Below are 67249 nucleotides of genomic sequence, written 5' to 3' on the forward strand. Positions count from 1 at the left end.
GGGCAGCCTGTTCCAATGCCCCACAGCCCTTTGGGGAAGAAATTGTTCCCCACATCCAACCTCAACCTCCCCTGGCGCAACTTGAGGCCGTTTCCTCTGCTCCTGGCACTTGTTCCTGGGGAGCAGAGCCCGACCCCCCTGGCTCCAAGCTCCTTTCAGGCAGTTCAGAGATCAGAAGGTCTCCCCTCAGCTCCTGCTCTCCAGCTGAACCCCCCAGGTCCCTCAGCCGCTCCCATCACACTTGTGCTCCAGCCCCTCACCAGCTCCGTTCCCTTCTCTCCACTCGCTCCAGCACCTCAAGGCCTTTCTTGGTGTGAGGGGCCCAGAACTGCCCCCAGGATTAGAGGTTTGGCCTCCCCATGCCCAGCACAGGGACGGTCACTGCCCTGGGCCTGCTGGCCACACCAGTGCTGGTACCAGCCAGGATGCTGGTGGCCTCTTGGCCACCTGGGCACACACTGGCTCATATTCAGCAACTGTCACAATATCCCCAGGTCCTCTTCCACCGGGCACTTGCCAGCCGCTCTTCCCTGAGCCTGTAGCACTGCCTGGGGTTGCTGTGACACAAGTACAGGACCCAGCACTTGGCCTTGTTGAACCTCATACAGTTAGCTTCAGGCCATCAATCCAGATGGTCCAGATACCCGTGTCCCATGATGCTCAGGTGTTGGCTCATCCTTGTCCACCCTCTCTGGTTGCACATGATCTCCCTGACCCCATTTGAGGTTGAGCAGTTGTGGAGCCACCTGCCTGTGTTATCCCACAGCAACAATTTCTTCTAGAATGGCCCCAACACATTTGGAAAGGACCATATGTGTGGGAAATACTCAGCATTGTCATGCAGCTGGTGGCAGAGAGAAAGCATTGTCCCTTCTGCTCCCACACAGTGCCCAAAAGGAGCAGGTGTTCAGTAAGCACTAATCCCAGGAGATCTTGTGAGCTCCAGTGAGTCCTGCTGGCTCATCTGATCTGAGAATCTGGCACAGAGATTTGATAGATGGGGAAAAGAAAGAACAGTCTATTGTGTTAAAAGTGTAGGCAAGCAAAAATTGCAGAAATCTCCAACTTTAGACTTTGGCCAGGGTACCAGTATTAGCAATTCTGCACTTGATGAGAGGTCAAGGTTCTGCTGACATGAATTAAAATTAAGAATAAGGAAAACTGGAAGGATGTAAATCTTGGGGGTATAGCAGAACAGAAAAAGCAAATTCATTAATAAATGAAAATGCAGGACAATGATTCAGAACTGGCTGAGTTATTGGAATCCTTAAAAAAAAACTCTCCTAAATAATAAAACTATAGGAAAGTAGTTTGGATGGGATTTAAAGTGAGGACAGAAGCCTCTATAAAACAAAACAAAACCAAGAACAACAACAACAACCAAACAAACAAAAACCAACCAAACAAAAATAACCCAAACATACTACAATAAAGTGGAGGAATCCTTGACAAACTGAAAAGCACACAAGTCAACTTTGATGATTATGTTGGAATGTTGGATATTACCTGGTTACCCTGAAAATAAGACCTACCCTGAAAATAAGCCCTAGCATGATTTTTTAGGATTTTTGAGGATGCTTGAAATTTTAGCCCTTTTCTAAAAATAAGCCCTAGTCACAGTTCATTAAAAAGGTCAATTTAAGTATTGTCCAGGCAGCTATACATGTAAAAAAGTAAGCATCTTCTGGAGCAAAAATTAAGTAAGACCCTGACTTATTTTCAGGGAAAGAGGGTAGAGAAGGAATTGAGAAATCCACTGCATTGCTCCCCAAAGGCAACTGGGACTAACTGGGATGAATAAAGGAGGAACTCTGGGATAATATGCCTGGTATTTTTTTTTCACTACTACTCAAAGCCAAAAGGAGAGAGTCATTCCAGGTGAGACATTGCGTCTTCTAATATAATGGAATAAATGTTAAGGCAGAAATAACTACACAGCTGTATGGCACAAGAATTGTAGACAAAAAGAAAAATAAACACATGATGCCAGAAAAAACTTGACTGCTTCTACTGTTTATCAAATTTTATATAGTGCCTAATTCGACTTGGAAAATTATTAATGAGTTTTAGAAGACACACTGTTGGGTGAATAAAATCTGCTCACAGATTCGGTAATAAACATATTGAAAAAGTGGGAGATAAAGTGTATACCTGTAGAAATGCAGAGGTATCTAATTAGATTAAATATGTTTTGAAATAATTTTTAAGAGTGCAAAAACCACATTAGTGAAAATCAAAATTGATAACCATTTGGAAGGGACTGCAGGCATCAGGAAGGGAAGAGAAATGGTATAAAAGGGCCTAGAAATGTTAGAAGTGGTCAGAAAAATGAGATCCATACCAGAAAAAAGGAAATGTCGCATTATCAAAAGTTTAATAGTCTCAAGTAACTGTTGTGCTGGACATGTAAAATTGGGAAATGATGGTTGTGTAGAGGAAATTAACCTTATGGCGGATGAAAACACTAGGGTGCAAGTGGTTGTTTCGATGTATGTGTGGATAGCCCCATGTGGAACTCAGGGGGTGTGTGCAATGAAGAGCCTGTATGTTTGCAGAGTTGGGTGCTGCCCTGAGGAAGAAGATTTGGAGTGGGTTTGCATGGAAACTGCAAAAAAGAAGTTCCAACACCTTCCGGGACCTACAGCAAGTTTCTTCTACTGATGTATAGCCTTTAGCTGCCAAGTCCAGGTCTGGTTGTAGACCAAAACTTCTTCGTAGCTTGTTTTGACTTTCTTGGTTCATCTCTCAGTAGCTGGCTCCTGGCTGTAGTTTATTTTGCATGCCTTGCCTCAATTCCTGGTTATTATGCGTACTCCTAGTTCTTCAGCTGCTTACTCTAGTCAGCTGTTTTGCTTTCCTGCATACTCATATAATCAGCTTTTCTCAGCCTCTTTCTTCATTCTCCTTTATAGCCAGGAAGATGAGAAAGCAAAGCTTCTGCTGTTAAGGGGAGTGGGTGCATACGAGTTAACCAGCCTAGGAAACTACAACTGGTTGTCTATAAAACTTCCTCTGTGCTCAAGTTTTTATATCATCCTTGGAGGTGGAAACAGCCCTGGAATGGGAGGTGGAGGAGCCACCTTGTATGGCTGTGTTCATGTAATCAAAGGACATTCATATCAGGTGGTCTTCATGAGAAGACAAAAGGACTGCAAACACCCTGCTTAACCCATGCTTAATCCTTGTGATACATGTACGTTCTTGAGATCTATGTATGTTCTTGTGATCTTGTTCCTGTCATGTAATCAATTGTGTCAATTGTAGGTTTGAATTTGGCAAGCTGCTCCAGTCTTTCCATGCTGTCTCCTCCATCTGGTGCGATAAACAGCACATCTGTTTATCAGTTTCGGGGCACAAACATGCAGATCACCTTGGAGATAAAACTTCAAGCTCACCTCAAAAGGAAACGCAAAGCTATTTTCCCCAATATTACCAGAAATATGAGTAAAGGGCAGTGCAGGTTACCTAAAAACCTTGGATCTTTACAACAGCAATATTCTTAGGAAATTGTTGGCTACAGCACTGGAAACACCCTCTGAAACAAAAACATTGTCCCTAGCTTCTCAGGACATTTCTGAACTGTTGCTGGAACTGCACTGTGCATAGTCTGAAAGACACATATGTGACTGTTGTTGTCAGAGCCTGTTGCAGAGACACCTGTAATCAGGGCTGTGTCACTGAGCTGTCAATCCGATAGACCACAGCCAGGCGTTGAACAGTATGTGGCAGAACTGGCCTCCTTGCCTCTGGTTTCTCAAGCCCTTGGTTTCATTTTTAGGAAGGACAAATCCTACATTTCTTTAGCAAAAACAAAACTAATAATAGAAGAGTTTGGGTTGGAAGGGGCCCTCGAAGCTCATCCAGTGAACCCCTGCCATGAGGAGGGACATCTTCACCCAGATCAGGTTGCTCAGAGCACCGTCCTCTGTGTTAGGGCTTCTCTGCTCCCTTCAGTGGCAGAATGCTTTAATTTCACAGTGAACTGTGATTAACAGCATCCCAGGAGAGCTGTCACAGTGCGATTGAACTGAGGAACTTGAAGAACTCATTGATGGGATACAACAGGATCCATAAGGGAAGGAATAACAAACAGGCACCACCGTGTCCCTGTCTCTTTTTGTTGATGAAGAGAACATAATGGATGCTCTGTCTGCTGTCCATCATCTCATTTTATTATGTTGTACTCATGCACAACTATCCTTATGTTTCGTCCTAAGCAGACAGCAAATCTCATAACTCAGGAGTCTGAACAAAGTCTCAGTATAGTGCTGAGGATCCAGCCTGGGGAAGGTCTGTTCAGTCTGAGGTCCTAATCCAGCTCTTTATGGCTCAGCCCCTGTTCTCTGAACTGCTACTGATACCATGAGGTTTCAACTTCATAAATGCACCTGCTATTTGCATGGTGAGGGTGACTCTTGACAAGGTAATAAAATTTCTCAGCTGTATTTTATCTCATGTTGAAGGTACTCAAGTTCATTATTTAAGTCCACGGAGACTGATGCATCACCTGTAGAGGCATTGTCTGCAGATTAAATGGTTTTAAAAGGAACATTGACAAAAGCCCTACTTTTTAGCAATTTCAGAGGGTTTTCTTCCTTTGCAACTGTGGCTGATGCTGAAAAACTGTTAGGTAATGCATCTAGAATATTTGCTCTAGGTGCGTGTCATCCCTAAGACTAATTTTTATCCTCCAGAAAGCTGGGCTTCTTGATTACCTGGGTTGTCTGCAATATAATCCTTTGCATTGAAGGCAGTTGCTGGAAATATAATTTGGACCATTGTGCTTTGAAGGTGGGCTTGTTTCAAACTGCTATGGACCCAAATAAACGAAAAGCCATATGGGAAAAAATTAATTAAATATAACAAGGGCAAGTGTAGAGTCTTGCATCTGGGCAGGAACAACCCCAGGTTCCAGTGTAAGTTGGGGAATGACCTATTAGAGAGCAGCATAGGGGAAAGGGACCTGGGGGTCCTGGGGACAGCAGGGTGACCATGAGCCAGCACTGGGCCCTTGTGGCCAGGAAGCCAATGGTACCTGGGGTGGGTTAGAAGGGGGTGGTCAGTAGGTCAGAGAGGTTCTCCTGCCCCTCTGCTCTGCCCTGGGGAGACCACACCTGGAATATTGTGTCCAGTTGTGGCCCCTCAGTTCCAGCAGGACAGGGAACTGCTGGAGACAGTCCAGCGCAGCCACCAAGATGCTGAAGGGAGTGGAGCATCTCCCGTGTGAGGAAAGGCTGAGGGAGCTGGGGCTCTGGAGCTGGAGGAGAGGAGACTGAGGGATGACCTCGTTAATGTTTACAGACATATGAAGGGTGAGTGTCAGGAGGATGGAGCCAGGCTCTTCTGGGTGACAACCAGTGATAGGACAAGGGGTAATGGGTACAAACTGGAACACAGGAGGTTCCACTTGAATTTGAGAAGAAACTTCTTCATGGTGGGGGTGGCAGAGCCTGGACCACGCTGCCCACGGAGGTTGTGGAGTCTCCTACTCCGGAGACATTCAAAACCCTCCTGAACACCTTCCTGTGTAACCTCATCTGGGTGTTCCTGCTCTGGCAGGGGGATTGGACTAGATGATCTTTTGAGGTCACTTCCAATCCCTAACAATCTGCGTTTCTGTGTGTTTCTGTGTTTCTTTAGAAAAAAAACAATAAACCAACCCTCCAACCCCTCCCAAAGCCTCCCAAACCTCCAGAACATCAACAGAAAACTTTATCTACTAGGACCTGCCTCACATTTCTAAAAGAATATTTAATTTTCTTAGAACTAAATCCTCTAATCACAAAGAGGAAGAGCTAATAATGTGAAATTAATTAGAAGTGGAATATTCTATTAGATCACAGAAAGCATCTCAGAGGATGGCACAGTTCAAATTGCCACAAAGGACGTGTCATATTTAACTGGCACCTAAGAGGATCTTAATTACCACAAAAGCCTGAGCAAAGCAGAGTGCAGACAACCTTTGGAGAAGGGAGTTATGACTTCTCTTGGCCTGCTTGGGACACTCTTGCTAATAAACTGTAGCATGTGGTTGGCGTCCTTTGCCACATGGGCTCGCTGCTGACTCGGGTTCAATATCTTGAACCTCTGGGTCCTCTGGGGCCCCACATCTATTTCTGCAAAGCTGCTATCAGTCATCCTGAGCTTGGCTTGCTGCATTGGGGTTTACTGTCCCTGACACATGGTGGTTGTTTTCTTCTCCTGTGGCTCATGTCAGCTACTCTATCCTGCCTTTCATGGTTCTTCTGAATGGCAGTCCTGTCCTCCATCATGTCAGCTGCTCCCAAGGGTTTGATGTTACTGGGAAACTTGTTGAGGGTGTCTGTCACCATCCAGGTCACTAATGAGGATTTCTAAGTAGCCATCCAAAGTGCTGTCCTGCCAATACCACTCCAGCCCTGGGGCTCAGCAAAGAACAACTTGTCTGTTATACTGGTGCTTTGAGTAGGAAACTGTCTAGATCACAGGCATGGGGAACAAACCTCCCTCTCCCCCTTCCCACTCAGGACAGGCGATCAGGAGGGAAAGAAGGACAGAGAGAAGAGAGTTGGAAAAATTAAAAATGTTTTACTAATGCTACTAATAAGAATAGAGAAAACAATACAAAATATACAAAACCAATCTTGAAAGTCCCGGCAACTGCCGAACTGGCACCCGAAGTCCTGGACTGGACTCTGCAGCCAATGGAACTGGATTCAGTCTGTCACTGGCCTCAGTTTGCAGGGACGACTCGCAAGCTCCTCTCCTAATGTCGCCATAATCAAAATGGAAAAAAAAAGGGACGAGATCCTTGTGATCTCCCACTTCTATATGAAGTATCACATGAATGGGATGTTATACTCCATTGGTCAGTTTCTTGGTCACCTGTTTCTCGTTGCCCCTCTCGTGAGATGTGAATCTGTCCTTATCAATAACTTAGCATTCCATTGCTATGTTTACCAAAACATGTATCTGGTTCTCCAGGAAGATGCAGCTAATATGAAGCTTTACCTGACAGGCAAATTCACTAAAAGAGAAACCTGGTTTTTAACAAAATCAGGACAACCCCCAAACAAACAAAACACACACACAAACAGAAAAACAAAACCAAATCCACCCACAAAACCCAGAAGGTGCTTAGGGCCATAAGGGGTATTGGTGCACAGATGCAATGACCATTTACATAAGTAATAAATAAATATTGCTAAAGGAATTCAAGGCCATACAAAAGTGAGTTTTGTCACTGATTTTGTACCTGAATCCAACTGATTGATTTTGTTGTTGTTGTTGTGTGCGCATGCTGTCTTTGCAAAGAGGAAGTCTCAGGGAAAGCAGGAAGGCTCTCATAGATAAATTATGAAAGCAGAAGTAATTTCCCATTATTTATCATTCACAGGTGGATCGTCTGTCCTTATTTAATGCCCAAATCTCAGTGATCCAGCTGTTGAGCATTCATCTGAGACTGTGACTTTGACATCTGCCATGAACTTGAAAATATTTGGGTAAGACTTGCTAGACATTCCTGTTACAATTAGACTTCACTGAAAAATTGTTATGAACCTCAGCCATCTGTGTCCTGAGTGTCTATCAGCCAGCTGAGAAGTAACAAACTTCTACATAGATCCTTAAGAGCTACCATCATCTTTTCTCTAGCTCCACTGATTTCTCCGGCGTTACCCGAAAGATAAATCTGATTCCAAAGTGTTGTTGATGAGGGGGTGGACTAGGAAAGTTATCCAGATCTCTGCAGGCCTTTGTGCAAGAGGAAAATATTACCTCTTTGGCCTTGAGTGCATTCTCACTTGAACTTGCATAACTGGAGAGGTGCCAACTGGAGTCACCGAGTCAGATTTATACCTGAGTTACATGGGCGCAAGCAAGAGGAGGATTGGGCAAACTGTGCCTAAAGCCTCAGTGGATTTGAGAGCCTCCTCCAGCGGCTTAGGTAGCTTTTCTTTCTATCCTTAGCAACACAGTCCTGATTAACCCTCCAAGCTGTGGTCAGTCATTTTGAGGACAGTTTGACTGACAGCACGTAACCTGCTAATGCTTTTCCCCGTGTTGTCCAGTGCATTAGAACCTGGAGGTGGTTGGTCGGCTGTGTTGGGTTTTTTATTATTATTATTTTGTTTATTTATTTTTAATCTCTTGGATATTCTATAAGAAAAAGTCATCTTGAGGAAGAGGCATGAAGTATTTCAATGTAAGTACAAAAATATGCATAGATACTCCTGTGTTATGTATCTATAAAAAGATGTATTTGGGCAAGATGACCATTTTTGTTGCCTTGCCAGATATAAAGCAGAATCCTCTTCCCTTTCTGAAATTTCAGATAGACAATATGTAACGTCTCTCTGTCTAAACTGTTTGTATTTCATGCAAGCTTTTGTGTAAGGCTTTTTCTTCACATGATGCATTGCTTTTTAAGAGCAGGTCTGACTTACCATCGAGGTTTGGGCTGGTAACCAACTCTATCACCCCAAACTTAAGGGACAATGTTCCTTCACATTGGTGATCCCTTAACAGTCTTGTGAAATGATTCCCAAAGAAAATTAGTATTGGGAAAGTATATTATGATATGTCTCGTATTGTACATTTTATGCCTCTTTCAATATGATTTAACAGCTTGAACAAAAGTAGAATAAATCCTTGGGAAGCACTTAGATTTCTGGGAGTGCAGCCAGTATATTGTGGACCACCATTGGTCCAGGGACTAAAATTTATCTGAATAGTGGATTTGTTTGGAAATTGTGCTGCCTATGTCTGAAAGCTTGAATGTGGGACTCAGGGAGAAAAAGTTAGAGCCACCTTTCTGAAAGCTGTTAAAAACAGGGAAATTAGATTTTTTTTCCCTGGAAGATAGAGTGATGGATTGAGCTTTAACTGGAAACTAAATAAGTGAATAATTGCTTGGTGAAATATGTGCATGGAAAGAATAAATCATACTGGAATCTTTGTCAGTGTGCATGGACATAAAAAAAGCAGAGATTTGTCAAAATAATAATCTTTCAAATGACGCCTAATGTCTTTTCTCACCTAGCCCAGGTTAAATTTCCATTTATTGCAGGAGTGAATTTGCTGTAGTAAAAATTGCACAGATATTTGGCTTGAAAGTAGAACAGTAAGACAACAATGGGTTTGTTCTAAAATGTGGAGAAATTCAGCATTTACAGTTTTTTGAATGCCACATCTCTGCAAATCAGTGACAGAATTCTCATTAATTACTGTGGTCACAGAACTAATCCTCCAGAGAATGATTTGTGAGTTGCGTGAATATTGTCTTGAAGGTAAAACCTTATTCTGCTGCTGCAAGAAGTGATACCAGAAGCAAACTGAAGGAAATACATCATTAGAAATACATTTATTGCTTTCTAATACATTTATTGCTTTCTAACTCATTCTTCTGAGACATCTTTTTAAAGTTACCATAGAAAACTGCTATTAACCAAGAACATCATTTGAAAGTAAATTGGACATAGGCACTTGTAGCCAGAACCACCTTCTGCATGATACAAGGGAAGCCAACATGTTCCTTTCTAATGATTCAAATGGTTTGTTGTCTGTATGTGAGCAGTGACATCTGATGAGAAGATGATGTCTCTAAATGCCATTTTGAGAGTCTTCATTTAAGTTTGAGTAATTAACTCAAGGTGAACTGTAGAATTGATCTTCATATTCATGCTATAGATATTTATCATACTCATTATAGCCCATGTAGCAATAGACAATATAATTGCAACTGTAAATATTGTTGAGTTTTCTTTTTTTTCTCTTTTCCCATTAAAAAAAATAAAACATTGTCTTTTGGACATAGTAGTTTCATTCCATGGGGGGGGTCTGAATTTTTTAGTGGTTGACTTCCAAGACAACGCATTTGATAAGGGTAAGCAAGAAAGAGTAGAGATGCCTCTTTCCCACTTGTCTCAATCATGGCAAAGACATTAAAAACAGTTGGGTTCCAAAAGATGGGTTTCAATCTCCAGAGTTAAGCACTGAAGTCAGGTTTGCTTTAAAAATGAAGGACACCTGGTGCTCTGACACAAATTGGACAGCTTGTTCTCCTCACATCAGTGCTTACCAGGCTGATTTCAAATCTTCCCACTGTTTAGCAGAACCAATTTTTGTAGTTCAATTTGAGGTCTTGTGATAGTTCTTACTGTTATTTGTTTGCATAGCTGCTGTGGATTGTCATCCATATTTTGTCCTAGAACACTATGGCATGACCATGTGCAGCTGCTTTGAAACCAGGCTGCTCTGCCCCTCCATACACCCAGGAGTGGTTGTGTGCTACAATATGCAATCACTACATGAAGAAATTCACTTTTGCTTTGGTTTTCGTTATGCACCAGTTCACGGAGTTAAAGGGTTACATGAGAATCTCAGTGCTTTTCTTGTAAAAATAAAACCAAAGTAATCACTGGCTCTGATAGTTTCAGAGAAAACCTCAAAAAATATAAGCAAGGAAGACACAAAACTCAGAAGGACAACAATACACAAATATCAGTTTTTGTGGGTTTTGCTTGGGGTCTGACTCATTATTTTGGTGCCTCAGGGGTGGCTAACAGTGTCTGAATTCTCATTGGCATCTGCAGGACAAGGATGGTTTGACTGTGAGGAGCAGGGGAGGTTTGGGTTGGACATGAGGAAAAGGTTCTTCACCCAGAGGTGCTGGACACTGAACAGGCTCCCCAGGGAGGTGTCACGGCCCAACCTGACAGTGTTCAAGAAGAGACTGGACAACGTCCTCAGACACACGGGGTGACCTGTGGGGTGTCCTGTGCAGGGACAGGAGTTGGGCTTGATGATCTTTGTGGGTCCCTTCCAGCTCAGGACATTCTATGATTCTACTCTTCCTGCTGTTTCCTTATACCTACCTGAGCCAATGAGTTCATAACTCCTTGTTGATACAATCTGGTCTTGATCAAGCATAGATGTTAAAACTGTTGTGAGGAAAGCAAACTTTACTCCCATACCAGTGAAGCATTTATTCTGCGTCATTCAAACAAACCCTACTCTGCTTTTTCTTCTCCCGTAGTTACCTTTAAGCAAGAGGGATGACTCAGGTGCCTGCTGACTACCTGTCAACCACCAGCTCCTACAACTATGATCAGCCCCTTCCCTCCGTGGCTCGGACAAGCACTGTCACCAGGGTACCCCCAGCCAAAAAAATAACCTTCTACAAGAGCGGAGATCCTCAGTTCGCAGGAGTCAAGATGGCCATCAACCAGAGAAGCTTCAAGAGCTTCAATGCACTCATGGATGACCTCTCTCATCGGGTCCCACTGCCATTCGGGGTACGGACCATCACCACCCCACGAGGAATACATTGCATTAGTGAGCTGGACCAGCTGGAGGATGGAGGATGCTACCTTTGCTCCGACAAGAAATACGTCAAACCTATTAGCATTACTTCTGGGGGACACAGGCCAGGCCCTCCACGAAATGGTCGTCCTTCCAGTACCTTGAGAAGAGCAGCTCTGGAGGCCAAGCTTGAAGATTATTCCACACCTTTCACTCAGCATGGCCCCAGAATACCCAAAAAAATCACTCTAGTTAAGAATGGAGAAAGTGGTTTTCGGCGCTCAATTATCTTGAACCGCAGAAACGCCAGGAGTTTCAAAACGCTCTTGGATGAGATTTCAGAGATCCTGCAGTTCCCAGTGAAGAAGCTCTACACTGTTGATGGGAAGAAGGCAAGTATCTCTGATAGCTGGTGTTGGTCAGTTATTCTAACACATATTATCACATCAGTGTTTGCATTCCCTGTGATGCAAATGATGCTCATGTGGCCAATAGTTTACCCGCACTACCTTAATCCTTTGGGTTTGTGTAGTTAGTATTATATTAATTACTTCCCCATTACTTACGTGATGTATAAGAATCTTGTTCAGCCACTCAAGAACTTCATACATCAGATATTGGTTTGAGTCCATGGGAACCAACTTCTAACAAAAGTCCAGAAGCTCAATGTTTTGCAGCTGGGTATAAAATCCCTAAATAAACTTATAGTAATGGAGTTTCCTACCCTCTCTTGGGACGCATGTCCCAAAAGGAGGCTTAACTTTTCTGAACCTAGCAACATGGAATTCAACAGAGTAAGACAGCCCTTAGGTAGCACCTTACGGTTGTATAGTTCCCGAAAGAACACGGCCCTGCTCATGATGTGGGATCCTCAGCATTATGGTAATACAGCTAACAAAAGCGTAATTAATTAGGGTATGAGTGGGATCAGGAGACATATTTGTACTGATATTGGGTGAATGTGGCAACTGGTGTGGGCTCTTATATTAATAATAAATTTGGGCCATGACAACTCCTTTGTTCTTCTGTTCCCAAAGGAATTTCCTGACTAAACTGAGATTCTCCTGATTTCTTCTCCATCTCTTTGTAACACAGACTAATGCATACTTCCATTTCGTTTGAAGAGGTCTCACTTGTTAGCGTGACTTTTCTCTAGCAATGCAGCCAACTGGATCGGTTACCCTGCTCCATGCCACTTTTTCCACCTTCACAGTGCTGTCTGCCACCTCCTCAGTTGTGACATTACAACCATTTGTGGTGTCATTTCTGAACCAGATTACTGAAATGACTTGGGTTCAAATGACTCCCTATCCAGGAGGGAAAAAATTGGAGGAATATTTTTAACCCAAACTATTTGACCCAGCACAGGGAAAGAATTGTGCAACTATGAAGGAGAGAGGGAGGGGAAATGATGTCTTAAGCCAGTTTTCCTGGTGGAGGCACCATGTCATATCACAGCGCTTTCTTCTATGCCCACCATCCTGGAAAGAGCTTCCTGTTCTCAGCTGGAGGATCCAAGGAAAATGTCCTTCCTGAACATCCCACTGCTACAGCCTTCCTAGCCCTACTGATCTAGAGGCTAAAAGTGTAAAAGTGTTAGCTGGACTGCAGTCAGAGATGAGATGAAACACCAGAGAAAGGATACCATCCATGTATGCCAGAAAACTGCAATCTTGCTGAGAAACTGAGAGTCCTGTAGAAACTAAGGATTTAGGAAAAGAGACCCAGGAGGGAGAGAGGAAGCTTAGATGTAGACAACCTGAGCATGGCCTAGGATAAGCAAAACAGGTAATTCATCTCCTCAGACTTTAGGTCCTAAGAGTCAGTTGTCTCAGTTCACGATGAACAAGCTGACCACCGTACTGTGGTTTTCATCTTTTCTAAGTGTATCTAGAGTCTGTGTTTCTCCTCAAGGGGAGACTAGAAAAAAATTGTTTACTCGTAGGCAACTGCATGGTAGGCAAGATGAACCTCATGCCCAAGGCTCTTTCAGTAGTCAGTTGAAGGAAATAGGCACTTTAGATGGCTACTTTCCAAGTAACTTGTCTAAATGTGGATATCTGGAGCTGGATTCATTTCAGAGTCAGACACCTGCATGTCAGTGTCTAAATGTTTTTGTAAATGAAGTGTCTAAGCTCCCATATAGCTCTTGAGACTAAGCTGTCAGTCCATTGAACTCTGAGCTGGCCAAAGATAGCTGTCTAGAGACCTTCAGAATCAGTTGAGTTCTTTTTTTCCAGCTTCCATCAATTTATTTGTAAGATAAAGTTTGCTGTGTACCATAGCTACAACTATGCTACTAAATTTAAAAAGTGTTAGAGCAAGATCTCATCCTCCTTTTCTCCATCCTGCTAAATTCTTAACATCTTCTGCAGTTTGGTCTTGGCCCAGAGTAACAGTCTCCCAACAGTTTAGACTTAGGGCCTGGGACCATTCACGGCAGGTGCTTTGGATGTGGACAGCCCGTGTTTGAGAAGCTAGGATGCTTCAGTTGGCCTCCATTCTGAAGAACAGTGTCTGGCGGTGCTTGCTTTACTACCAAAAATGTAGCCAACTTGAATTAGGAGAAAAAAACCCAAACAAACCACAAAACAAACAAAAAACAATGAACCAACCAACCTAAACACAATTCTGCTACCAAGATGTGTTAAAATCTATGGATAGGTGTTTTATTTTGTCACCGATTTTTCCAGTTTCAAGACTTGGGCTCCTGTTCAGTCATCATGGAGACAGCAATCTTGTGTAGTGGTACTAACTTCCTCTTCACTTCTTCCATTTTTTCAGAAATAAACCTTATTTCTCTAAAGAAAAAAATTGCTTTCTTCTTCTTAGTGCAGTCTTAATGTTCTCCTTGGGATTCCTAAATGAGTTTCCCACATTTTTCCTTCTAGTCATCGTAAACACCAATATTTTAGCTGAATATATACTAAATACACATTCTGTAAACACAATATCTTCACACAACCTCCATCTTTCCACGTAAAGACATGAGGTTGTCTTTTACATTGTCAGCTCTGTAGTGGTGGTCATCCTGTCTAAAGGTCTCTATTCGTCTAGAGTTGGGTCTCATCTCAACATGCCAAGACATGGCAAGACTTGGCCAGAATGACATGGGTGCTAACTGACCAGAATTGATCACTATGGAGTATTTGAAGCTGATGGCACGTACTAAGTTTTACACACTAACATCTTTGCTGACTATAAGTGACAAGCTATGTAGGTGTCTTCAAGAGACAACGTGTCAATAGCTTTGTTGCTTGTTTTGCATCCCCACTCCCAGTTCAGCCTTTGTTTTTGGAAATGGTTCAACCCAAGTTGGATATGAACATCACTTGAAAGGTTATCGATGTTCTTTGTCACAGCTATATTATTTTCTCTGGCATGTCTCAGACTTCAAAGTTATCCTCCATGTAGCCATAATGACATTTTCTACAATAAATCCCAGGGACCTATATAGGCCTTTTATCCCCCCATTTTTTTCTCCATGTTTTCCATATGCAGAAATGTGGCTGTGGATCAAACACCATCACGTCATATCTTCACTGTCCCTTGGGATTATTTTTTTGGATATGAAAATGTTCAGAACCGTCTTGTCAACAGGCAGTTCATCTTCTGTACCTTAATAATTTCATTTGCACTCCTTTTATTCCTTGCAGAATATCCCAGTCACAGGTGTTTATGGGTCCATGCTGACCAATGCCATAAGCTTGCACATAGTTAGGAAATAAGTAGTCATTAATATATTTTCTGGGGAATATTTTAAAGTGATTTTTGGCCATCTGAATTTCAACTAATCACCTCTTTCTTTTTAACTGTTCATTACTGCTCATTTAATGGTCATTCCTGTTAAAACTCCCTAGAGCTGTTACTCTGGTCTCAGGTGCAAGGCATTTAAACCATAAAAACGTCACTATGGCTTGGAGTTTCCAATCTGTTCCTTTCATAAGGATTCTCTAAGCCATTTCTCCTCTTCTAAGTTTTCTTGTCATATATCATCTTCAAGATCTCTCTTCCCTGTATAAAATTGTTGTATCCCAGAGTTTTCACCAGATTCTAATGGTTTCTCTGAGGAGCGAAAGTGGTGAATTTATCACACAATAACTGACTTCAACTGGTACTGAAGATTAATTTTGACTGTACATCTTGCCTTTATACTTACATTTGCATTTTCTGCTATAGACAATAAAAATATGCCTCCATTCTTCCATGACTATTCAAAGGTGTCTGGATGCATCATATTTCTTGGGTATTTTCTTGTTTCTCATAGTATTCTTTTTGAATAATAATTCAAATAATCTTTTAGTAATTTTGTTACCTTCTTTTATTGCATGTCTATATCTAGCCTCATTACAGAGGGGGCTGGGGCTGGAAGGAACAGCAACTTTTGACATTCATTCCCAAGATTTGACAGATTAGCTGAATAACAGTAGGATTTAATGTATCTGGAGTACTTCTTGATTTACTTTGTGTTTGTCTGGTTTAGAATAACATCATTCACAGCATTTAAAAGCAAGTTCACAATTTCTCGTTTGCTGACAGCTTTTCCTTGATCTCTTGAAAACTGAACATAAAAAAGGAAGAACCTCCTCTACTACAGGTGAATCAATCTCTTCTGTCAATGAAAGTGCTATTCATAGACCTGAGAGTGTTGCCCCTTCAATCTACTTTTTTTTCTTTTACTACTATAACTCTATATCTAAACTCAAATCTTTAGTTAAATCACCTCTGCAACATAATGTATGGTTGACATATATTGTCCCAGTGGCTCTGTTTTAATTTCTTTGCCGTTTTGTTGAGTAAATCCAGAATATTTCAATAACACACGTCTTTTGTTTTCTTATTATATCGCTGTGTGGGTATAAGCTCAGACACACATGGAACAGGTTTCTTGTTTTGTGTTCCTTTCATGTAGTACTGATTTTTAAAAGTAGAGAAGAGTGTTTTCTTCCTTTTGTAGTTCACCTAGTCCACAAATGTTTCTGGTAAACCTCTAAGTTTAATTCAATCATAACTCACAGGGAAATGAAGTTTTTGGACCACAAATCTCACTGGTTTTGCACATTGGTATGTTTTCTTCTCCAGACAAAACTTGTATTATTTGTTTTTATAGGCCTCGTTTTGTCTCATGTCTGTTTTTCAAATTGGCTTTAGCCGATTTCTTCCTGAAACGGAAGAAATGGTAGTGATTTCATGAAGCCAGTGAGCTGAGCATTTTACTTCTTGTTCATGGAACAAAGTCAGAAGAAGTTCATGGACAGCTATATAGAATCCTAATACAGATGAAGTTCATAGTAAGGCCAAAGGTGGTAGTGTAGCATCAAGATTCATTGGAGGCCAGCAGAGCTCTTGCTTTTGGGATCACACATATTTTGCTGTTACTTTGTCTTTTCTCACTCCCATTGATCTGCTTATTTGCTTCTTACGTATTTTGAAAATCATATTTTATGTACTTCTTGGGAAAGGTCAGTCTATTCACTGGTTGTTTCTCATGGGGCCTTCATTGCTCTTGGGCCAAAAAGTCTTTCAGTGCTATGAATTCAAAATTAGCATGTAATAATTATGCAAAGCTGAGGTCAGTAGAAACTGTGATTGAAAGATCCTGATTCCTGTGTTAGTATAAATCCAGAGTGGTTCTACTGGAATTTACACATTTGAGTTTTCATTCTAACCCCTGAAGCCTTGAAGAAGCTGAAACCAGTATTATTATTCTTAAGCATCAAGCACACTGCCTACTAGGAAGGAAGAGCTAGTCCCACTGAAGTGAATGTGTGTTTAAGTATTTGGGCACTGATTTCAGTGGGGCCAAGAGCCCCTCTTCCCAAACTAACCATGATTTTTGTTGTCAGTTTCTAAATCAAAATAGTAATTTTATCACTATGGGTCTGGAGATAAATTTGATTTTACCTTAGAAAAGTCAGTTTAATTTTCAGTAAGTAAAATGTCTATATCATATAGTTCTTTTCAGGTCAAGGAACTATTTACTCTTTTCCAGGTAATTAACTGGAAATAATGCCCAAATAGAGAAATCTGTAATTTAGCTTAACATTGACATGCTATTAACTTGCCAGTGAAGCTTTGTTTGTGCAAATTTGTGCACTAAAAGATAGACAAGTGTGTACTTAATTCATCTAAATCTGATCAGCTTATTAGGCATTTAGAATGGGGGGTCATTTTGCCTGTTGGCCTCTATTGACTGTAGAAAGAGATCAAGACTGACTCAGACCAGTCACCTAAACCTAACGCAGGCCCAAGTTTCCCTAAAATTTTGAAGTACTATAGATATTTCAATATTAGCAAACATAAGACATGGGACTCTACATCTGAAGATCACTCGGCTGATGAGACAGTTGGAAATTGTGGCTTTCCTAGTTTTTACCGGGGACATCAGTTCTACTCTAAGAAAATAAGAACCAGGCATGCTATTAAGAGCAGATATCTCAAAAAAATAGGTAGAGTAAAATTTGTAGGTTATTTTCTCTATCAGATGGACTTTCATTTCTGTTCTGGGAAGTCCTTATACAACCTGGTGGATTTTCTTTCTTCATGGGAGGGAAAAATGCCTCTAAGGGTGAAGAGATGGACAGAGATCACACAAAGACCAGAAATCCTCACAGACAATTAACCTGTAAGAAATGACGTGTAGGATTACATGACAGCAACTGCATAGCAACAGAGGATTTCCCTTAGGAATGGCAGTTATCCAGGGTCCACCAGCTGAACAGTCCTTAAGACCTCTTTAAGTCACAGGAACCCCAACAATGTGACTAGGTGTCTAGCTATAGATGTCCCAATTTCTGCTCTTACTCTTGAATCACTAGGCCTTCCTTTTGCTGACTCTTAAATTAAAACACAAACAAAATTTTTCCTTAAAAACCATTACTCATTCTTGTATGGCATTTGAAACCATGTTGTGTTATGGCAAATAGTCCACATAGTTTATGGCTTCTGGTGGCAGCTACCATGAGCTTCTCGAATGAGATTTATCAACCATCTGAAGAGTTTTCCAAGGGATGTGGCTAGTTTTATGTGTGTTGGAGTCAGGCCAAGACTTAGATGGTTTTTTGCTTAGACAGACTCAAGGCTGACCGTAAGTTGTCGCATTTAATGAGTGAATCCGATCCAGTCTGTTATCTAGAAAGGCAGAGCGGATGACCAGAAAAACTCTTTTTTGCCTTAGATTCTGCAAGTGAGAGCATTGCAGAATGAGCATTGTATGCAACCAGATTTCCTTGAGGGATCTGAGAATTACTGTGTGAGCTAATTAGGGGAGCAATCATGAGTTAAGAAATGCTTCCTCAGGCACCACTAACTAGACACTGCAAAGGATTAGTTATTAAAAACTCCTTGGGGTAAGGACCCTCATTTTTCTTCTGTGTTTGTGTAGAGATTGGAATGAGACACACTAGATGCTGTGGCAAGACTAACAATTCTGGGTTAAATCAAGCAATCTTTGGCACTGACTACTTGCAGCAGTCTTAGAGAAGGACACATATGAAGTTATTCTTTCCGCAGTGTATCTTCCCAACCTTCAGCAACCCATAGGCTAAGTTATTCCTCAGCCAGAAGCAGCACCATGGGCTACAGCTATTCTAGTAGGCAGAACAATATTGGGGCAAATACGCTGGCCCTAGCACCAAATGGCACTATCTATACATATTCAGACTATGTAGCCTCCAAAACAGGGTCTAATTCCCACAGCTTCTAAGACTGGGCGGTCACATTCAGGCTACTTCTTAGGAAATCTCATTGCTGTGTGTTAACTCCCAGATCTGCCCAGGAATTGCCTGAGAGAGTCCCGGTTGATCCAGGTTTTGGATGCACTGAAGACCATTCTAACAATCAGCAGTACAGGCAACTCTGTTTCAGTGCCCTCGATCCAGAATTTTTAAATTTAGAAATAAAGACAGAACTTTAATTTTAGCTGTTATTATTAAAGGTATTGGCCTAATTATTATTACTAAATCATTCTTGATAATAATGACTGGATCTACAGCAACCTTATGGTGCAAGGCCAGGAAACAGGCTTGTCTGACATATTTCCTGACTCAGATTTACACATCCACATAGCCATCTATAGGACATCTGTGGGCTGCCCACAGGCATCCTATAGGCCACTCATGTTTGGGCTGTCTACCAAGCTCATCTGTCTTAATGACAGGTGTCATCAAGACCTTGATGGAACTGTAAGAGGGAAATGAGATACATGGAAGCAAATGAGCTGGTTTAAAAGGTAGAATGTTTATAAACAATAAGAGAAAAAAGGTGAAAAAATCTCTCCTTGAGATATAGTTAATTTTTCTGGTTCCATGTTTGACATATTCACCGTGACACTTGGTTCGTGCTGTGTGGAGGTATTGAATAATTGCAACCAATATCAGCCCCTCATCTGGTGCAAACCGTTGTTATCAAGTGAGCAGTACCACTTTCCACCCACCGTGTGTGTGACTCATAGTCTAAAAACAAACCACCGGTTTCAGGTTCAATATTCTCTGATTCCGTGCCAAAACCACAATGACTCCGATGAGATTTACACAAGTGATCTGTAAACCTCAGCAAAACTTTCCATGAACCTGATTCATAAGAAGACTCATATCCAGGTGTGTTTTATGAACCTCTGAGATGCCCTGAAATCATTTGGCCCGGTGCCTTACACCATGTAGTTAAACGGACCCCATGTGCTAGCCACTTTGTTATCTAGCATATACAAAATCTAGTAGCTTCTTATCTAACACACAACAAATGCAAATGATTCCCTTAGCCTGAGGAGATTTTGTTCTTTCAATAATAATGTAGCAAAGTGTAATTACTTTTTAATTCTTTTGAATTTAATCCAAGGCAAAAGACATTTCCAATCATATTATTGAGTATATGCAATAATATTTGTGAACATGATGCTCCTGTTTATTCGTTTACCTAGAGTACGAAGAATAGCAGAATTCCACCCTCTCCTGGAAAAATTGTGTATTTTCTTTAAGTACTTTAAGTAGAAATCACTGTTTCTGGAAATAATTTTTGCAGGAGAGGCAGGGTTTTTTCATAGGAAAATCTACTTTTCTACATTCAAATTCCATAATCTTTACCAATAATAGGAAAGGAAAATATAGCATGTTTTGCATTTTTATCACTTTGCTCCTTCTTTTAACAGAGAATTCGAAGGATTCTGCTGCAGCTCCTAGATTATCTTTCAACTCACGTATTTTCTGAAATAAATTCAGTTAACATCAGGGGAGCTACTTCTACTCTATAGAAGTAAACAGCTTTCCAGATTTCACATTTGTACTATGTACTTCGCAAATCAGGGGTGAAGCCTTGGACTCAATAACTCAATTTAAACCAGAGATCTTGAATAGATGTGTTTCCTTTTGTGCCCTGAGCTTTTGGAGTTCATCGGCTCTATCCATAGTGCTCAACAGAGCGCAGTGCATGAATATTTAAGCTAAGAGAGACCTGGGATGATAGGACCATGGACCAATGATATATGGATCTCTGAGCTTGATCTAGAAGCAGTAGGGTTTATATACTCAGTTCCAGCTCCTACAGCTAGTTGGAGCACACCTGTTTTCACCCACAGCTTCCAGCTGGAGTAGCTTTTCATACACAAGGTAGATATTCCCTGTATAAAAAGTAAGTTTTGAGAACTTCTGGTCGCAGGGAAAAGCTTGAACTCATGAACCGTATCCTTCCCACTGACTCAGTCACCACAACACTAATCACAAGAACCAAATGCTTTGCGTTTTTCAAGAGTTGACAATTTTTAAGCTAACCCTGCCCTAGGAGAGGATAAGGGTAGGCGCTTGGGGTGGGGTGGGGTGGGTGTTAGTCTGACTGATGATTTTCAAATGCTGATGTTGGATGGACCAGATTTAATGAGCCCGGTGCCAAAGGAGCAGGTGGTGCACTCTGATTTCTGTGAGGAACTGCAGCGTGTCAGAAGGTGGAAAATATCCACAGCGAAATCTTCCTAATAAACGCCTTCCTCTCTTCTTTCCAGAACACTGTTCTTTTCCAGAACACTGGAACAGGCTGCCCAGGGAGGTTGTGGAGTCTCCTACTCTGGAGGCATTCAAGACCTGCCTGGACACCTTCCTGTGTAACCTCATCTGGGTGTTCCTGCTCCATGGGGGGATTGCACTGGATGAGCTTTCCAGGTCCCTTCCAATCCCTGACATTCTGGGATTCTGTGATTCTTCTATGTTGAAATTCACACCCTTAACAGCAATTTTCTGTTTCTGATTGACAACTAGAACAGTATCAGACCCCGTTTTGAGCAGACAGGGTGGGTGGGTAGGGAAAAAGCCACCCAAAGCTTGCATATGAAGTCAGGGTGATGTGGGGACCTCCCTAACTCCATCCAGCACTCAGTGGAAGTCCTCAGGAATCCTCCCATAGTCTTCATCAGGAACCAGCTCATCCTCCACAGAGGCAGTAACCAAACTTCTGGTTGCAGTATTTCTCCTGACCTGCTGAAAGACACATTCATCTAGATTATTTCCAGCGCCAAGCTCAGAACATTTTCTTTATGCATGTGCAAAGTGTCACACACAGGGAAAAGGCATCTGTGAGTACTCCAGGAAAAGCTGCCAGCAGTGCAACAGCTAAACACGATCTTTGCCTGCGGTTGACTGAGAAAGTAGAGCAGCACGTTATTCCTCGCTCACATATTTTACTTGACTTTTTTAGTGCTTCATGGTCTGATTTCCAGATCAGAACTCCCAAAGATGTTATTTTTCTTGCAGCTTTACATAGTGGCCAAACCAGAAAACTAGCCAGCTCATGTCTGATCAGTTCTAGAAGATGCCGATGCTTTTAGAAGTGTTGGTATGACAAATTGTCTTATATTGCTGCATTTCAGCATCTGGAGCAATGGACTGGCCCATATTGCTTTGATATAAGAATTAAATAAAGGTAGCAGCATGTAATTTAGGTTTAGTGGATACACTGGCATCTGTCCTGCATGTGGATTTTTAGACCTGAGGTTTAATGTGTTGTGTAGGAGATCGTGTGAGTTTTGGTGTGCTGTGGGAGAGGAAGGGATGCTGTGTACTCATTTGAACTAATTATTTGCGTGCCACAGTTTGCAGAGGATGAGATTTATTTCTATGCAGTAGTTCCCTGCTTTAAGTTTGATATTAGCTCTTCTGCGTTCCTTCTGATGTGACGGGGAGAGCCTTCTGGCTGCTCATCAGATACACACCCATGCCACATCCACCAGCCTCTCTGTGGATGGGAAAAGGGGTGTTCCAGGGTGGTAGGGCGTGGGGGAGGTTTCCCATGCTGATGTTAGAGAAAGTGAGGTCAAGTAATGCACTTTCCTATGCTTTCCACCTTCTTCCGCTAATTTGCTAATATATATGTGTGCAAAGAGTGGCAACACCCCATGATTCACCTTCTGACCAACAGATTAGCATAGCTTTAAAAAAGCACTCCCTTGAAGAACCACTCTCTAATTCCTCCAGTGCAAAGTCTAATGGGAAATGGGTCCTTTGCATGAATAAACTACAAAATTAATTATTGTTAAACCAAGATACCCCAGTTCAGAACCTGGATCCCTCTGGACTGAATATAGTACAACTACAAAATAAAAGGGCTGTTCCTCACTCTAAAGGGTTGTAAATCTGAATGAAAGAAAAAAGGAAAGAGATGAAAGAGCACAAGGAAATGGGGCAATGAGTCAGCATGATGGGCAATGAACTCAGCCCTAACCTTTTCTTCAACATGTCTGGTACGAGCTTTTCCTGTTTCTCCTGTGCATCTCTGCCCTTCTTTGGAAGGTGGATTAGCTTATGGACTTGTGATCTCAGCCAAGTCTTGCATTATTTCCCCATTCTGTCTATATCTCTCAAATGTCTTTTGCTGGCCAGAAGCCAGCAGAAGAAAACCAAAAGGTATCTCCTGCATTTTACCCTCATCAGAAATCAGTATCAATATTCAGCTTCTGAGCTGAGTAAGGTTTAAGAAGGTTTTTTCTTCTCTGGCAAGAGCCAGAGAATAGCATGTTCTCCACAACATGCAACAGCTTCCTTATTTTAGACGTATTTGCCTTTCTTCTGTTTAGGCTTTGATGACATTTTATCATTAACTGTATTGCAGTAACACCTAGAGGTCTTTGCTGAGATCACAGCCCCTTTTTGGTAGGGACTGTACAGTAGCATTCATAGACACAATCCATCCTCCAATGGATACCACCCAAACTGGGAAAAATATCATTTAGAAGAGATGATGTCCTATCATTTCCATCTCACACATGGTGGCCTCGGCAGTGGGGCTTAGAATAATGTCTATGAAACATTTTTATCAGAAAGAGCATTTAGCTTTTTTGAACCAATCCATATAGGACAAAAAAAAAAAAAAATTAAATGGAGTTTCCCATTTAAATGAATTTAAAAATTATCCAGTAGAGTTAAGGTCAGATAACAATGGTCTCTAAAGTCCTGGGTTTTCACTAACTGCAAAGAATTTAAAGGACCCTTTAAAAGAATATAATATTTACTACAATGATAATCTCCCTGCTTTGAGACCAACCTATAAGGTTTGGCCCAGCATGTTCTATTACTGATTTTATTTATATTTGGATTATGCCTCATTTGCTATTATACAGCTGAAGTTAATTATGACTGTATTCCTAAAATAGCAATTAAGAGCAGCAACTCATTGAAATAATATGGTCTTCAAGAATGGGCACAAGCCTGGGACTCTGGAGACTGATATTCAATGTTCAGCTCAGATGATGTTTCCTGATAACTATTGAGTAGTCATGTTGGCTGGAGTTAATCTGCCTTATTTTAGAGGCTTACATGTCTCCTAATTATTCCAAGGTGCTCTTATACCAAGGGAGAAAGAGGCATCCCCAGAGCATGATACGTCTCACAGTAGATGGCCAGTGCAGGGTACAAGAACTACCCTTTCCACATGGACTATACAGCCTTGGTTGACTAGCTCAGTCCTACACACCTAGCTTTCAAATGCCCCAAATCTGACACACAATCTCACTACTATCTTCCTATCTTTTGTTTTCAACATTTATTGAAGGGTTTCGTTTTCAACATTTATTGAAGGGTGCCTGTTCCTTGTCTTTCACAACGTGTCTAAGGGAGATGACTACAATGCGTTCCTTTATAGAAGTTGCTTATAAAAGCTCAGGTCCCAGAACAAATCACTTTAGACTAAGATAACTCCTGAGAGTTAGACTAGGATCATGCTCAGGGAAGCAAATCTCAGCCTTGAACAACATCCTATACGCTGAAATTCTCACTTTCCTCTCTGCATTCCCACCTCTTACCTATCCTGAATAGCACTTCAACATCAGATTATTTTCTCATAATTTATTCAGATCTAATATTTCATCTCTTTCTCTGGGGATCATGTGTTTCTGAAATATGGATAGCTGTTGCATCTGCTTTTCACCATTGTGTTCTTGCCAAATCTTGCAGTTTTATTTCTCAAGCCACCTCACCATTTTTTTTGTTTGATATATCCTATTTCCTCCACCAGCGTGAAAATCAATAACAGAAAGTGCATGGAAAATGCAGTTTCATAAGTCATAATAACTCTGTCTGATGGTGGTTATGTCCAAGCAGAAGAACAGGATCACTTCTCTTGCAGGATAACAAAAGAAAGCTTCCAGTTTTCATGTTGGCTCCTGGTCATAAGCAGTGCAATGCAAACTTCAGCAAAGCCAGGGGAAATTCTGCCTCTGGTTGAAATGGGGCCAATATTTCACTCAGCATCTTCAGGAGCAACAACAGACACTGGCACAACCTGCAGCTTCAGGATCAGATCCCTTCATATTAAAAATAATTTTTACATATTCCTTAAAAAGAAGCAAGTCTGAGACGCAACTCATGGACCTCACCCTGTGATGCGCTGAGCGAGCTTCAAGTTGCCAAACACCTGACAGGGAACAGGCTGCTTAGAGATAATTTAGCATTAGTAAAAAATGCCATATTGATTCCCCTGAAGACAGGTGTCCTTTGTGTAGCCCAGGCAGCGATGTGTTGCTGAGAGGGTGTATCAAAACTAGCATGGTCAGCAGGACAAGGGCAGTGATCCTTCCCCTGTGCTCTGCATTGGGGAGGCCACACCTGGAGTATTGTGTTCAGTTCTGGGCCCCTCAGCTCAGGAAAGAGACTAAGTGCTGGAGCGGGTCCAGAGAAGAGCAACAAGACTGGGGAAGGGACTTGAACACAAGCCCTGTGGGGAGAGGCTGAGGGAGCTGGGCTTGTTTAGTCTGGAGAAGAGGAGGCTTAGAGGTGAGCTCAGCACTCTCTAGAACTACCTGAAGGGCAGTTCTAGCCAGGTGGGGATTGGGCTCTTCTCCCAGGCAGTCAGCAATAGGACAAGGGGGCATGGGCTTCAACTCTGCCAGGGGAAATTGAGGCTGGAGATTAGAAAGCAATTCCGTGCAGAGAGAGTGGTCAGGCATTGGAATGGCTGCCCAGGGAGGTGCTGGACTCACCGGCCCTGGAGGTTTTTCAACTGAGATTGGCCATGGCACTTAGTGCCATGATCTAGTCAATGGACTGGAGTTGGACCAAGGGTTGGACTTGATCATCTCTGAGGTCTTTTCCAACCCAGTCGATTCTGTGTGATTCTGTGTGATTCATGCAGCAAAGTGGGAAAGGTCTGTGCTGAGCAACCTGAGACAAATTTTCACCCCAACTCCATGGCATGGTACTGCCCTGACAGAGCGGATTTTGCGTTAAACCAAATCAGCGTGAGAAAAACCATTTATTTAACCCTGAGGAGACATTCAGTTGTATTTACAACTAACAAAATGTTTTTAGCAATGAAGCGTTGTTATGATTTCCCAAATTTAGTTTGATTTCTACAATTGTTAACTCAAAGAGATTAATCTTGCAAGATATTCAGAAGAAAAGCTGTTATAGGTATAAAAACTGCTAAAGAGCAGACGATGCCAGAAATACTACGTGATAGACCCTTTATTTTAAATCACATAACACAAGTGTATTCTACATGAAAGGATTTAGTTTGTGCAGTATATATAAATTCAATAACTCATCTGGCTCGGCTCCATTGATTCCTGAAGCTGTGTCACTGGCACCATCTATTTTCTGCACACACAACACAGCGGTGATGAGTGTGATTGAAGTACCTATATACAGACACAGTATGTGTGAGGAAATATCCTGGGCAAAAAATACCTTTCACTGAAAAAAAAAGTCCTTTGTGAACAAGAGTAGTTCCTGAAACTAGTGGGGTTTTAAAGGCAGATTGTTTTACCTTAGGGTCAAAAGGGATTTCATGTCTATTTTCATGCCTTCTCTCCCTCTTTTTATCTTTCTCCATTTTCACATTCACTTTCTTTCTACTTGTATGAGGACATGGTGAAAGATCTCACTAAACAAATAAAAAAGAAAATGAAAAAGACCAGGAAAGTAAAGAAGGAAAAGAAATATACAGGTAGCAAAAAACTACTCAAAATATTGTCATTTATAAAATTACAGGCTTTCTATACACTATTTGAGTGAGCTAAAAAGATGTTTCCTTTAGAAATATGCAGACAAAAAGTGGATTTAGTGACAAGTGACAAGCAGTAGACAGAGAGTGAGATTTGTGGGTTATTTTTCGTTTCTGTTTCATGGTGCTATTCACACTAACTCAGGAGCTTTGTGATGCTTAATGTGAGCTTTAGAAAGCAGAGCTGCTCTTATTGTGGGTTTTATAACACTAAACTCAATGGGCCTCAGGTTGTAAGTGTTGCTATAGTGCAGAGAGGAAATAAAAACTAATGGGAACACAATGGGAGTGTAGTTCATTCCCACTAAAAAGTTGATGCCACATGCTTTACTGTAAGAAAAATTTCCAGAAGTATTTAACTGGATCATGAGTGTGATTCGGTCTGTCCCTGTCTTGTTCTTTCACCCTCTAAATACTCATCCTCCTCTTCTTTGTGAAAGATCCAGCACTATTATCTTTAATATTCCTCAAAGCCCTGGTGGTACTTATTAATCTCAGAAAACCCCAGAAGCATATAACAAACTAAGGGTTTGGGCTCTGGAGGGGAACCGATTCTGCATTCCTTTGCTATAGCAAAATGTAGAGCATGAGGTTCGTTCTTTGTGCACTGTTATGCCAGGCAGGTGTGACATCTGCAGAACTGTCATCACAGCTGCTCTGAGATCTTTCTCTTCCATACTCAGCTGTTAGTTAAAGGACCGATGATTAAGTGACACAGTGAGGTCAGGGTGCATCTTATGGGCAAGACAGTGCTCAGCCCACCACTGGTGCTAGCTAACATCTTGGTAGCCCATTGCATGGTCACTTCTCATTGGTGAGTCCCCATGTGCTCTAGAGATGTTCTCCTGAGGTAGCAGTCTGAGAAGGAAGGAATATCCTAGCCAGATTGTGAAGACAGCACAAATGTTGGCCACTCTGAAGCCCTCTCAGACAGCAAGAGAGCCCTCTAATACTTTCAGAAGCCAACAAGTGGTTTCCCTGTAACTTAACTTCAGTCTTGGCAGAAAGATGTACCAGGGAAGGTTCAGGTTGGACATTAGGAAAAGGTTCCTCACCCAGAGGGTGGTGGAGCACTGGAACATGCTCCCCAGGTGGGTAGTCATGGCGCCGAGCCCAATAATTTTCAAGAGGCAGTTGGACAACAGCCTCAGACACATTATGTGAACTTTGGGGTTGTCCTGTGCAGGGACAGGATTTGAACTTGATGATCCTTGTGGATCCCTTCCAATTCAGGACATTCTATGATTCTATGAATCCTACAAATAAGGGATTGCAGAAGCAAGATGGAAGAGGGGTCCAGGCTTTGTCCAGCCAGTACTCGTCATAAGACTGACTCCTGCTCAGACCCAGGTAAAAGTTGTATTTGGGTAGAAGCGGCTTCCTGCCACATCTAGCCCAGCTCCCTGTTCCAAGCTGCAGCTGACATGAAGGACTTGGTGTGCAATCCAGACACAGGTCATGAAGTGAAGAGGAAGAGGCTGCGTGTAAGCCTGGATTCTCATGGAGGAAGAGAGAGTCCTTCACAAGCACTTCTCATACTAAGGGGCAACGTCCCACATTGTCCAGCATTGAGGCAACACTTGTGGTAATATTTGAGACAGTATTTGAGGTAATATTAGGAAAAGTGACAGTTCTTGTCCCTTCCTGAGCAGAGGAAGGAAGAGAACTAATGATCAGTCTGGAATATAGCATTTATCTGGGAATAATTGCTGTCCCATATAGGAATTAGAGGAATTAAAGGGTATAATTCTCTGTAAGGGAAACTGAAAAGCCTCCAGTTCCATCCCCTTCCTCATTACTACATTGATTATGCTCAAATCTTTCCCAGAAGATGTAAAACCTTGTAATAAATGAGATATCTTCTCTCTTAGGCAATGTCTCCCACCCTTTCTCTATCTTAGGAGATCTGATTAAAACATAGAAGAGCTTCTCTTTCAATGGAAGAATACTGCAACAGAGCCTGCCAACAGGTAGACCCTGAAGTTCTCCAGAACCATGTTTGTTTTGTTCTAGGTGAGATCTAGATGTCAATGGATTCTGGACGTGGAAGGTAAAACCTAGTTCTGCTCTACTTGCTCTTGGTGATCCACTTGCTCTTCTCTTTCCAGATCGACAGCATGCAGGCTCTGCTTCACTGCCCCAACGTGCTGGTGTGTGTGGGCCGGGAGCCATTTAAACCTGTATCGATGGAGAATTTGAGGAAACACTCGGTGGAGAAGCTGCCTGACCTGGGTCCCCGTTCCAACGGCAACAATGTCAACGAGAACAATGAAAGTAAGAAAAATTCTGGGGCATATTGCACTGCCGTGTCCAGGCCTGTGTCCCACAACAGCGAGATTACAGGCACCCATTGTACTGCCCCAGTGTGCAGGTTTCATGTGGAAAATGTACTTCCCTCTCTCTGCCTCCCAGGGCTTCCATCCTCCCCTTCTTTTTCTCTGGTTTCCTTCTAGGATTTCCTCCCTACACCCTCCAGTCTTTCTTCTACATGCTCCCCATGTCTGGCTGACTTCCCTTCCTCTTTCATATCTCTGTGTCTCCTTTTCCTTCCAGAACTCCCTCCTTTCCTGTGTCTGCCTCCGAGACTCCCCAAACCCCTGAGATTTCCCACGAATCCTCTATCCCCTTGTCTGTCTGTCACATAATGTCTGTACTTCTGCATCTGCCTGCACCAGAGGATGCTCTGTGTTTGCCCTGCAGGTTACAGCTTCAGCATAGCCCTTTGGGAACAAAACATTTTTTTAACGGAAAAGTTATGTTCACGAAGGACTATATTATGGGCTATTCAGGATGATGTTTCTTAGGCACTTCATCATGAGTTATCTAAGGTAATTAGATCAACCACCTTCAGTAGTCTATGAAGAGAAACTTCCCGTTTCGAGTTCAGTTCATCTCTCCTATATTAGGGATTTGTTTTAGGATGAAGTGAAGTGTGCTCTGGAGGTGCACCTGTCTCTCTCTATCGTCAATACCAGGAGCCAGGGAAGATTCACTTGTTTGTTGGCAACTAGTTGTAGAAAATTAAGGACAGAGGCATCCCACACTCCCTGCCTGAGACACAAAGGACGAGAGAGAGGGGTGGGAACAAACAGAAACTCTTTGTCCATCAAGAAACGGAGCAAACATGTCAGTTTGAATGCATAAGGATGGTCACAGAGAAGCTATTCCGTGTGTTATTGATCTTGATTAGTATGCTCCCTGTTCAATGCTTCCTTTATAAAATGCCCTCCATTCAGCTGTCTATCCGTATGCCTACAGAGGCAGATGGTTTTCTAGATATATAAAAGTAAACTTTGAACAAACACATGTACGAGAAGCAAGATAGATGCATATCTAGCAAGACAGCATGAATGCAATGTACTCTGCTTGAAATGAAGGGTCTAGGACCTCAATAAATCTATGCAGATCACTGCACTGGGCCACAGAGATGTGCTTCGGATTGCAATTCTTAAAATTCCCTTTCTACCACTGTTTTACTCTATAACTACCACTATTTCTCTTTGTAACTATCATCAGCTTACAATTCCCTTTGCATTTGTCCCGTATGTTTTAATAAGCATTATAATTGTTCATAGTGGCACATCCCTACAGGGACTGAGTGCTGCTCTGGTCACCATGGCCACACGTGTGTCTCCTGGCATGTGAGTGGAGAAGTAGATGATGTACAGTAAACATGTGACACTTGACCTCTAGCTAAGAAAGAAGGTCACTCTTCCATGTATTTTCCTCTGACTGAATAAGAAGAAAGAAAACATGTACAGTTAAATAAAGGTTTATTTGCAATGTGATAAAATAAAGAAACTTTGAGACCAAAGTGCTCTGTAAATATATATATTTTTTCTTCCTGGCATGCACATAATACAACTTCTAAAAAAGTGTTTGTGTTTCAATTTAGATGAAAAACATAATAAAGTTAAGGTATAGAAGATTTTAATACAGACCATTCAAAACTTAATATTTATGACGATCACTTAATCAAAGCCAAATTTTTTAACTATGTCAACTGGCATAGGCTTAGCTTTAATGAAATATTAGTATTCACTATGTTGAGGGTTTGATCTATGTATTTCGTGTCATCTTTATATGAGTTAACATTTCTCTCCATCTTTCTTGTCTCTATTTATTTTGAACTCCAGTGAACTTTGGACTGAAAACCAAAAAAAGTGTGATACATCCACGGTCAGCATCAAGCAATAGGTCAATGAGATTTTCTTTATCATCAGAGAAGTCGTATCCTAATGGTCTGGCCACCTCACCGGATAATGGCGCACCTTTCTCAAACAGTTGCTCTCACGCAAAACCTGGGGACCTGGTCCATTCCTTGGTCAATGACGACATAGAAAAACGGGTACATGTGAACAAGGATGGTAGCTTGTCTGTTGAGATGAAAGTCCGCTTCCGCTTGCTAAATGACGAGACTTTGCAGTGGTCCACCCAGATCAAGAAGTCCAATCTGATGAACCAGATGCCTTGTGAAGAATCAGGTGTAGAGGAGGACAGTGGAGTAGACCGCATACAGAAAATGAACCCAGAAGCCAGTTCAGAAGCAGACGAGTCATTATATCCCTGTGATATCGACTCTTACATGTCAAAACTTGAGGAATCAGAATGTGACGAGGCTCATTGTCATAGCTGTGGCAAGAAACACCAGGACTATGACATTTGGAAAAATCCCATGCACACATCCCAGAGGGAAGAGCCCAGTGTACGAAGCACCTGGCACACACGATCATCATGCTCCAGCACATCTTCCCGGAGGAGAATAGTCCACAAAAAAATGGCATCTGTGGATAGCCTCCACACAACATCCAGCGAGGAATTCTCCGAGCACATTGTGCAAGAGTCCTCTTCCTACTCAGAGACTATAGAGAACAGAGTGGCGTATCGATCCATTAAAAAGTGTGTGTGTCGAAGTGATTTGTCTACAGGTGCTTCCAATGGAGAATATACTCGGACAAACACGAGCAATAGTCAGAGACCTTCATCATTGGGTGTAATGTCACATTCAAGCTGTGAAAACAACCTGGATACTCAAGACGCCCCTGAAGACCATGAGACCAGCAAAACCAATTCACAAAATGAAGATGAAAGTTGTTTTGAAGTTTCCTCTGTGAAGTGCTTAAAAGAAGATGTGGAAGAAATGGAAAGCAGCAGAGCTGGGAGTGTCATGTCAAGGTCATCTCTGCAGTCCAGACAGAGCAAGAAGAATATTTGTGAGGAAACAAGTAGTGTGGGCAGAAGCATGTCCTCCTCCAGCCTTCAGAAGGCAAATCAAGAAGATAACACTAGGTGCTCCACTTCTGCCAACAGCGTGCACAGCAACTCTAGTAACTGTACTGCTCCGAGAGCAAAGAGTGAACAGGATGACCACTCTGATGACAATGTAGTGGTCTCCTCCTTCTCCAGTGAGTCCTGCCCTAAGAAAGAGGGTGAAGAGGTTGAAGCAGAACAAGAAGAAAATGAAATCAATGAAGTCAGCTCAGTATCAGCAAAAACAAAACACAGCCAATCAATTAGAGAAGAGAGCAGTGAAGGTGAACGATGCTCTACACAAGGAACCCCCCATTCCAGAGCTAGTGACAGGAATAGCAAGAGAAGTGACAGTGATGAGGTCTTTCTGTGCAATGTTTCTTGCTCTTCCAGAGGATCCAAAAGGAGCAAACACAACCACATTCATTTGGATGCACAGTCTGAAATGTCTGTGTCTTCACTTGAATCCACTCAGAATAAAAAGAATTCTCTACATGCGGATGATCTGAGATCATGCAGCAGGGCATCTAATTACTCCAAAAGCTCATGTGAAATCAAGAAAAAATCTATTGGAGACCCCACGTCTCATAACTCAGGATCTTTTCAATCAAACATTTCATCTACCAGTGAAGCAGAGGCCATTGCAGGCTTTACTGAAGAGAAAAGCTTGAAAAGTACCATCAGTGAAGCCTCCAAAAGCTCAAAGAAGAGAAGCCATAGAGAAGAAAACAGCAAGCCATCATCCCTCTGCTCAAGTGTTTCAAGGCCTAATGGAAAAGCTGAAGAGGGTCATTCCAAGATTAATTCAGAGGCCCCTTCTTCAAGACAGGGAAGTATGAGTGAGAGTGTATGTTCAAAAGGTGACCCCTCAGCTGAGACTGGGATCAGGAATGGAAATCCAGCAAGTGTCTCCTCAAGAGTCTCTTCAAAGTCAGAAGTAAAAGATAAAAGCTTGTTGACACAGACTTCCCAGGAAAGTGATGATAGGTGTTCACAATCAAATATATCTCAATCTTCAAAATCGAGGCAGATAAAAACTAGAAATCTTCATGTGAGGATGTCAAACTCCAGCCGAGCATCATTGTCTGAGACTTTGTCCGTACGTAGTATGCATTGCCCTGCCCCTCCAAAAGGAAAGCCAAACAGTAAAAAAATACGGTCAACCATGTTGAAGAATTCCTCCATTAGCAGCATAGGTACTGAATCTGTGCTGACCACAGGAAAAGAACAGAAAGAAATCATAGATTCCTCCAAAGCAACATCCTATGGGTCTAAATCAGCTGCAGAGGAAGTAAATGATCAGAAGAATAAAGAGATCGATGACTCTTGCAACACAAAAGTGGAGGAAGAGTTAGAAGGGACAGACACACAGGAGGAAGGGGGTGATTTAATGCCATCCGCTCTACCAAACACATCTCCAGAAGAAGTTGTGCAAGAATGGCTGAGTAAAATCCCTTCAGAAACATTGCTTATGAAATATGAAATGGAGGATGACGCAGAAAAGGAATGTGTAGAGGCAACCACCGAGGTATCAGACTGTACAAATGCCGAGGAAACCTCAGAGGTTGAAAAAGCTGAGAAGAAGGATGTGGAAGAGCTTGAAAATGAGGCAAAGGATGAAGTGGAGAAAGAGGCAGCAGAAGGCACTGCTATTATTGAAGAGGTTGAAGAATGTGCGAATGAGGAACAAATCGCTGAGGTTGTGTCCGAAGCTGCCAAGGCTGACCAGGCAGAATGCAGCCAGTCAGTTACGTCTAGCCAAAACAACAGAAGAGACCTGCCAACCTCTGTCCAGACTTCTGTCCAGATCATGAAGGCCTTGCTCAGTTCAAAACATGAAACAAAATTTGACCGATCAAACAGTTTGCCTGAAGTGTCCCCCACTATGGGGAGAAAATTGAGTAACTCTGCCAACATTTTGATTACTTGTCTTGCCAGTCTCCAGCTCCTTGATGAAGAGTCAGATGATCCATCAGATAAATCAAAAGGTTTGAATAAGCCAAGGTATATGGAGCTGCTAAATATTTTTCAAGCCTTGTGGTTTGGATGCACAGCTGAAAAAAGTGGTCCAAGTTCAGGTCAAGAGGCAAGTGACCCGGCAAAGACAGCCTCTGGGTTTAAAGACCTCAAATCTGTAGATCATGACTTCACACCGATGTCCTCCTCTGGGGTTGATGTTAGCAGTGGTTCTGGTGGCTCAGGAGAAGAGAGCACTGCTGGTGCCAGGGACTGCGGTTTAACGGCACAGAAAACTGTTGAATTCAAATCAGCTGGACAAGTGGAAAATGTAGAGACTGGTACTGAAGTGACTGAGGCTGAGGAGCAAAGTAAAGAGGAAGAGCAGCCATCCCGACCTTCGACAGCCTGCTCAAGAGTGAAAGATGAGGAAACGGCACATTGTACTAGAGAGGAATCTCTGGTTCAGGAGGCAGAAGAGAATAAGGAGGATCAGTGCAGTAACTGTGAAAATGGTCAGGAGGAAGGGGGAGAAAATGAAAATGAAGAGAACAGCAAATTAGCTGAAAATGAAGAAAACAGCAAATTAGCTGAAAATGAAGAGCAAGAACAAGCTGAAGCTGTAAATGATGAACTCCCAAAAGAAAATCTTACAGAGGAAGCTGATCAGCTAGACACTATGGATGATACAAACATCAATGATGGTGATTGTGGGACAGAACTGAAGGCTGATTTGGAAGAGCAACTTGAAAAAGAGTCTCCAAATGACCCAAAGCCCAGTGTCAATGTGGCCACCAATGTGGGCACATCCCTTGTCCAGCAAAATTCAGCAGATCCGGACCCAGTCTGGGTCCTGAAACTGCTCAAGAAAATTGAGAAGGAGTTCATGGCTCACTATGTCAGTGCCATGAATGAGTTCAAAGTCAGGTGGAACCTGCAGAACAATGAGCAGATGGATGAAATGATACTGGAGCTGAAGGAGGAAGTGAGCAAAAGGATACAAAAAAGCATAGAGAAGGAGCTGAGGAAGATCAAAACCAGAGCAGGGAAGAAGACACCAAGACCTCCAGATGAACCACTCAAGCGTGAGTCAACACTCCAAACTGAGCAGAGGAGACGGCGATTGCAGACCATGCATAAAAAGTCACTCTTCAGCGATAAGACTGGAACTCAGAGTAGGCTAGAGGACACATCAGACTTCTCATTTGATATAGATGGAGACAGAGCATTTAGTGCAGCTTTTGAGGCCAGTATTAGTAAACAAACGAGTGAGGAGGAATATTGCCCATGTGACTCTTGTGTGAGGAAAAAAATGGCTTCCAAGCCCACAAGAAACCCCGTGGTGGCCACAAATGCTCCAGTCGTGAAAGCATTTGATTTACAGCAAATCTTGAGGCTGAAGAAAAATGATGAGGAAGCCTGTGTCTCAGAAGCAGCCCAGGACGTCGAAACAGTTCCCTGCAGTTCTGACAAAGAAGCAGCAGAAAACGACAATCCAAATGAGGAGAATGATGAAGGTGAACTCCAGCCAAGTGAAATGGAAGTGGAGGGCAATGAAGAAAAGGAGCCAGAATTAAATGAGTTGGGCAGCTCAACATTGAACGGAGATGGAGAAGGACCTGAAATATCAGAGAGTCAAAACTGTGAGGTGGAGGATGAGGTTAAAGATGAAGAAACCAAAGAAGAAGAAAAGGAAGAAGCAGAAGAAGTGGGGAAAGACATAAAAGAAAGAGAAGAAGAAGAAGAAAAAGAGGAGGAAGAAGAGAAAGAGGAAGAAGAAATTGTGAAGGCAGAAGAAGAGGAAATAAAAGAGGAAGCAGAGGGAGAAACTGAAGAGAAAGAAGATGAAGATATAAAAGAAGAAGCAGCAGAAGAAACAAAAGAGGAGGAGGAAGACATAATGGAGGAGGAAGAAGCAAAAGAAGAGGAAGAGGAAGAGGAAGTGAAGGAGGAAGAGGAAGAAAGAGAAAAAGAAGAGGAAGATATGAAAGAGGAGGAAGAAACAAGAGAGGAAGAGGAACAAGTGCAGGAAGAAGAAGAAGTTACAAAGGAGGATGAGGAAGCAAAAGAAGATGAGGAAGAAACAAAACAAGAGGAGCAGGAAATGGAAGAAGAGGAAGAAAATCCAAAAGAAGAGGAGGAAGAAGCAGAAGAGGAAGAAACAAAACAAGAGGAGCAGGAAGTGGAAGAAGAGGAAGAAAATCCAAAAGAAGAGGATGAAGTAGCAGAAGAAGAAGAGAAAGCAAAAGAGGAGGAAGAAGTAAAGGAAGAGGAGGAAGAAGCAAAGGAAGAGGAGGAAGAAGCAGAAGAGGAAGAAGAGGAAGCAAAAGAGGAGGAAGAAGCAAAGGAAGAGGAGGAAGAAGCAGTTGAGGAAGAGGAAGAAGAAGAAACTCAAAATGAAGAGCAGGAAACCGAAGAGAAATCCAAAGCTGGAGATGAAGCTGATGACGAAGCTGAAGAAGCAGAGGAGCCAGAGGATGAGGACATTGGGGCTGATGATCAGGAAGAGACATCTGAAGGTGGAGGAGATGCTGATGGCTGTAGAAGTGGCAACAATGCTGCAGATGCTGCAGAAGGAAGTGAAGAAGCTGAGCAGGATGAAGGTGAGGCAGTGGAAGATACAAATCCAGAGTCACAAAATGAGGCATGTTCAGCTGAGGAGGAAAAAAACAGTGAAGGAGATGACAAATATGATGAGAATGATGAAGAACCTCCCAGTGATGACCCTGGCAATGCACATGAAAAACACCAAGATGGAGGCAACAACAAGGTTTCTGAGAAAGACTTAAAGGCCAAAGGCAAAAAACGCAGCAAAAGACTAGAGACTCTGAACAAAGCAGCCGCCTTTTCTTATTATTCTTCTGTGGGAAACTTCTCACAGCAATCCCAGAAAGGTTCTGTAGACGAAGGTGAAGGTGAAGATGAAGGTGAAGGTGAAGAGGAACACAAAGATGACAATAACCCCGTGAGCAACCACACCAATGGAGAGGCTAAAAGTGATGAGAGCAGCAAACCCTCACACATGTATCCTGAGAGTGAGGAAGAAGAGGACAAATCATCTTCATGCACTGATCCCTTGGGTGATGAGGGCCAGGCAGATGCTGCAGGTGCAGATACAAAGGAGGCTGAACATACTGATGAAGTTGTGTCTTCTAAAAAGAAAGCAGGCTCTGATGAGATTGACCAGGATGACCTGGACTTCTAGAACTGCTTATCAAAAACTGCTTTTTTCTTTCTTCTTTTCTTTTTTTAAAAGTATATTTTCATTACATATTACAGTATCTCCAGTGAGTTGAGCCACCATAATTGGCTTTTCTTCTGAGTTAAATGTGGTAAACTTGATCTTGAATCCTGTGAGTAACATTGCAATTACCTGCCCTCATTTCTAGAGGGCTAGTAAACTCATTAACATTTAGTGGTTTCAGTAGAAAAGTGGTTTGGGGAAAGGGAAGGCTGTTTTGTTTGTGAAACCTTCTTGTTCCCACCCTTTAAGCCATGCTGTTTGCTGCTTGAGTGATCTGTGGCTCTGCTGGGCATCATCTCTGAGTGACTTCATGATGCCTTTCATCTGTTGCATGCCATTTTCCTGGAAAGATTGCCAATCCACAGAAACATGACAAAATCTGGATTCATTGCCAAAGTCTGGTCAGAGCTCACAGAGATGTACATTTATTTCCACTCCCTACCCTACCCTACCCTACCCTACCCTACCCTACCCTACCCTACCCTACCCTACCCTACCCTACCCTACCCTACCCTACCCTACCCCACTCTGTACCCTACCTTACCCACTCTGTACCCAGAAAAGGGGTCTAGATATCAGTGTTTAGCCCACTTCCCCTATTTTTCTGCAGTAGAGGCTGAGACAATTCCTCACTGGAAACCCTCAACACCCAGAAAGGTCATTCCAGTAGATCTCTCTTCTTCCAGACGACCCATCTGTTTGCACTGTGCTCATCACTGTAGTAAATAGTCACGTAGCGGTAGATAAGAAAGATGAGTTAATTCACCCGTCAGGTATCTGAGAAGTGGTTGAATGCAATATTGACCAAACTAGAAATAAGTTAGGTCCATTTCCTTGTGATTACCTTTACTATGCCAACGATGGTATCTAAGCACTTTACAGTCCGGGAACCCTCACACAGTTTTGTAGGAGGCCATGTTCTAAAGCTAATGGCTTTGCAATAGCGCAGTGCCTCACCCTTGCGGAAAACTGGTGATATTTAAACTAGTTTTAGCTTTAACATGGGAAAGGTTTTGGCATTTGTGCTGCAGCAAACAACTGGAAGATGCTCAGGCATTTACTGGAGGTGTTTGACTTGACAAACCACCTTAGAACTGCAAACTTCTTTTAACAACTAGTTTCTACTGGATGACATCTTTGATTTTTGTTTGTTTGTTTGTTTCCCCTGGGGCAATATATAAATTTCCAAATAAATGCCCAACTAATGCCAGAAGTCTGACCATGCCTCAGCTGCATACATGTGTATATGTCTTTAGGAAACAGTCCATTTTATAAATAATTTTCAGGGAGAACAAAACAACAAAAAAACTGAGAGAGCGTGAAAGCAAAATGCCTTAAATCATGTGGTAAAAAAGTATGTGTGTGGTATTGTGCTGGGTTTGTGAAGGAGCATGCAGACATGTTGAAATAATCTATATTTAAATCCAAATAATTAATATTGTTATCATTTTAACAATCAATTTCTTAAACTCATAGCTAATCAGTTGATTTTCAGAGATAAGATTCATTTCACTCAAATTAAGCATCGGGTTAAACTCCAGATACGGATACTTAATTTTAGGTGTCTGAGACACTGGGATCTGTGTGGAGTAGTCAGTGGAGAGCTGGATCTCAGCTGAGCTGCTCTCGCAAAGGCTTATAGTGCCATCTGAGATCATCCAGGGACTCCAAGACAACCACACCAATCTCAAGACACAGAAGTTCAGAAATATCTGGGCCTCCCTAAAAGGAAGGGCGACCCCATCTGTTAACCTCATATGGATGTTGTTGGTTTCCGAGGACTTCTCAGGTGGGACTACATCTCTCTCTAGGTGCAACTCAGTTGAACCATGACTGTCTCCAAGTTTGATATCTTGTCTCATCTGGTAGCCTCAGTTCCATGTTTTCTCTGTAGACATTTCCAGACCTCAGACAGCTTAAGGCCTATGTAGTTGTTTAAATATAGATGTTTAGTGCCAGTTCAGAGGTCCTAGGGAATCCAGTATCCTGTCCCAATGTTGGTCTGAAGGGATGCAGATCTCCTGTAGGTCCTGAGTCATATCACAAGCTACTTGTAAAAGTCAGGGATGCTCCAGAACATCTTAAACTGCATTAGTCATGGATGTACAAAAAACTAATCCACCCCTAAAATTGTGTAAACAAATCCTACCTCAAGAAGCTGAAGTGCAAGGTTGAAAGTAAATTATAAAAATCAATTGGCTTTGAAGTGCAGGAAAATGAGAACTTATCCTCCTTTGACACAGCAGTACCCTATGCATTTTCTAGTATCCCAGTATTGCGCTAACAGGTTAATTGCCACATCTATTGTACATGGTGAATGACATACCTGCTCCAAGGGCCAGTCCTGTAGCTTCTCTACCATCAAAACTCCTTTTATGGTGCAGAAATTGCCATGTGTGAGCACAGTGCTGGGCTTTGCACGTAAGTGAACATTGCTTCTATGAGCTGGATTGGATTGCAAATGCCTTCAAGCACCCATCATTCACAATAGACTTGATAGTCCTATTGAGTCGTCCTTGTTTAAACTTCAGCTCATGGTTAAAGACAGCACCCACACAGCATCAGCAACCCCTCTGCCATTTACCATCTGGATCAGAAAAACAGCACTTCTGCAGGGCAGTTTTCCCCTCCTGTAGTGATGGCCCATGACATCAGTATTTTGATTCTGTATTAAAGGTTTCCAAGGTTTCCACAAGCCAATCCAAAAACACTTTGTAAGGTGTCCATAGTGAGAAATGTCAAAAATACAGTTACATCCACTGATTTACAATTGAGGGAAAGTCACCAAGAAGAAAGTTACTGCTGGACTGGATGCATACCACTAACTCGAGGCATGTGCATCAGGTGTTCTGTCCTGGGTTCTCCAGGCAATGCAAAGAGACAAGCTCTCCCAGCAGTGATTCAGAGTGACACAGGACTGTCATGTGGAGGGCTGAAGACTGTGGACCATAGCATCCTAACCCAAACACTTTGAGCAAATGTTTGAATTCAAGCTGTGAACCACCATTGCAGCCTGGGACTTGGCCAGGAACCACCAGGATGCTTGGTTTAAAACACAGCCTAGTGACATTTGTTGAAGGCTGTGGCACCTTTGTTCACTGATGCCTGCTAGTGAGCTTTTCCAGAAGCCAGGGAAAAAGCATTTGCCATCAAACAGGGTTCATAGAAGGGCAACGGAGCTGGGGAAGGGGCTGGAGCACAAGTGTGATGGGAGCGGCTGAGGGACCTGGGGGGTTCAGCTGCAGAACAGGAGCTGAGGGGAGACCTTCTGATCTCTGAACTGCCTGAAAGGAGCTTGGAGCCAGGGGGGGTCGGGTTCTGCTCCCCAGGAACAAGCGCCAGGAGCAGAGGAAATGGCCTCAAGTTGCGCCAGGGGAGGTTGAGGTTGGATGTGGGGAACAATTTCTTCCCCAAAGGGCTGTGGGGCATTGGAACAGGCTGCCCAGGGCAGTGCTGGTGTCACCATCCCTGGAAGTGTTCAAAAGACACATAGATGAGGTTCTCAGGGACATGGGTTAGTGATAGTGTGAGGCTGACAGTTGGACTCGATGATCTTGAGTGTCACTTCCAACCAAAATGGTTCTATGATTCTATTATTCTCTGAAAAGGAGCCTTTTATTCAGTGCTTGTCAGCCCCTGCAGGAAAATACCCGGCCCAGCATGGCTGCTCATGGGCCTGCACTGTATGTTTCTCCATATCAGCAGCAACTGGCAGGCAGAGTCATGTGTAGAAACATTTTGGTTTCACAGAGAGCAAAGTGACATTTCTGCTTTCTGACACATCAGTTCTTGCAGGATTCAGAAAGGCACTGAGCCGGGTAGTCATAACTCTGATATTGGCATGAGACATACAAGTGCTGTGCATTGACTTAACATTAAACATTTATGGGGAAAATGTCTCCCCTGAGCCCAACATCCAGACTCCCACTATAACCAGCAGGGAGAGAGAAGCAAAGAAGAGCTTGATTCATCTGCTGTAGACAACTGTGTTAGAAGGAGATGAATTAGCCTCTCAGCAGGCCCATTTCTCTCTGCTGAGTGCACATGGAGTCAAGTTGCTCAGACGGAGATGTCTCATGTGGGAAGAGATGATCTTACAATGCTCATGGTGGTGACTTGCAGACTGACAGGCAACAGCTCCAGCCAGTCATCCCGTGGAAGTTTCAAATGTGTTTGTTGGCTCCAGGTAAAAGCCGCTGCTGGTACGTAACAGGTTAGTGAGAGGGCAAACATTTCCCAGGATTTCTCCTCCAGCTGTTGAATTTAATAAATTTAAAGCCACTTGTGCACAGTCAACATCACACCCTGTCCGTGTTGAGTCAGTGAGTTCCCTGCTTGCAGCACCAGCAAGGAGAAATAAACCAAACAAAACACAAAAATCCAACCATCAAACCATGAAAACTGAAATCACCGGAGTTCCCCTCCATGACACCTGTCCCAGTCACGTCTGTGTTTGTCGCCATGTTTGGGCAGTGACTCACACGTGTACCTGTCCTTGTTGAGGCAACGTGGGCTCTGCACCCAAACCCGCTCACAAAAAGCCCCGTTCAGAGGGGCTGGGGAGCAGTGTTGGTCCAGGAGATGGATGTTGCTGAAGCTGGTATTTCTTTCCTCCATCAGTCTCTCCCAGGATCACCCAGAGCATCCGTGAACACAGCATGCAGCTGAAAAGGATCCCTCGCAATGACGTTCCTCGCACTTGCACCGCTTCCAAAGTTTACATTTCCCCTTGGCTGGTATGACTCACGACCATGTTGGGTCTTGCAGCTTCCCTCTCCTTCCTACAGCACGGGAACACGTGTTCCCAGCCAGCTCCAGAGCTGTCACGTTTCTACCGGCTGGAAAGATAATGCTTGTCACCACCTGGAAGGGATTACAGCTGCTGTCTTTCAGCAGAGCCAGGGAGGAGGGGGAAGAGGCAATGCGGGACTTGCACAGCTGTACGACATTTTTGGCTGTGCCTCTCTCTCTCTTTTGGGTGTCCTTTTTACCAGCCAGACAAATTGCTTCTTGATGTATGCTGGTTTTGTTTGCTTGTTTTTTGGTTGGTTGGTTGGTTTTTAAAGTAGCAAATATTCACTGAAAGGTGTTGAAGAGCACGATGAACATGGAAGTGTAAGCCACTGAAATAAAAGAAATGTGCTTTCTAAAGCTGAGGTCTTCACAGATGTGTGCCAGCAGACACTCATTTCACTGACGGACAGCAATAATCTCCCTTTCCTGGTGGGCCCTTGCTGACCTAGCACCGCATTTAGCTCCAGCCACTTGAAATCCCAGCTGCCTTACAGGAAGGGGTGGTTGGTTGCTATTTATGGACCTCAGGCTCCTTCAGTAGGATTTATTCTGCGGGGCAGGGAGAGTTTTCAGTCTGGCTGTGTATGTGCCCTGCAAGCTCTCTCTTTTCTTTACACAGAATCAGAGAATCCCAGAATGTCAGGGGTTGGAAGGGACCTGGAAAGCTCATCCAGTGCAATCCCCCCATGGAGCAGGAACACCCAGCTGAGGTTACACAGGAAGGTGTCCAGGCGGGTTGGAATGTCTGCACAGAAGGAGACTCCACAACCTCCCTGGGCAGCCTGGGCCAGGCTCTGACACCCTCACCCCCAACAAGTTTCTTCTCATATTTAAATGGAACCTCCTGTGTTCCAGTTTGAACCCATTACTCCTTGTCCTACCATTGGTTGTCACCGAGAAGAGCCTGGCTCCATCCTCCTGACACTAACCCTTCATATATCTGTAAACATTAATGAAGTCACTCCCCAGTTTCCTCCAGCTCCAGAGCCCCAGCTCTCTCAGCCTTTCCTCCCACGGGAGATGCTCCACTCCCTTCAGCATCTTGGTGGCTGCGCTGGACTCTCTCCAGCAGTTCCCTGTCCTGCTGGAACTGAGGGGCCACAACTGGACACGATATTCCAGATGTGGTCTCACTAGGGCAGAGTAGAGGGGCAGGAGAACCTCTCTAGACCTACTAATCACTCCCCTTGCACTGCAGGCCTTGGTGGCTCCTTGGCAAGTGGCAGGAGTAAGTGCTCATCCTACCACAGGGTTAGGAATGGGATGAGAAGACTCAAATCCAGGCACACATCAGACCCCAAAATCAGACGTTTGGGAGCTGCAATGCTTTGCTCCCAAACTGCAACAACACTTTCCTCCAGCAAGACAGACCTTGGGGGTATGTCCTCAGTCCTATTAGTCCTCCAGCGGTACATCCTCTTGGATGCAGGAGGGCTGTGGTTAGGGAACGGGATAAGACCTACACAACAATGGTTTAAACTGTTGCAAAAGGTGTTGCATATGACCACACATTACATTCTTGGCAGTAGTCAGTCCCTGCAATTTGCCCTCCTCCAAGTTAGATACCTTGATTATGTCGAAGATAAAAAACTGGGGAAAGGTATCTAAGAAGGTTTGAAACAAACACAGACTATCTGGGGCTGTGGGAATTCTCTCCATCTCTTCTGTTTGAGCTGTCCTGCTTTTGGTGAAAAAATATTCCCAGGGTCAGAAAGAGATGTGGGACATACTTGGCAGAGAAGGGGGCTCATGTTCTGGGCTTCTGGATGGCGAATTATTCAGTCTTTTATATCATAAAATAGTATCCCAGAAAGGTGTCAGACACCAAGAACTGTATTCACCCAACATAGGATTTCTGGGAAGCAACTGAACTGGGAATTCCCTAATTACTTAATTCCCTGTTATTTCAGTGGGATCGGCTAGGTGTATACATGTACTCTACATGCCAGGAAATGAGAGGGATTATTTAGGGAGATATTCCCGATTTCCCAGGCCTTGTGTCTGACACAATAAGGGGTGATATTTTCTGTGATCCTTTAGAGCATATTCAGGCTGGAGATGTCTATTTTCTCATAGCCTAAGCCATAGACCCCATCACCATGTCAGGCTGAAGGAACAATCTCTGTAACCCTGCAGCCGCTTCTAATTTTAACTCCATGCCCTCTGAGCTGAGCACCAGGGCTTGTGCATCTCCAACAGGAAACATCCCTGCTGACCTTTCTAATTTCAGGATGCTCGCTTATCCCTGCAACCCACAGGAAAACCCCTACCCAACAGCGACCTGCACAGTTTGCATTGCCTTGCAACGAATTGCATTTTGCATTTGCTGCAACAGAGAGGGCACAGCCCTGCTCAGACAAGGAATATATTTATTCTAAGCCTTGTGGTGTGAAAGCGGGGTTGAACCGTGAAAGCCGAAAGGGCAGGCTGTGGCAGGCTTGTGTTTATTTTTCCTCAGTAAAAAGGGCTGGCTCCTCCTTAGCCTATTGCAGAGTCCTCAGCAACAAAAGTGACATGTATTAACCTTTCAGCTCTTGCATAAAGGATGGTGCTTGGGCTCCTTTTCCAGTTTTAAAACAGCTGAGCGAGGTTCTTTCAGCCCTGTGACAGAGAGGGAGTAGGCGTAGGAGCGAGGTCAGGACAGGGCTTCCTAAGCGGATGGAAAAATGCTTCGCCGTGGTGCCTAATTAGTCTGTTACAGCACAGAAATCTTCCCCCTTCACCAGTCCCTGATCTGGGAGTTCTCCATGGTCCCAGGAGGCAGGATTACCTTAGGACAATTGTTAGTTTGGCTCCTGTTCTGGACCTCCTGATCCCCTGTGCACAAGGTACTGAGAAGACTTAAAGCCCTAGGACCCAGACTCAATAAACATCATCACTTGCCACTTCAGTGCTATCTTGGAGCAGTGTCACTCCTGTCCATGACAGCAACCTCAACCTTTCAAGGCCATTTCCATGTTAAGCTTCATAAAAGACATGGGTAAGTCTCTGGAATATGCAAAACCCCATTTGTTGAACACCAAAACATTCAAAGAATAATTTGCTGTTTGCTAAACATTAAAATTTCTTCATTTGTCTTTCAAGCATTGATTTTCTCCCAGGTCATCCAGAGCATGAACTTTATTGAGATAAAAGGCACCAACCCCTACTCTTGAAAGTGTCACTGGTCATAGGACTCGCCTTTGTTAAAGACTCTGTCTTCAGGAGCAGGTAAGGGGTGCAGCCAGATCTGGCTGTGACTTGTCTGTCTGTCCTGTGCTGCAGTCTCCCCCTTGCCATGCCTCCATTGTCAGACACCAAACATCTACGTCAGGTGTCATGGAGGGCAGGCACAGCCCAGTGCTGCAATCCTTGCAGGGCTTCATAGGATCATAGAATCATTTGGGTTGGAAATGTCCAACCATTTAACCTAACTTAGGTCTTAAACTATGTCCCTAAGAACCTCATCTGCACATCTGTTCAACCCTTCCAGGGATGGTGACTCCACCACTGCCGTGGGCAGCCTGTTCCAATGCCCCACAGCCCTTTGGGGAAGAAATTGTTCCTAATATCCAATCTAAACCTCCCCTGGTGCTACTTGAGGCTATTTCCTCTCATCCTATAGTTTGGGAGAAGAGACCAACACCCTCCATGCTCCAACCTCCTTTCAGGCAGTTCAGAGATCAGAAGGTCTCCCCTCAGCTCCTGTTCTCCAGCTGAACCCCCCAGGTCCCTCAGTTGCTCCCATCACACTTGTGCTCCAGCCCCTCACCAGCTCTGTTCCCTTCTCTCAACTTGCTCCAGCACCTCAAGGCCTTTCTTGTCATGCGGGATCCAAAACTGAATGTAGTACTTGACGTGTGGCCTCACCAGCACCAAGTTGAACTGGGAAGGGCACCTAACCTGGCTGCTGTCTCACTTCATGGGCTTCATGATGCCCACTGACTCCACACAACAACCAAGGTGTGGACTGGGGAGTGTTGAGGCTTCCCCTCTTCTTTACTCAAGCGAGGTTGCTTTGGGCTACTAAATCCCGGTTGCAGTCAGATGATGGAGCAGACAAGAGATCAGAGATTCTACATTAAAATCTACAATTATGTGAAAAAAGAGGGTTTTCCTGTTAATAAAAGGTGTTTCTGAAAAGTCCAGATTACATTTCATGGAAGAAACCCTGATCTCTTCCCCAGTCTTCCACCTTGCCCCAAACCTAACCGTGAAAGCAGATACTCATCAGTCCCAACTTGCTGTATTTCACTTAGCTTCCTAAGAAACCCAGAGAGTAAAAGCAAGACACTAAGGAGTTCCCTGGGTATGGAGCCATAATGCTTGCCCCAGAGGTGAGGAAAGGTTCATTCAGGCTTGGCACCCTGCTGCACACCTGAGAATCCCACCCCAACAAGACAAGTCCACAGCAAAGAAGTAACATCTTGGAAGTTACTCATGAAGCAACTTAATTTTCTGATCCACAGTCCTGGTGATGCATTTAATAAATGTGGGAACTACAGGGATGAGACCAAGCTAGTCAGGACAACAATTCCTGGCAAAATCAGTCCACGACAGCAACGTGTGCCAGGAGGGAAGGAGAACACGGGGAGGGAAATGCACCCACTCTGTGAGATCTTCATTACCTCCCACGGCTGTTGCCTACGCTGAACCGCGAGGATTTAGTTACATCAGATGTCTTCTGGAGCTGCCAGCCAGTCGCAGCAAGGTACCTCATCTAATCTCATCATGTTTCACCTTCCTGTGACATCCCTTGAGCAAGGAAAGAGGATTGTGCATCTCTGGCCGCACCCTAGGTTCACATCACGTGTGGGAGAGCTGCTGCTGCTGCAGAGGAAGGACAGAAGATGGGAAAAAGGCAATTCCTCCTACCCCTCGCTTCCCTCACTTTCCTGTTACTCCTCCCTATCTCTTCCTGTGTGGTGACCCTGGCAGAGACTGTCCCTTTTCCAGCAAGATGACAGGAACCAACGTCCCTCTTGGGTTTACTGCTATTCCCTGCCTGGGTGGTAGGCAGGGCACCAAGGGGAGCTGGGAGATCCCTTGTCCCACAACCACCAAGGAAAAGAAGAGGAACAGAGCACCCATCACCAAAGAGTTTTCTGGTTACGCATGCAAACACAGGTCTCTTTTCCAAACCAGGAGAGGTTCAAACTATTCTGCTGTTGGTTTTGACCATGCTGGGGCAAACTGACTTGTGAAAATGTAAAGGGATGGATTTGGATTAGTGTCATTAACAATCAAGAATTGGAATTCAGGACTACACTAATTATGCAGATGATGCTAAGATGGGAAGACATTTTACAGGGTCTTGACCCTCAGGACCTTAAGACACAACTCCATCACCTGGGTCTCCTAATAGCTTTGTGTTGTTTTATGCGGATCATCCACAGAGAGAGGAAGATCCACTTTCCTCTAGCATGGGTTATACAAACCTGAAGAGAAACTTTGAAATAATCACACTGCATTTCCAGCCAAAGACATTTAGGCATTGTGCTTAAACCACAGCTCTTCCCTGACTTCCCTTAGCACTTACAGCTTTCTAGCTAAATCTGCATATACCTGTCCTTCTACTTTTGATCATGCACAGTCACCCAAACCCTGGTCACACTGAAAAATACAGGGTCTACAAGCTGATATTTCCCCAGTCATTGTACTCGTTCACCTTTATCTGGTTAGTGTTCTCAGAACAGGCTATGGAAAAATAGACACAGAAATGCTTTCTCATGTCCCACCAGTGTCTTTCACTCAGAGGCATAATCAGGGAACTAAAATCTTGAGTGGTCTCAGAATCTCCCATCTGGAAGCTGTTTTGTTTTGCATAACTTCAGTACTTAAAACAGGCCTATAAGAAAGATAGGGACAGACTTTTTAGCAGGGCCTGTTGCGATAGCACAAGGGGCAATGGCTTTAAACTAAAAGAGAGGAGATTCAGGCTGGACATGAAGAAGAATTTTTTTACCATCAGGGTTGTAAAACACTGTCACAGGTTGCCAAGAGAGGTGGTGAATGCCCCATCCCTGGAGACATCCCAGGTCAGGCTGGATGGGGCTCTGAGCAACCTGAGCTGGTGAAGATGTCCCTGCTCATTGCAAGGAGGTTGTACGAGATGAGCTTTAATGGTCCCTTCCAACTCAAACTATTCTATGATGCTATTATAACATGTCCATGGGGAGAACATGGGCTTTCAGGACAATGTACTTATTGCTGAACTCTGCAATCATTGCTATACACCATTGGGTAGTTTAATGCAAGAGAAACAGTGAGGAGTATCACAGTATGGATTAATGCCTTTTCTGATAATACAGAAAATGTAGGTTCAAGCTTCATATGGAGTTACTTGATTGAGGACCTTCTGGAAGTTAGGAGAGAGGGTCTAACCACTAAACAGGCAACAAGTTGCCTCTGCCTGCTGCTGCAATTTGTGCAAGGAGCAGGTTGGCATCTCCTGAATACACCCACTGGATCAGTCCCCAGAGATAAGCAGGTAAGGACATGCTCAGCTGCTGAATCCCAGCAGAGTAAAGATGTGAGTAAGCTCCTCGCTGTCGAGATTTAGGCAGCTCCAAACATGTCCAGAAACTGAGAAATTTATGTGTTGTGAGGACTGGACTACTGGGAATAAAGAGTGTCTGGTGCATCCAGGGATAGGTGGCTGCAAACTGGATGTTTGGAGGATCAGAAATGAAATACAGAGAAAGAAAGTTTAAGGGCATAAGGTGGGCTCTCAAAACAAGTAAATACAAGGGAAGGGAAGGGAAGGGAAGGGAAGGGAAGGGAAGGGAAGGGAAGGGAAGGGAAGGGAAGGGAAGGGAAGGGAAGGGAAGGGAAGGGAAGGGAAGGGAAGGGAAGGGAAGGGAAGGGAAGGGAAGGGAAGGGAAGGGAAGGGAAGGGAAGGGAAGGGAAGGGAAGGGAAGGGAAGGGAATGTAGCTCGAATACTGGAGTGAAAATTGTCCTAAGGAAATTCAAGAGGTTGTAAAAGATTGTCCAGAGAGAATACTATAATCTGGGCATTAAAAATTTACCACCCAAGACTTGTTAAATGTAATTAGGAGCAGGTGGAACAGACAATTGATGTGATCTCTGCTTGAAGCTTTTTGATGTCTTTAAATCCTTTTTCTGCAGCATTTACAAACATGGATGGCAAGTCAGATGGGTATTCAAACACAGAAGCAAGTTTCTCCACAATAGTAAGATGAGCAATCCAGAAACTTAGGGAAACATATCAGTGCTACTATTTTTTGCACTCCTGAATACATCTCTATACAATTTTCAAAACTTCATTACAAGGTCTTCCTACCACATAGCTCTTGCTTTTTGAAATTAACTACTCTAAAGGTTTGCAGCACAATGCAACCCTGAGAAAGATGGATAGGACAGAGCCCTTGTTAAGCTCAGGGAATCCAGAAGGCTGGGGTTTTTTAAGAATCAGACCCACTAATTCTGTCCATCCCTGATGCAGGAGCAACTTGCTTAACAGAACTAGGCAGGACTCCAATTTTTGTGGTGGAAGTGTTAGTTTTGCTTCCTGTTCCTTTTTCTGGTTACTGTGAATAGACATCAAGTAGAATATGCTGTATCTTAGCTCAGTGGAAACTATAGTTGTAAGATTATGATGTTCTTTGAGACAAGTGTAATGCTGAGTATCAGTGGTGGCTGCCCAGCAAAACCACAGTGGGTATCTGAAATAACAACCCTTTCCCTCACCAGGTGGACCTACAGCCACACTCAGAAACACCTGTAGGAGCCTACATCCCACAGAAGTCAGTAGGACTTGGGTCCTACATATTTTTCTGAACACAGCTACCTCATTGAAATTTGTCGTAGAATCATAGAACCATTTAGGTTGGAAAAGACCTTTAAGATCATTGAGTCCAACCATAAGCTTAACACAGCCAAGTCCACCACTAAACCATGTCCCTAAGTGCCACATATACATGTCTTTCAAAGCCCTCTAGGGATGGTGACTCACCTACCTCCTTAGGCAGCCTGTTCCAAAGGTTTAATGACCTTCTCAGATGGCCACAGAAGTTACTACAGTAAGTTCTCAAGAGTCCCAAGGTATTCAGTGGACTGGGCTTTCCTGTGGCAATGAAACACTGAAGAAATAGGCATAAGGGCCATGACAAAGGCAACTGAAGTTTCATGTGAAGGTTAAGAAATTGCCTCCCAGTTTGGAGAATGCTACATGTAAGGTTATAGAATCATAGAATCATAGAATCATTTTAGTTGGAAGAGACTCTCAGGATCGAGTCCAGCCATAACCTAACCCAACTCTAGCACTAAACCATGTCCCTAAGAACCTCATCTAAACACCTTCTAAACCACTCCAGGGATGGTGACTCCACCACTGCCCCGGGCAGCCTGTTCCAATGCCCCACAGCCCTTCCTGGGAAGAATTTTTTTCTAACATCCCATCTAAACCTCCCCTGGTGCAACTTGAGGCCTTGAGGTTGGTTGATGCTGAACTAAAACTTGACCATGCCTTGTTGGAGACCCACACTGTCATCCAGCTGCTGTAATAGCTGTAGTAACTCCCAGATGTAAAAAAAAAAGCTAGACCGAGATACGACTGAAGGAATGTCTGGTATTAAGTACATTATTTTTGATAATAGAAATATGCACATATACACTAGTTATGATAACCACAAGAAGCCCAGCAGTTTGGGACAACTCACCTACACTAAGCATGAACAAGTAAAGATTAGTGACAGATTATATCACAAATGGACTCACTGAGAGACAAACTGAAATAGTGAAATGGGTTAAGTGGATTAAACAACAAAAAAAAAAAAACACAAAACAACAAACAAAAAAGAGAGGGTGGCAAGACAACAAAAATTGCATAGAGTGAAATGCTTCACCATGACAGACAGCAGCATAAATAAATCACATGTGCTACAAATAAATGAGACTACCGTATGATCACCCAGTTCCGCTCCCTACTCTGAAAAACAGTTTCTGCCAGTCTTTTCTTGTCTGGGCAAGTTTTAAACCTCCTGAGAAAATGGGTTGAAAACAGTGTCATGTGTGTTTTCCTGGGTTATTCATACCAGCATGAAACAAATGTGGATGGACAAAGCAGAGGAATACGGTAGCAGGGAAGAAAGGGAAATGCAAAGGGAGAGAAATGTACACAGCAATGCAAAAAGGCAGCTGGGAATAGCTGGGATCAGCTGTAAAAGGAAGGCTTCAGTTTGATATATGGTGCCAGAGACATTATTAATGATTTGCTGGTTTTTACCTTTAAAAACTTGGGGTGGATTATTTATTATGTCATTGCAGTGCTCATATGATCTATGAAAGGGGCAATAATATGTATCTGTTCCTGGCCTCTCAGATTCAGTGTGTTTTTACAGCCTTTAATTAGAATTTAAAGAGTATGCGGTATACTTAAAGAAAAAGGCAGAAAAGAAAAACACTTCACCCTTGTTTAAAATGTACTATATGGCTTTCTATCATGAATGAACAGTTCTACTGATAGTCACTGCAGCATTTTCACAGGTCAAATGATTTTGTTTTTTCCTTTGAAAATAAGAAATAATCCAGGGAAACTGAATTGGACTGGTAATACTGCTAGAGCCCTGAATTTGGCGTCCATCCATGAAGTTGGATGGAAAGCAATGGTTATCTGGTTGCTGAGTGGAGATCTCTGTGGTGAGTCTTCTGCATTTTGGGGGAAATTGCCTGTGATTTGGACACAGACTCATCATGTGGGGCTGGGAAAAGGCAGAATGAGCAACATATCAGATTCAGCCAACATCCTTGTTGGCCATGAAAAGGCAGAACTGCAGAACCCCTACTGTTACTTCTGTCCTCAATCTTAGTATTTTCCTTTGGGAATACCTCTTCTCTTCTCTTCTCTTCTCTTCTCTTCTCTTCTCTTCTCTTCTCTTCTCTTCTCTTCTCTTCTCTTCTCTTCTCTTCTCTTCTTCTCTTCTCTTCTCTTCTCTTGCCTTCTCTTCTCTTCTCTTCTTCTCTTCTCTTCTCTTCTCTTCTCTTCTCTTCTCTTCTCTTCTCTTCTCTTCTCTTCTCTTCTCTTCTCTTCTCTTCTCTTCTCTTCTCTTCTCTTCTCTTCTCTTCTCTTCTCTCCTCTCCTCTTCTCTCCTCTTCTCTCCTCTTCTCTCCTCTTCTCTCCTCTTCTCTCCTCTTCTCTCCTCTTCTCTCCTCTTCTCTCCTCTTCTCTCCTCTTCTCTCCTCTTCTCTCCTCTTCTCTCCTCTTCTCCACACCCGCTCTGGGCAGCCTGGGCCAGGCTCTGCCACCTCCCAGCAAACAAGTTTCTCCTCATGTTCAGATGGAGCCTCCTGTGTTTTAGTCTTCAGCTCAATGTAGAGAAGGCGAGTGTGAAAAGCTTCTCCCAAAGCTTTGCCATGGACTGTGTCTGGATCACTCGAGCTCTGACTCGCACTGGGATCTGGGGGATTTTCGAAGCTGTCTGATTGCGAAACACAGAAAACACAGATTTTCTGTCTCACTTGCACACTGTGACATAGAAAGCACCCCATGGTTCTTGGCACACACTCAGAATTCCCATAACCACTGCACCAGGCTCAACTTGCCCTTAAGGAGGAGGGTCAAAACTTGCAGGTTGAATGTGGCCATGGTGCTGAGGAAATGGAGACCTCAGAGGTTGTATTATTATGTTACTGTTCCCCTCCATTAGCAGGGCACCTATTCCTGCTGGTTTGGCAAAGGACGATAATAAAACAATCAGAATAAATATTCTGAATAGTGGGAACGTGCACTTTTAACCTGCTCTGTAAGCACACCTCCTGGTCTGATTCTTTCACTCTTCAATGCTTTGCTGTATGCTGTTGTTTATCAATAGTTTTAATGCATGAGTGAGGATGTGGGTTTTCATTCAATATCTAGTGCAGTTACAAGGGGCACCTGGGCTCCTTAATTCTAGTTGCTTTGCGTTTGGATGGGCTGGGAGATGGGTGCTGGTGAGGTTAGGAGGTGAGTCACCTGGGGATTGCTTCATGGTGATGATGGCACGTTTCTAACAGAGGTAGAAGACCACTGTTCTGAGTTTTTAGATTTACTTCTCAGAATATGGGTTGTGCTAATCATTCCTGCACCTGTGGGTGAGATCTGCAAATCCTCACCCTAGAGTCCCAGCATGAGCTTATGAAGAAAGAGGAGATGGCCCATAGTCAGTGTCCTGCACTCATCCAAGGTGTCCCTTTAGAAGAAGATTGGAGCTGCAGACACCAAAACGTAAGGAAAAAGGCCCATGACAGAGCCAACATGAGCTGTGGGATGAGCAGAGCCACAGGGAGTTGGTGTCACATATAGAAAGATCAGCAGACAATGTATTAATGATGCACACAGCAAACTTCATCTTGGGAAAAAAAAAAATAGAAAGCAACAACCACTGCAAAACAGGAATGAACATGTTTTACTCCATAGTAATGACTACTGTATGAGGGACCATTTATTACAGGGTCTGACCAGAAGCTCTTCTAGCCCTTACCATGTCTCTGCAACATTTAGAAATTTTTAGGAAGAGCATATAAGAAGTGAGTAGCGTATAGGACACTCCCCATTAAACCCAGCTGCAAACAAGCTAGAGCTCATGGTCTTGCTGAGCCATTGCTGTAACTTTGTGTGTAACCCCTACCTGCTATTAGGATCTTTCAACAATAACTCAAGTTGTTTAATATTCTTTACATTAGACTGCAAGGAGGCACTAAGGGATTGTGGATGCAACGTGACTTTCCCAAAACAACCCCAGGCAGAACCCAATTCCTGCCTTCAAAGTTGAGCGCCCACCGTTTCCCATCCCATCCCATCCCATCCCATCCCATCCCATCCCATCCCATGTCAGCACAAAACCCCAACTGCCTCCAGACAGGAAAAAAAACCCAAACATTTGAAAAATCTGATGGCCCTCGAGCAAAGCAAGAGCCCACCATGTACCCCAATGGAAAGAGTTTAATGGAAAGACATTAACCTGATGTTAAAAAAGACAACTAAGGCCTGGTCCCAACTTGCTTTAAAACCAACATTTGGCATTTAATCGTGTATCAATTATTAAAATTTCTCTGATAAACATAAGCCACAAGCTGCCTGAATTTACTTCAGTTGCTCTCGTTGGACCATTTACCCAATTCGAGAGACTCTGAGGTTCATTTTTCAGCTTCAGTCTGAGGTGCCTTGGTGGAGATGACATAATTCTTTCCATAACCTCTCTGTCCTGGAAGAAGCCACACTCAGTCAATACCCCATCAGGGTGACAGGTCCCAAATCCCATTGCAAGCCATGATGGATTGTCTCAGAGTGAGATTTCATACATCTCCTGCTGTCAGAGGGGAGCTGACACAAATAATTGGTGTCACTTTTGCTGGGCTGGTGCCAAATGCTGACAAAACAATTCCTAATCAGAAGTGCTGGAGATTCGCGCTGGGATTTGTGTGCTGGACAACAGGAAAGTGTCACCGTGGCAGCGAGCTCGAGGGGCCTTGTTTTGCTGAGACACGGTGGCCTCTTGGACGGTGCAGGAGGTCGGTGTTGTCAGGAGGGTTGTTGGCACAGCCAGCTCTGCAAGAGCTGTGTGCAGACCTGGAAACATGAGGAAAGGCTTCACCCTGAGCCACAGAGAGCTCAGGAGCCCAGGAGAAAGGTCCTTATTCTTCTGTAAATCAACCCCTAATACTCTGTTGAAAAGACCTGCAGGATGCGGCCATGTAACAACAACTTGGGTGGTGACAAGTTCCTTGCATGCATGGCTGGGTGCTATATATATATGTACCCATATTTTCACACTGAGGGTGGTAAAATACTGGCCCATGTTGCCCAGACAGGTGGTAGATGCCCTGTCCCTGGAAACACTCAAGGCCACGCTGGACGGGGCTCTGAGCAACCTGATCTGGTGAAGATGTCCCTGCTCATGGCAGGGGGGTTGGACTAGATGACTTTTGAAGGTCCCTTCCAACCCAAGATATTCTGTGATTCTATATGACACTATGTGGTGCAATATCACTGTATACAGTTCCGATCCTAAAAAACTGAGTATTTCAAAAGCCATTCAGGAGTGAAAAGGGACCAGCGACTTTCTCAATATCATAAAGCGAGCCTGGAGCCAGGGTCTGACTCCAGATCTCCTACATCTTAGGTCTCTTTTTCCCACAAAACTTCTCCTTCACCAAACTCGCCACCACTTTGTTGCAGTCACATTACTCCACCTGCCTTTCTCCGAGAGCCTAACTCTGCCCCCAGTACTACCAGTAGCATGGATAGGTACCTATTCCCTGGCTAGATGACCCATCCTGATATCCTCCTGGGATAAATCAAATTTAACTCCACAGAACAGACCATGTCTTGCTGAAAGTTTTCACGCTGTGAGATTCACCTCGTAATGACACCCGCGTTTCTACACTTAAGAACTTGGACTTGGTGACACATGAATAGAGGGAGGGTATTTTACATGTCCCCAGGGCTTTCAAAGGCTGCTTAATTGTCCGCCTCCTCTCCCACTTTTCCTTTACTGTATTGTTAGTGTTATCAACAATTCCCATGCACTGTACCACCACATAGGAAAATAATCCAACACCTGGCACTGGACTTGTATCCTGTCTGCAGGGGCCGCGGGGCTAACAATTAGGTCTGTATCCACCATATGGCACCGCACACGGGGAGCGGGGAAGGAAACCTGGGGCAACCGCACAATTGACGGGGAAGCATCAGCCACACTCAGAGAAATAGTTGGAGAAATAGTCAGAGGAATAGTTGGAGGAATAGCTGGAGGAATAGTTGGCCGTTAGTGGATTTGCTGTTCCAACTCTGTACTGAGACGCATGTGTGTTGGACGCCCTCTGCTGACTATATGATAAATATATTTCTCTTTAATGCTGTAATTCAAAGCTAGACCGAATTTTCCTGGGCCTTAACAGCTCTATTCTTACATGAACATGAAATAATAAAAGGATGAGATGGAAGGGGATATTAGACCATGTCCTACCCCAAAATAAAAATCAATTTTGCTTGAATTCTGATCACCATAATTGAGTTTATCTTCTTCTTAAAACCCCTTCTGAAAGATACTTTTTTGCCCCTTCTCTATCCTGGCATTTGCCATTCCTCTGCCAGTTTAACAACTGGTCACCTTCCAGCATAGCATGGATGCAATCACTGGCTCTTGATTCCTCAGGAGCTAAAGTGGAAGGTGTGAGGTCCCTACCACCATTGGCCTGATGTCTCACAGAGTTTCTGAAGTTCTGAAGAGTCTCACCCAGCTTTGGCTCCCAGGCCCATTAGTTCCCCCAGCCCTGCAGGGCACAGCTGAAGTTGAGGAAGCAGAGCTGACCTCTCAGGTTGAATCCTCTTCCAAAAGTTCTCAAAATCCAAATAAATCTATTCTTTCCAAGTATGGATTTAGGAATTTCCTCCTTCAAGAATTGCCACTTTTTCTCAGAGGCAGAATATATCATTTTTCCTGCAGAAGAGCAATGAGAGGGAACCAGCACTATGGGTGCCTTGCTGGGGAGTGACCAGCTGGTTGCTCACAGACCTTTTAATTAGAAATCAGGTGTGGTGACTTGCCCAACTTTTCTGCCGACATCTCCTGCACTGGGTTGGCAGCTTCATGAGGTTACCTGGTCACTGAAGAGGTGGAAGACGCTCTTTAAAAGGCCTATTATGCTTTGTGCAAAGGCTCAGTATTACCTGAGTTAATAATTCTGCTTATCCTATAGAGCAGAGGTGGATTTTGTCCAAACTGAAATATGAGTATACTGACCACAAGCGATGCAGATACAGACAGCCCGCTGTACTTGCTGTAGGTACCCAGATTCTTCAGTTTGCAGGGACTTTTCAGAAATCCCTTTGCTAATTCAATATCTCTTGCTCTCCATCTGTGCCATGATCCAGCAACCTGAGAGAGGGAAGCCTCAGGTTCAAGTTGTCCTAGGGGTGATCCAGATCAACATCTCTTAATTGCACTAGGGTAGAGTGTACCTGAGAGTGACTCAGGCTGTGATCAAAGGTACTTTACTTCACAGACAACACTTGCATGCTTTTTGGACCATTCAGAGTGACTATCACTTGGAGGGCACTTGTGTAGGAGCTTCATTAGTGCATCATTCCAATGTACAGTTCACGTGCCTACAACTAGCAGGTAGTTCAGGACTCAGAACAAAGGTTCTTAGGACCTGCTCTCACCCAAATTTCAGTATCCTCTGCCCAAACTGATCAACTGAGATATGTCACAGGTGTCCTTTGGATTGCATTCTCAAGCAGTTCATACAGGTTACCTATAGCTCCCATGCTTGGTCATTGTGACTTTGATGTTCAAGGAAGCCAGGAGGTATTTGGGTCACTTGTTCTCCAGGTGAGGAGGGACAGACCCGGTTTTCTAGCAAGAAATCTGAATCAGCCACCCCTCTCTGCAGTGCTCAGGGGAAGCCGGATGCCAAACCTCAGTTCTCAGGGATGAAGGCACTTCAAAGCTGGGTCCCACGATGCTCGGTGTTGCAATGATTAACCAGCTATTGCACTGCTCTCTCCCACGTCCCACCTGCACCCAACCATGGCAGCTCTCCAGGCTCCCAAGCTCTTATGAGAGTGCCGAGATTTAGTTTTAGCATTGGGAAATATTTCATCTTGACAAAACAACGGCCATATTTCCTGTATCTTTACACAAAAGAAGTAACAGGCATATGTGTATCAAGTGTATTTATCTATACAGGATTTTGCCTTACAAGGGACAATAGAAACTTGAATCCATGCAGTCACCCAACCACAGCAGAGTGTTTAGATTTTTTTTTTTAATTGTTTTGGAAAATATTGTGCATGTGGGAGTTCCTTAACACAGCAAGACAGCAGGCAGCTTCCTGTTATGAAAACAGTCAGCAGCCTGACATTCAGCAATCTGACATTCCCTGCACCCAACGTGATAAACAGGGCCGATAAAGATCTGCCACAATAGGTACAATAGCACCCCCCATAAAGGAATAGGACGTGGAAAGAGCCTCAATACACAAATATCCCAAGCCATCTCTTCCAGCTTCTTTTATACAGTAGATAATCTCATCCTGCTTTCCATATTTTCCCAACATTGATCCACTTCCCCTCAGGCAGGGGTCAAAGTAGGAGCTGGGTGGTTGATACCACTTTCTCGTAGGTCTTTGTAGTTCAGAGGCAACGCTCGCTTGAGATCTGAAAACTGTTTACTGGGTTTCCCTTCCTCCTGCCATTTATGATCCCTGCATTTCAATGCCACAGCTGGTGAACTCATCTAGCTTGTCCCCAAATTCACCTCTCTGATCTGAATTAAATTCCAGAAGAAAAACAGAAAATAGTGGGAACTTTTCTCCCCTTCCTTGACCTTGGTGATAGATCTTGGAGCTGCCTCTTTTCCTCTTTGACTCCATACAGCACCCAGCACAGTGGGGGCTCTGAGCTCCTCTGCTAAGGCTGCAGGAGACATATCAGATAATATGGGATAATATGTGGGGTGCAGACTTGTCTCTCATCTGGAAAGTGACTGCAAAATAAAAGAGGGGGTTCTCCTTCATTGCTGCTCACGTCACCTATTATTATTATTATTATTATTATTATTATTATTATTATTATTATTATTATTATTATTATTATTATTATTTCCACCCCCTACCTCCTCCCCAAATCACAGTGAACTTCAGTGAAGCATCTCCCAGATTTCCCCCATGGTTTGCGCTTCCTTTTCTACGTCGTATAGGAAAGTAATAAAGACTCGGCTGCTGTGTCCTACCAGCATTTTGGGTACCTCCCAGACAGTGGAGACAGGAGGGAGACAGCCTAATCTTCATCTTTTAGCTCTCAAAGCAATGACAAGCTCTGCCTGGCTGGCAGAAGCCTTTGTGAAGAGCATGGAGAATTTTGATGTGCTCCTTGGAGACACAACTCAGTCCCTCCAGCCTTTGTCTCCACTGCTTGCTGACAAAAAAGGTTCCTTTGAAGCTTCCTTTGAAACCAGCATCCCTGTCCCAGCAGCGCAACTCAAACCCCACTCTAGGAGGACATGTGAAGATGGGTGGATGTTGTCCCATGCAAACTGGCTGCAGGAAGATTACCTCTCACAGGCAATACCTGACCAGAGAGAGGTTTTATTATTTAATATAGCATTTATTGCTTTGGAAGGTATTTGAGTTCTTTCTGCCATGCTTTGGGATGTTGAAGAACCATTGGCATTTCACTGGGAGGCCACAGTCTGGGGAGCTGGGCTCTGATATCAGGACGTCTTTCCTCAATTCTTGTTCCATGCTGCCTTGCCTGGACTCACAACAAAACCCTGTTTCAGGAGGACTGCTGAGACTGTGGTCAGAGTATGATGGAGAGAGATGTGGGTCTCAGTTTCCCTTTGGCAGAGAGATGTACATAGTTCTATGCTTGTTTTGTCATCTATTTTATTCTCTGCCTTTTCTGTTTTAGAAATACTGTACTGCAGTAGGCCTGTCTGGTTGTAAAATGAAGATCTCCCACTTTTTTTCCCGACACACAAAGTCCTGCTGTCACTAATATGTAAAGCATTGGTGTCAAACTCCTTTTCAACTGGGGCCACACCAGCCTCACGGTTGCCATCAAAGGGCCAAATATAATTTTAGGACCATATAAATGTAACTACTCCTACATTTACAGTCCTAAAATTACATTCGGCCCTTTGAAGGCAACTGCGAGGCTGATGTGTCCCCTGTTGAAAAGGAGTTTGACAGCCCTGACATAGGGATGTAAAAATGGACAAGAATCAGAGGAACCATGTAAGAAAGTTGCACAGCTGGTCCATACCATCACGTTTTGACCTTTTCAGGAATAGGATGGTGGGGTAGAGGGGAGCTATGCCTGTGGGTGGGATTCAGGGAAAGGCTTAGTTACCTTAACATAGTTCTTCAATGCCATTTGGGTCTGAAGTCTAACATGGATGACCCACCACTGTTGTTCCAGAGGGACATACAGCCCCCTTGTGCCATATCCATCCTGTGCATATACCTGGAGTGTCTCTGACAGCTCTCAGGGCCGGTCTTGAGGCAACTGAAGTCATCCCAATTTAGGCATCTGCAAGCAGGTGACATATGACTTTATCTAAACTCTCATTATAGCAAGTGGAAATGAAAGACAGGATTTGGTTACCCACAAATAATTGCCTAGTGCCATATGACATCCCTGAGACGTCCAACCCATTTCCGAAGGTCCAGCAGACATCACAACATGTGGGGAACTGAATCGGGCCCCTATATGATAATCCTGAGACAATGACCTGAAGGAGAAAAGTATGAGATGACTGAGATGCATTTTCCTGCTACAAAATTAATCCCATACTGGCTATTCCTTCCTCCTGAACAAGAGCTCATATGATCAAGCAGCATTAGAGTAGGACCATGTGCAAGAGCGTGGGAATGGGAGCAACCATGCTTTGCAAAGGGTGCTTTTTCAGGATGTGTTTTGAGACGATTATTTCAGGCCCTCACCAGACGGGACAGGTGGGGATTGCCTCACTGGCAAGGCCTGTCAGGATGGTGATCAATGTGGACGTACGCAGATACAGAAACCAAGCACCAGAGGAATAGTCTTGGATAAATTTTGGGTGCCTCGGGGACTAGGTGGGGAGAGAAGGATGACTGCTGCTTTTGACTTACAGGTCCAGAGCAGAAAATGGAGTCAGCCTGGACTGAAAAACTATTTATCGGAGTAGTTTTCCTCTTGGAGCATAATTCTTCCTAGCCATAACTCTCATAGGCTATACTTCTCCTACTCAGATATATTTGACTACTGTCTCAATTTCTAGCTAAGTGGGCAAGTATTAGATTTTGCCCTTGCACTCATGGCCCTAATTTGTGTCTATGCCCATCCCATCCATGAAACAAAAGTGGTGGTCAAATACAGGTGCAGGATCATGTTTGCTGACTCCAGCAACATCCTGCATCATCGTTGATGTTTCTGGGCAACCAGTTCAGATGCAGAAAAACCTAAAGGTCTCCAACCCCCTCTGCTGCAAGGAGAAGCGGGATTCATTGGATGTCCAAGTCCAGGCTGCCCATCAATGGAAATATTAATGCAAGGCATGAGGTCAGAAGCAACCCAGATCTCAACCTCTTCTCCAGCCTGCCAGCCAAGATGCAAGTTAGACATTGGCTTTATTTCTTACATTTCATATTACTTTGTAAAACAGTTTAGTTGCCTTATGGTAGGAGTAATACAGCTTGTCACTGTAGAAAATGAACTGTATATTCAACCATCTTCAGTACCTATATTGTAAAGTATTAGGTGACACCTGGAAGTATTCTTGCCATCTGACAGGGTCAAACAAGAACACTCAGAAAACCATCCTGAGAGCCATCCTGAGAAAAATCAATCCCATCTGGACAGAGAAGGCCCTGTTGAGCTGAAGTCCTGCAGCAAGGACTTTCAGGGCTTTGTGTGCTGCACCTTTCAACCAGCCGAGACTGCTGTGTGCAAGGGCAGGAGCCGTGTCGTACCTTGGGTCAGAGTGACACTGTGTCTAACCCCACTAGGAAATCACAAGGACCAACAGCTTGACACCTTAAAACACCCTTAGCTAACAGCTTGTGAGGGAAGAAACGTGAAGAACATGAAGGGCGGTGAAAACTGCAGTGGTCATCTGGGAACCAGAGCATGTTCTGCCTGTACAGAAATGTCATTTCCATGCTAACACACTAATTAAAAATGAACGCGTGTTCATTAAAAATGGGCTGCATCTCTACTAACCAGTGCCAGGACTTGTTGCCTGGTTGTCACTCTGTGGTGGTTGCCCTCCAACCCTTCAGACAAGGGTTCCACGCAAGATGCCCAGAGGATCACTGGCCCGTGCTAATGCCTAAGCCCTTCCTAGGGTCATTGTCACTGGTCTGGGACAAAACCATGTGAAGAAACTCTCAAACAATTTAGCAGTGCAGATGAAGGAATTCCTGTCTGGGGTAATTTACTGTTATGAGGCAGACCTTCAGTCTTTGGTGACCTTGTCTGGTCACGGTTTCTGATTTATGCCACTATTAATTGCTATAATTTACTATTTCCGCTGTGGCAGCGACAAGGAGCCTCAGACTGAAGAAATGCTTGTGCTGGTTACTGCTCAAAAGCAGAGTGGGTCATCTCCTCTCTTAAAAAGGGCTCCAAATCAAAATATAACCTGTGAGAAGGAGAACCAGCCCCCAGAGGGGCAGGAGAAGGTGGCAGCAATGACAAACCATGCTCAGGGCTGTGAGCTCCTGATGGTGTGGAAGCAGAGGGTTGGACAAGGGCATTTAAAGCCAAAGAAAGAGACTTTTAAGGGCAGATCAGAAGCAGAATGAGAAAAGGCTTTGTGTGCAAGCTCCTTGCACCCACGGGGTGTGATGTATTGCCTTTGACACAGTTCCCCACAACATCCTTCTGTCTAAATTGGAGAGGTGCGGATTTGATGAGTAGACTGTTCAGTGGTTGAAGAATTGGCTGAATGGTCGCATCCAGAGAGTAGTGCCAATAGCACAATGTCCAGATAGACACCAGTGACAATTAGCATCCCTCAGAGGTCCATGCTGCGACCAGCACTGTTTTAGTATCTTCATCGATGACATAGACAGTGGGATTGATTGCAGTCTCAGCAGGTCTGTGGATGACACCAAGCTGTATGTGACAAACCAGAGGGATGGGAGGCCATCCAGAGGGACCTGGACAAGCTTGAGAAGTGCGACCATGTGAACCTCATGAGGCTGAACAAGGCCAAGTGCAAGGTCCTGCACCTGGGTTGGGGAAGCCCTCAGTATCAATACAAGATGGGGGATAAAGGGATGGAGAGCAGCCCTGTGGAGAAGGACTTGGGGATGCTAGGCGATTGAAGATTGGACATGAGCCGGCAATGTGAGCTTGCAGCCCAGAGGCCAATTGTATCTTGGGCTGCATCAAAAGGAGTGTGGGCAGCAGGTTGAGGTTGGTGATTCTGCCCGTCTGCTCCGCTCTGGTGAGACCCCCCTGCAGTGCTGGTCCAGCTCTGGGTCCTCAGCACAGGACACACATGGACCTGCTGGAGAGGGGCCAGAGGAGCCCCAGAAATGATCCGAGGCTGGAACAGCTCTGCTGGGAGACCATAATGAGGCCTGTTGGTGCTTAAAGGGGCCTGTGAGAACGATGGGGACAGACTTTTTAGCAGGACCTGTTGCAATAGGACAAGGGGTGATGGTTATAAACTGAAGAAGGGGAGATTCAGGCCAGACATGAGGAAGGAATTTTTTCCAATGAGGGCAGTGAGAGCCTGGCCCAGGTTGGCCAGAGAGATGGTGGATGAACCATCCCTGGAGACATCCCAGGCCAGGCTGGACGGGGCTCTGAGCAACCTGAGCTGGTGAAGATGTCCCTGCTCATGGCAGGGGTGGCACTGGGGGGAGCTTTGAATGTCCCTTCCCCCAAAACTATACTATGATTCTACAATTTGCTACACAGAGGGCCCAGTGCTGCCTCTCAGGGTCCCACCCCAGTGCAGGAGGCGAAACCTTCCCAGGCTACTCAGGGATCCGGTCACATCCTTTTTGCACAGGTGAAAATGACCCACTAAAGCAAACACATTGGTTCACAAGTGCCTCATGCGTTGTACTTGAGTTGTTCGCAAGCCCTTCAGCTTTTATGTACTTTGCACCAGGAAGGTGTTAAGCTGAGCAGCTGTGTTTGCTTTGCAAACCCCTCAGTGCCTCCTGGGTACCTCAAATGGTCTCACGATCGAACCCAAAAGTTGCTCTTTACACAGCCCTCAGCAGCTGAATGGGGTTTTCTCTCTATTTGTGCTGTACAGCTACAGCACATTAGCAATGGAAAAGCTGCCATTGCTTCTGCATGCACCAGAGTGGTCAATGCATCATTCATAGGAGGCCATCTAACATTTTGCTGGTTTATGAGGAATTGCATTAATATTTTCCATTTGTTCCTTTTAGCTGAGCTCCATCGAGAGCCTCACTTACCTCCTTTGCTTCTCATTCCTTGAGAGGCACTTTTTGTTAACACAGAGCAGGCAGGATTTGCCCTTGTGCCCCATCCAAGAAAAAGAGAGAAAAATAACCCCAAACAATTGCAAAGCTTTCATTTAAGAAATTAATCCGCAAGGGAGTAAGGTTAAAAATAAAGTTCTTTGGCCAGGGCCTTTATAAGCTCCAGCTATATTCTCTGGAATATAATTCATAAGCACAATATGTTTTTTGTTGTGAATGAGTGTGAAGTACCAGAAAAGGAAAGAGGAAACCCCTAATGTAGTCCTGAATAGACCTGTGAAAAAGGATAATAAAACTTGTCCTGGATTTCCTTTAGCAGCAGGTGCTTCCTTTGGAGTTTCTATTCATTCAGACTTTGGACAGACTTGGGCAGGCACAGCCTGCCAAATTTTTTTATTTATTTATTTTTTTTGTAAACCCAGAGTTCAGTTGATCTGAGTGAAGGTGAATTTGTCTCCTTGACCACTGTCAAGCTCACAGTCCCGCTAGGTCAACAGCAAAGCTTCTCCAAGTTTCTGTGGTGGACCCCCTTCTGGATCTTACATGTAGAAAGGTGCTATCACACCACTCAGACTGGAAAGTTTCCCCAAGAATCCAAGCCTTAAGGCCCCCAAATTTTCATTTTAAATAGACCATCCATACTTCTTGGTTGGTCACTGCTGGGACACCCACTCTTGTTCATCCACAAATTTCCAGCAAGACACTAGTTGTGACTGGGGCAATGCAGCTACTCAACCTCACAAGAAAGGGCTCACCTCTGTGGAAAGAGACAGCGATGCTAAGTACTGATTAATGTTAAATTGCTACATGTTCCTTACTCACGATAGGCAATCCAGAAGGTCAGAGACCCTTCAGTTCTCAACAGCTCTCAGAATGACACCAGGAGACAACTCCCTGCCAGCCACAACCTGCCTGCCCTCCCAAGTCCTTTCTCTATCCAAAGACAGCACCATCAACCTCCACCAATCCTCCCCATCCCCATATCTTATAGCAGAACACAAGTGCAACCTGTTATATTCCCTCTGGTCAACCATCAACAGCTCCCACCTCCCATCATAGAACCACAGAATGTGGAAGGAACCCACAAGGATCATCGAGTCTAACTCCTGTGCCTGCATAGGACATCCTCAAAATTCACACCATGTGTTTGAGGACATAGTCCAGTCTCTTCTTGAACACTGTCAAGCTTGGGGCCATTACACCTCCCTGGGGAGCCTGTTCCAGTGTCCAGCACCCTCTGGGTGAAGAACCTTTTCCTAATGTCCAACTTAAAGCTTCCTTGGCACATCTTCCTGCCATTCCCTCAGGTTCTGCCATTGGTCACTAAAGAGAAAAGCTCAGCCCTGCCCCTCCTGCTCCTCTTGTGATGAAGCTGGAGCCACCACAAGCTCTCCCGTCAGTCTCCTCTTCTCCAGACTGAACAAACCAGTGACTTCAGCTGCTTCTCACACAGCTTCCCCTCCAAACCCTTCACCAGCTTCACAGCCTCTTCTGGACACTCCCCAGTAGCTTTATATCCTTTTTATCCTGTGGCGCCCAGACCTGCACACAGTGAATGCTTCAGGTGAGGCTGCACCAGTGCGGAGAAGGCTGGGAATGCTGTGCTGGCTCCTGTAATGCCTCGTTATTCCAACCTCGGCCAAGCACTACAGGCATCTCCCATACTTTTTACTTGGACCATGTTGGCCTTGCTGAGAACACCCCTCTGTCATCCACAGCTTCAAGTTCAAATTTGTCATCCTTGCCCTCAGAGCCCCGCACGACGCTGCCCCTTTCCTGCTCATTCTTCCTTCTTCCTTCCTTACATACAAGTGGTAAATGCCCTCTCCGAGCGCAGAGCTGCTGACAGCGTCGTTTTCGATGGAAAGGGGCGACAAGTCTAGGAAACAACCACCAGCCTCTGCAGGCCTCTCATGTACAATTTGGACAGTGGCGTTGGCTTGAGTAAGAGCTAAGCAAAAAAAAGATGTTTATTTGTCCCATTGTTCGCAGGAATTATCAAACACACAGCATGGAACGAAGTGAATCCCTGGGCAAATGCAGTCACCGACAGGTGTTCAGTGCCATTGTTACCAGTGCTGGTAGAAATCTGTGCCAGATTTGCAGTGTTAAATATAGGCAATTGGATGAGCTGTTAATGTTTGCTTCAGTAGGACTGAGTCGAAGCAGGCAGTAAGAATGTCTGGCAGGACGAAGCAGATACTGGAAAAACTAGTTATTTGTTAAAGCTATCTAATCAACAGCAGTTTACATGGGGTTTTTTGTATTCTTCCTTCCACTCATTAAGATGGATAATACGATATGTGGCATATTTGGTACATCATGGATGTGCCAACTACTTCAGTAATTTCATGCAAAGTGCATGCAGATGTTAAGCTACCCAGAGCAGACTGCTTTTTTATACTTAGTCCTTGACATAACAGTCTTGACAGGGAAATTATGGCAGAAGTAATAGCACAGAGCAAGGTGTGTCATGGAAAATGTGTCTGGAATTAACTCCTGCTCAACTCTAAACAAGACTTGCAGTCCGTATCCTAAATGAATCACAGACACTTTTCCTGATGGAGATGTTCATGTCATGGCCCAGTCTGGCCTCCTCACCTCAGCCCAATGCCAACCTCCCTGGACCATAAGCCTCCCTCTAAACATCCTTTCCTATCCCTCTACCAGCCACTATCCCCAGAGCAGGACCCCAAATCTACCTGCCACCTTTGCCCTCCCTTCTGTCTGCTGTCCCTGTCACCCCATCATTGCCCAAACAGTGCAAGGTCTCCAATCATGGCTACTCTGAGCCTCAGCAAACACCACACATCAGCCAAACATGACAATATGCCCCATGCAGGTTTTATTACCATAAAGGTCATCATTTGAGGTGGCTCAACCTTCTCTAAATAGCAGAAAAGCCATCCTACAGCTGTACTCCAGCACCTTGTGCAGCACAGTTGGTGACAGGTAATGCTGTGGGACAACTCAGCGCTGCTAGTCCCCCCAAAACCAGCATCTTTCACTTAACATGGGCTGCTAAAGGCCATTCCTCCATGAAAAAAAGAAAAAAAAGTCCTTTTAGGTCATCTATTCCCAGGGTTCAGCAAAGGTTTGTTTCCTACAGCCCAACCTTGTTACAGATATGATTCACACGATGATATTTCAATCACTTCCTCTGGGAGACTCTTTCCAACAATGCAGATTTCTTGGCTGTAGAAGAATTCCCAGGGACTGAGCTGAAGTTTTCCTTCGCCCTTGCAATTCATCCCCTCAAACAGCTTCAAACCGGGAATTTCCCTCCCTTCTCATTGCCCCATCGAGGGGCC

At 43.9% G+C, this 67249-nt stretch overlaps 1 protein-coding gene across 1 annotated transcript; it reads left to right on the top strand.

The window, feature by feature from the left end:
* Window positions 1-7467: 7467 nt before the first annotated feature.
* Window positions 7468-37168, top strand: RP1L1 (RP1 like 1; the record flags this gene model as incomplete). Its single annotated transcript, XM_082048986.1, has 7 exons — window positions 7468-7481; window positions 11015-11672; window positions 28866-29031; window positions 30894-32681; window positions 33228-35671; window positions 35828-35986; window positions 36371-37168. Exons 2-7 carry the CDS (start codon window positions 11034-11036, stop codon window positions 37166-37168), a joined length of 5994 nt encoding a protein of 1997 aa, XP_081905112.1. The 5' UTR covers window positions 7468-7481; window positions 11015-11033.
* Between the last annotated feature and the right edge of the window lie 30081 nt (window positions 37169-67249).

The sequence above is a fragment of the Streptopelia decaocto genome (assembly GCF_964273445.1).
Source record: "Streptopelia decaocto genome assembly, chromosome: 3".
NCBI lineage: Eukaryota > Metazoa > Chordata > Aves > Columbiformes > Columbidae > Streptopelia > Streptopelia decaocto.